The sequence below is a fragment of the Poecilia mexicana genome, unplaced genomic scaffold, assembly GCF_051168715.1.
Source record: "Poecilia mexicana isolate PSO_F unplaced genomic scaffold, ASM5116871v1 scaffold_13, whole genome shotgun sequence".
In the NCBI taxonomy this organism is placed as follows: Eukaryota; Metazoa; Chordata; class Actinopteri; order Cyprinodontiformes; family Poeciliidae; genus Poecilia; species Poecilia mexicana.
This window is the reverse complement of record NW_028263382.1, coordinates 18,352,741-18,424,829: the sequence shown is the minus strand read 5'-3', so window position 1 is coordinate 18,424,829 and position 72,089 is coordinate 18,352,741. Positions and strand designations below refer to the sequence as shown.

At 37.7% G+C, this 72,089-nt stretch overlaps 2 protein-coding genes across 2 annotated transcripts; both read left to right on the top strand.

Moving 5' to 3' along the window:
* The first annotated feature begins 32,730 nt into the window (after positions 1-32,730).
* Positions 32,731-38,592, top strand: rbm7 (RNA binding motif protein 7). Its single transcript, XM_015008969.2, has 5 exons — positions 32,731-32,906; positions 33,161-33,323; positions 34,543-34,615; positions 37,403-37,496; positions 37,595-38,592. The coding sequence occupies exons 1-5, from the start codon at positions 32,814-32,816 to the stop codon at positions 37,958-37,960; spliced, it is 789 nt and encodes a 262-aa protein (XP_014864455.1). The 5' UTR covers positions 32,731-32,813; the 3' UTR covers positions 37,961-38,592.
* Positions 38,593-41,016: 2,424 nt separating this feature from the next.
* barx2 (BARX homeobox 2) lies at positions 41,017-52,457 on the top strand. The gene is made up of 4 exons (XM_015008970.2): positions 41,017-41,469; positions 47,171-47,486; positions 50,148-50,232; positions 50,954-52,457. The coding sequence occupies exons 1-4, from the start codon at positions 41,175-41,177 to the stop codon at positions 51,200-51,202; spliced, it is 945 nt and encodes a 314-aa protein (XP_014864456.2). The 5' UTR covers positions 41,017-41,174; the 3' UTR covers positions 51,203-52,457.
* The last annotated feature ends 19,632 nt before the right edge of the window (positions 52,458-72,089 follow it).

The window sequence follows — 72,089 nt, the reverse complement described above, 5'->3', positions numbered from 1 at the left end:
CTTACAAAGTGGTGCTTGCATGCATTGTGTTGAATTATGTGCTTGCTCCATGGCAACAGCAACAATGAAAGGTCACCACAACCTTTTTGATTTCCATGGTGCTGGCGCACAATTTCCATGTATTACATGCTTGCACCTTGTGTAGCAATGTTACCAAGGGGTGTTCCTTTCATGAATTTCTATGAAACCACGTTCTTCTAGTCCCTGGAACCAAGTATGTAGCATCTATTTCAGATGTGTCTCTATTCCAGCACGCATTCACTTCTCAGCATTTATCGGGTTAAGGAGAAGCGTGACAAAGACTCACTGGCAAATTTATGAATCTATTGATAGCACATAAATGCGTCCAATTTGTGTGTGGAACATATTCTAATTGTTACATTAAATGCAAAGACAAATTGCTTCTAAAATACAGTTACCACGAAACTGAGGATTCCTTACTAACGCAATTCTTAAGCATTTAAGCACTGCATTATAAAACGTAGTTGAAAGTGTATAACTGTTTTAAGTTACACAAATTACAAAAAAGTGTCTGCTGAAAGATTGTGGTAGTTTTGGTGGAGGAGATGAGAAGGGAAGAAAGTGGCCTGATGTGCTACTGGGTTTACTAAAACTAGGCTGGGGAAGTTTTAATGTATCCTCTTTTGCCTGATATTTTTGCAACAATTTACATCTGTAATAAATCATTTTTTTCATTCAGAATGTAAACCTAAAGATCCTGCATGATTTGTTTTATTCACTTGTAAAAAAAAAAAAAAAAAGAATATTGTTTTTCTTCACAGACATTTCCATGCATGTCTTGACCATTTCCATCCATCCATCCATTTTCCTTCACCCTTGTCCCTCAGTGGGGTCGGGAGGGGTGCTGGTGCCTATCTCCAGCTCACGTTCCGGGCGAGAGGCGGGGTTCTTGACCATTTTTCTTCTCTAAATCAATCTATTTAGCTACACATTACTTTTAATCAGAGATCTGAGTATATTATTTTAATATTGGCACAGTATTACTTTTATGTTGTAAATTCAGCCCTAGTGAACAACCTCTTTTTTTTTTTTGTTGCGAAATAAGCATTTTCCCACTGACCTTAACTTGCTGCTGTGAATTTCCAATTGTGGGACAGGAATGTGTATTTTTATTGCATTTACCTTATGGGAATAATAAATAAATGAACTCTAATAAACAGATGAATCTGTCTTGTACAAAGTGGCTGAAGCTCACTGAGGAATCTCTGTCTGAAAAGAAATCAAACACTCTTTATATTTATGAAGTGAAATTAATTGGATGCAACAAATCAAGCTTTTTTGTGCCCTCATAAAATCTAATGTTAGTAAAGTGCATTACATGGGCCTTGCATACATTTTACAAAATTGATACATTTTTACCTTCAAACATTTTCATATAAATTGATTAAATGGATACGGCATTTACAATATGCAGAAACGGTTATTTAGAAATATTTTTGTCATCTTTCTTTGCATCATTGTATCCATTTAATTGATTTGTTTTATAATTAAGTCAATACTTTTTTCTTTTTTTTACTTTGTATTGCCTTTAGTGTATAATGGCAATACAAATGACCCACATGCAAAATCATAAACAGTAATCAGAATGAATAAGCAAAGCTGTTTACTTACAACAACAAATAATGTGCAAAATAGGACACTTTAGTATCTGAGTTCAGCTGGAGAAAGAGAGAAGTTGTTGGAAAAAATGGAGATGAACTGAGATGAATTTGAACCAGAGAGAATGGTTCCCGAGTAATGAGCTAATGTTGGAGGAGAGAGGAGATCTTGACAGAGGGTGTAGGAAGGTTCTGGGTTGGTGTGAAAATCAACAAGGGAACTTTAATATGGGAGGCACAGCGAGCACCCAAAATCAACTGGAGCAAAGTAACAGGAAGCATATTAACTCTTTATAAAGAAAGAAAAGAGAAGATACTCAAGGAGTGAGAACACATAGGCTTTACTCCATCCAGTAAGACTGATCATCAGGCAGAAGACAGGCTGCATCACAGCTCCTTAAATCCGCAGCACACAATGAGATCATTGCAGACAGGTTTGGAGTCTGCAGCAAGATAGACATGCCCTCCAGCAGAGATCTTCTGTTCCCATACATCTACACAAAAACATCTACACACCAGGATGCTAACAATTGTGATGAAATTCTTCCAGTCAAAGTCGTAGAAAGTTTCATCAAGTCAAGATCTGAGACTTTCTGTTAAAGTATTTATAAAGCAAAACATTTTTCTCGCTCTGATCACTCCCAGCTACAGACAACTGCAACTTGTCATAAAAGTAACAAATTACTTCTATCTACTGGACTTCATGTGCATATTAGCATCTGAATATATTTAGTAAAACTGGCATTGGGAATGTGGTAAAGAAATTATGTAAGCACTTGCAAAAAAAACACTGCTTTTTAATTAAGAAAAATATAAGTAATCTCTGAGCTTTAAGCAGAGAATAAATATTTCTTCTTATAATGCCTTCTTTTTTATCCAGATAGAAAAACTGAACATTCGTTATCCAAGTGACAGCATTTTGCCACTTTACATATTGATGTTATACTATATGTTTTGTTGTAATCTCACATTTATGTATTTTACGTTGACCAAAACCAAAGAGCATGAATGATGAAGAGTTGGTCTCACATAGCATAAGAATAAACTCCAAGCATTGGGGAGCTGGTAGACTGCAGAAAGTTGTTTAAGTATAAATTCGTATATCACAAATTCATAAGTAGATAAATAAATCAAACATTTAGCATTTTAAATGACCTCGCCATCTCCAGCTCAGTCAATCAACCCTGCCAATTAAACCAACTTACCCCAGTGAAGCTCAAATAAAATCTCTTATTCCCTTGTAGGAGATGTCTGACTGATAAATCAGTAGATGGAAGCTACACATCAAAATTGGACAAGGATGAGTTATGACAGGTAATAAGAGAAGTTATTGTTTAGAGCTTCGCAAATGCATTTCAGTCCTCCCGTCCTTCCTCTCTACTTCCACCTGCCCTCACTCTGACTCTGGCACATTCCTCAGCTTAAGAGGATGACCAGTAATGCTACATTTAGAGCTTAGTGCTGCTGATAGACAGAGTGGGTTGTCTTTACTGCTTGTAATGTCTGTGTATTGAGTGCAAACTTGACACTTTGTGTTTTGTCTGTTTTATGTAGCCATTGGTGAATGTGAAACCCATTCTAACTGGATTAATATTCTTACCATGTCTTTGATATGCTTTGATTTAATGTTTCTAATTTGAGAGCAAGTAAGGAAGTAAAAAAAAAAAAGAAAAGAAAAAGAAAAAAGTGTGATGCATAAATCCAGGTTAAGTGATCCTGGAAGCTGAAGCCAACAGCTAGTCTTAGAGGGATGCCAACAGTAATTTCCCTGCTTGTACTAAGAGCAGAGGATGAAACACATTTCCGGTCAGAGTAAGAATCTCACGCAAAAAGAAAAGCTGTAAAGTTTTAAAGGATTATAAAACAATGACAGAAAATTGGAGAGGAGATGGAGGTAATGTGTTGCCAACTCCACATTTAGGACAGATGTGCAGTGAAATAAATGACACAGCACACAAGATGCTAATACTGAGGTAATTACCAACCACTGCCACTCTGCTGCCTGAGCCTCGTAGCCCAGAGCGTGACTTAGGCAATGCTCACAGCCACTCTTCCATCAAAACTCTTCTCCCTTCCTGTCAGTGCTCTTGTCAGTTTCTCCTTGTCTGTATCATTATTGCACATATTGAAGTGGTCTGTCTTCCTTCCCACAGGATTCCAGATTATTACCATTAATTGCTAAGTTGACGAGGTAACACCTTAATGGGTTTCTACACTTGATTCAGCATAAAACGAATGTGCAATCAAACTGGCTATTACTTGAAAACATGTTTCTTCTGGAATTTTATAAATAGCATCCCACAAATGTTAGAGATCACCTCTTATTCTTACACTTTTCATCTCTTTGCTTTAACAAATGTATTTCAAACAGCAAACAGCCAGTCCCTCAAATATTGAACTGCTTCATAATGACAGATTTATTCTAAAGCCTTGCTTGTGCCCTGGCTGTGACCCCAGCTAACAAAAATCACTCATAAATGCAGAGATGCAGGGCATAAAGAAAGCTTGCTAATACATATGTTAAATTTTATGCCAGTGTTCACAAGCCTTCAGACTAACTGATTGCTACCCTTTAAGCAAGAATACTCATTACAATGAAACATGGTTCATTCAATACTGTTCTCATAAAACTGCCATGCTCGCTTATGAAAACCAAATTAAATTTGCTGAGTCAGCACAAAGTGACCACTAGGCAATCAGTCGGGACAACTCTTTCAAATGTTTTGGACATGTTAAAAATGGCTGTGTTACACCCACACTATGGGACATAAAATTTATTAAGTGTTCTAGGATAAACAAAAAGACAAACTTTAATAAACTGCCATCATTTGATTATCAACTAAGCCATATCGCTGAAAAAGTGTGTGAAAATCGAGTGAAAATTTATTTAGTGTGTAAACCTAGAGCATTAAGTAGATTGTAGAATTGTTTTTACTGTCATAAGCTTCAAACAACCAGCTCCTTCAAACTTAACAGCTGGTAGTAGTGCTTTTTTCCATTTTAGTACCAAATGTGCTGGCGCTTGGGGCCCCATCCTACTTGGTTCTGTAAAAACACTGCAAAGACTGAAAATACAGCCATATCATTATGTCACCAAAATGTTACTTCAAGTAAATTATTCCTTCCTCTGGTATATACTGAATTTATATACGGTTTTACCTCTGTTGTGTTGAAAGATGCGTAAAAAAATTGTGTTTGTGTGTGTGTAAAGATGCTAGAGGCACACCGCGCTGAACATGTTGACAAAGTAATTTTTATTTCTTTATATTATTTTGCTTGACAACATAAAATACAAATGAGATAAATTGAATCTTATTGTTGTGTAGGTGTTTTACAAGGGCCATATATACTTTCTAAGCCAGGTTTGTCTAATTTATAACAACGTGCTTTCATAATTTGACTTTTACTTTAAGCAACCATCATCTTATTTGTAAAATTGGTTTGCTTCGTCACCTGCAACACATTCCTGCTGTTGTAATTAACATATGCTAATGTATCAATAGGTAAAACAACACAGAGAAACTGAAGTATAGAAAAAAAAAGTTTTCAAAAGCGCAATCATTGAATAAATTTTACATGAAGGATCTAATGGAGCAAACACTGGGCTCATGGACAGCTGAATGCAGTTACAATAATTACATGGGGGACAAACATTATGATCTGCTTGGACAACTTATGAGATTGCATTTCCATGATAATCAGTGGACCAGTCTCATACCTCCTTCCAAATCCAACAGACGGCTAATTACACGATGAAACATGGCTTAACAACAAGCACACACACACACACAACCCAATGCCTTGAATGGAGCTGCGACACCTGCGGAGACCCTTAAAGCTAATTTGAGGGAAATCTTTTGAGTGAGACATTAACACAGCACAAGTTATATGAAAAAAAGTCAATTAACATTTAACCAAGTGATGAAACCCAACAATACAAACAAGTGTGCCTCTGGGTCCTCATTAGACAGATGGAAATTATTAAAATAAGATAATAAGAAGACCGCCTATAGTGTGAGGCTTTGCAGGGTGAAAAAGTTAAAGATGTTGCCTTTCTACCAATAATGAGCATGTACAAAGGATATTCATAGAGTGGAAAATTGGTTCTAGTTTATTATGATTTTTACACCTTGCTACTACATGGTTTGTGTTTTCTGAAAGAGTTTCAGTTCAGTGTTTATAATCCTTTATTCCTTCGATTGTATTTAACTTTGTGGCTATGTAGAGGAGTGCAATATTGATTTCACTGTGGTCTTAGACCTATGCAGCTAATTTATCTCGTCTCTGTATCAAAGTAGAATTAAAACCTTTGGAGCAGAGGTTATCGCAAAAGAGAGTGTTGCTTCCAGAATGGTGATTCTGTCAACCTCTTGTATCATCCGTATAGCCAATTAATGAAGTCGTATATCATCATAAGTGCTGCATTCTCTGCAATTGTTATTTCAAAATTGTGATTTAGTCACCACAGACCCTCATTCTGTCACTTTACTGATCCAACTGATGAAGAAAAATTTGATTTTGGATTAGCTCTTCAACATTAAATGCTTTTGACCTTATCTATTTGAAGGTGTTCAATTTCAGTTTTACTCAGTAATACGCGTCTCGTCTTAATTCCTCAACAGTCTGCCATGTCAAGACTCCTGCACATCCTCCTCCATGAAAAACATAATACAGTGTAGTGCTTTTGATCACTCAAAGCTCTGTACACTAGAGCCACATTCACCCAGTTGCACATACAAGAGGACCCATGAGACAAAACTAATATACATGCACAAAAGTGTACATACTGAAACTTGTCACGAACCCTCAACTTTCAGCTGACTTCTCCAGCTGAGTCACAGTCACTCCAGGTTTATATTACTTATTAATAATATGCTGAAAATGTTTCTTTTTTTGTCATTTAAATTCAGAAATGAAACATCATGTGTTATATACTTTCCTAAACAAAGAATGTTTTCAAGTGTCTGTGCTAATTTTATACAGAAGTTTAATTTTCAATTCAAAAATGTCAAAAAGTATATCCACGCCTTGTATGATGTTTGCACCTAGTACTTTATTGGGGTTTCTTTAGCATGAATTACTGCATCAATGCAGTGTAAGGTGGAGTTGATCCACCTCTGTCACTGCTGAGGTGTTAAGAAAGAGCAGGTTGCTTTAACAGTGGCCTTGAGCTCATCTACATGTTTGGTACTGGTGTCTTATTTTCCTCTTACAACACCCCACATATTCTCTAAGGGGTTTAAAGCAGGGCAGTTTGCTGCCCAATGAAGCACAGTGATACCAAGGTCATGGCAGTGTGGGCAGGTGTCAGGTACTGCTGGAAAATGAAACCAGCGTCTCCATAAAGCTTGTCAGCAGAGGAAAGCACACAGTGCTTGATGAAACACAGTGGACCAACACCAGCAGATGACATAGCTCCCTAAATCATCATCAGCCACTTTCATAGAACATCTTCATGATAAACCGACAGAAATGAGTTGCCTCTGAGCAGAGGTGTACTGCTCCATTGGTCCTGTCACAAAACAAAGAGACAACAAAAAGGTGCCTCAATCCCTGCTTGATGTGTTCTGAGAGAATGGACAAACTATAACATTCAATCTGATCGTTTATTGCCTCAAATTGATCATCATCAGCCAAGGCTTATGCAAGAAATTAATACTGCCAAAAGCCTGTAAAAATAATGTGTGACAGCCAAAACAACAACAAAAAAAAACATAAAAAAAAAACAATTTTAACCATGCTTAAGCTCCAGCAAGCACTCTGACCTCTCATGTCTGGTGGATATATTCCAGAATTATATAAATGACCACCAAACAGCTCAGAGTTTGTTTTGTTTTTTTACATTTGTTAATGCAGGGCTTTATTGTATTGCTCCACTTTTAAGCTTCATCTTTATATTTTGTAGTTTGCTTTTCCTGCTCCATCTTCCATGTTAATGCAAACTTATTTAATGTTGCTTATAGTGTCAGTGACTGACAGGAGAAATGACATGATGAGCTGGAGTCACTCTGCATCACTCAGCTGGATGCAAGAGAAAAATGGCGAGATTTAATTTATGTTGCACTGGTAGGACAGGTTTCTCAAGTTACTGTTGAGTTTTTAATGAGGCTATTTGTTTTCGTAGGCCGAGCTTTATGAGACAACTTCTTTGTTGTCAGCCGACTGGACCTGTAGTGCTCCTTCATGTGTTAACAGGTCCACTCTGTCCTGCGATTTGCCTGACTGGAAAGCAGGAGAAATGGAGAAGGCATTTGACAGGACAGCTGAACTCACCAGCCCCTGGCCCACCTGGGAAATCCCTGGTAGGCTGGTTTGCCAGTCCACCCCTGAAGTGTTGACTGCACCAATGAAGGTCTGATAAGAGTTAAATCAGCAGATTTCCCTGCAATAAGTAGGCTGTAAACTGTTTTTGTTATTGTAAAGATCTGTTTTTATTCATCTAATAAAATTGAAATATTTTCTGACAGACTAGGTTTGGGGTTTTCATTAGCTGTAAATTGTGCAATGAATATGTATGTATATGGTATATGTATGTAATAACTTTAATTTTTTGAACTGAATTACTGAAATAAAGTAAAAGAAAATATGATGTCCTTATTAATTGGCATACATCTACGCTCACCTATAAATTTTGTAAAGCCATGGTCACAAGATTAACATGCAGTATCACTTGTTTATGAATACTGTATTAGATTTTCCTAATGCATAAGATTCTCATCTATACTCACAGCTGTGGTAACACTTGATGACATGATTTTCGCACTTGCTGCAGGGATAGACGCTCATAATTCATGTACTTTCCAGACAGATTCTTAATAAAACGCACCAAACCAGCAAGTAAGCGCTGCACCACATCTAAGAGTGTGTGCAAGGTTGTCAATTTGATGATTTATGCAAAGTATGAAAATTGATTTGTGGTAACTTCTTTTAGCATTTTTTTTTGTTCATTTTCATCCATTTTAATGTGACATCATACATTTTAACTCTGCAAGTTAAATGAGAGTTTTTTTCTTCAGTGAAATATAAATTTGAGTTTGGATATTCTGAGATATAACAACACTTTTTTTGCTTCAGTGCAGAGGCATGGATGGGCAGGGTTTTTCAACTTTTTCACAGTTTCTACTTTAAATATCACGATGAACGAGCTGGTGGGGATTGGGTTTCTGAGACAAGGATATTTCAATAGTATGAATATAAATTTGCCTTTCTGAGCACTGAATAAATGACTGAAAAATGTTCTCTCTGACAACTAGGTCGTTCTTTTGGCCATTATAGCAAAGTGACTTTCTTGTAATTTGTCCCCACATTACACTGTACATACACGGGTTATTAACCAGTGCTGTCGATATGTTTCCTGCTATTCAGCATGCCATTAACATTATCTGCTCGTAATTGTACAGTGTGAACCTTTGCCTTTTGTTGCCAGAGGGGAGAGGGACTTGTCCCCACATCTAGGAACACCAGACAGCAAATATAAAATTAATATTTTATCATGCCCCAACGCCTGTCAGACAAATATAAGTGGACATCCTGTCAATAAAGTGTTGAAAGATTGATGAAATATTATTTCTCTGGGTGGAACATTGAGCAGACGGAAGTTTGGATACTATTTTTGGGAGAATGTGTTGATTCTTTTAAGATTTGGGTCATCCAACATTGACACATTGATACAGGCAATGCTGGTTTTGAAGGGTATAATGTCGTAGAACGTTTTTCAGTTTACAATTTGTAATATTCACAAAGCAGTTTATATGCGACTATATGGAAATAATACATGAACATTTGCGTGTGTAACAAAGTAGAGAAGGGTATTACATATTTTGGATGAATGGGCTAATAGGTTCGGCTATCGGAGCACAGTGGGGTGTTTAAATGACACACAAAGGCAGATGGATGAATTTAAGCTGTTCTAGCTTTAATCCTTAAATCATGTTTCTGTAGACATCACATTAATTTGTTATCAAATTGCTCAAGTTTGCAATAAAACAATTATCTTTTATCTCAATGCAGTATCGCACTGCATTGTCAATTTACTTTTCTGTAAATTGCAAAACCATTTTTTTCCAAATACAATATTAAATATTACATTTTACCCAAAAGCAGTAGTTTACATTTGAATAATTGAATAGTTCAAATAAAGGCTATTATTCAATAACAATGTGATAAACAGAACAAAAACCCAAATGAAAGGCACATAATATGCTCACCGATCTCAATGCGACATGTTTGGGACAATATGGTGGGTCTCAGTCCGGACATGTGGGGCACTAGATAATGTAACAGGGCATATTTTTTATGCTTTAACTTCAATAAGATGAACTTTCATCGTAAATAAAGTAAGAATATACTATATTTTAGTCTTTACCTTCTGTTGAACGGAAAACGAGATGAACTCCCAAGACATAGACATAATTATGTCTATGTCCCAAGAAACCAATAGCCAATAAGAGCTAGGCTAACGAGGTAGCGCTAGGAGTGCTCGGCAGAAAAACTGAAGCTCAGTCTTTTAACTCACTTCACAACTTCCAGCTTAGAAGTCGAAAGATAAAGAGTAATTCTATCTGCAAAAGGATTTGTTTCGAGTTCGTATCTATTACTTTTTCCGCCTGAACCAACACGGACTCTCACGCTGCACAGCTTTGCAGTTTCCTGCTCATGGCGGATTTCTCCCGCACACACAAACAATCCTGCAGACACGAGAAAAAGGCGGGACCTACAGCGACAGTCTGAATTCTGATTGGTTGATACGCACTGGAAACGACACTTCCTATTGGCTAGGTAGACTACCTAGCTTCCATAACCTCTGTTTCTTAAAGAGGCATCCCCGTTTTATGTGGGTTACACGTGTCCGTCTTGTTCTCAAATTGCCCAAAATCTCCTTCTAAGATATCTTTCCCAGGCATATGACCTCTATATTTCAATGCAGTTTGTCCAAAGAAATTAGATATTATCTCTGTGTTTACAAGTATGTGTATGGAGTCATGTAAAACACAATAAAAGCTGTTTGTAACCATATGCAGGAACTATAAAAACAAATCAATTATAATTTTGATAGAGGAGAAAAAAGTGAAAAAGCAATCTTCAAAACTGCTAACTTTTCCACAAAAAAAGCAGGAAAATCATGAAAGGGGATGAAGTGAGGAACATATGCAAAGCAAGAATGGCTTCAAGATGGAATGAGCAAGAAAGTACAAGTATTTATTTTTTGTTCTCACAGTACATCACAATATAACACGACATATTTATGTGTCTTAAGCAGATATAACTACGGAGAGAGGATACAATTTAAATATGTTAAATATTTAGTAAACATACTCAGGACTTGGTTGGCCCAGTCAAAGGATTTAAGGACAAAGGAGTTCCGGGAGACAACTATGGGAACTCAGAAGTTGCCCAGGAAGTTCTGTGAAGAATCTCAATGTGGTTCAGAAAGGTAGGCCTCTTGGGTCTGAAACTTATGATGTAAAGGTTGCTCAAAGGGTCTGAATCATTATCTGGTGAGTGGTTTCATCAAATCTGTTGGTCGGAGAACAGGAATACATTGGAACCTTCTGCATTAGAGAAGGTTAGCATTACACCTGATATCTTACCAGTACAGTTGACCATCAGGTGTTGAGTGGTTATCAGACAGTGCCTTATGTTCTTTGAGATGGATTAGGAGATTACCCCCAGGTGACTGCAAAACAATGCCCAAATTATGCCCCCAGGAGGCAGATCTGCAACTTGGAGAACAGGTAAATAAGAACTCCAACCACACTCAAGAACAGAAGCAGAAATTCAAACATAAATTATCATAGTTTTTCAATCCACCTTGTAATAGCTGAAAAAATTAATGTGGAACAGGTGCAAAATGTGTGCAAAAAAATAGAACCAATTGCATTGTATTTAATTCCATAAAAATGACTTCCATCTGAAATTAGATAATATTATGTTCACATTGAGTCTACCCTAGTTTGCCAGAAAATTGTATTTTTCCCCTCATTTATTTTAATGCTTAGTTTTATAATATACTTTTACTGTATGAATACTTTTAGTCACTATCTAATAGTTCAAAGTTCATATTCCAAATCATAATCTATTAAATGATGCATTAAGTAGATGCCTTCCTGAATTCAATCAAATGAGTTAAGAAACACGCAGCATTTCTCTGATTTTTTTAGGAGGCTAACTTTTTAAACATTTTAATTCAGATCAAAGTCAAATTCAAAAATACTTTATTGATCCCAAAGGGAAATTGAAATGGGTTGTAACTCATATTAACTCCAAATTCTTCAAAGACTTTTTTCTTGATGGTGATGGCAAAGTTTTAAAATAAAATATGGATCCATGAGTACTTGTCCAATCAGATCCTGAATTGACTTTGTTTAAAGGACTAATGAAAAGAAATGATAGTGTGCTCTTTCTGCCTTTGTGACATTTTCCTTGTAGCTGTGGGTCCATAGACATGTGCCCATAGGGCTGCCTGAAGGATTATAGCTCTTCATGAAGCCTGAATGGACAGTCAAAATAGATAATTGGAGAAAAATTAATTATATAAAATACTTACTTTTCTCATTCATGTGTGTAGTCTACATGGATAATTATGAATGAAATGCATTCATTGCTTAAAATGTAAAAAGCAAATAAATACATTTCTGCATAAAATGATTTGTTTTAATCACATACTGCTTTCAAAAGCCAAAGTAAGTTATCTGTCATGATAAGTAATAATACACTCATCCACAACATGGGCATTTAAGTGACTGTGAGATAGAGATATTATCTCACAGAGCCCCACACAAAACCTGTCCCTCAAGATCTGCTGTTGCAGCTTCACAGTTCGTCTCCAATTCCCTGACATTCTAAATAAACAGACTGCATGTCAAGGCAAATGCTGCACATTTCTGTACAGAGAAACCCACAAGCCAAGGATAGAGCGACCACACAATATTAGTTGTGACAACAACAGACCCAAATGCCTGGAACAGCCTTCAGTGGATTTGACATGGTCCCATCTTGCCGGATGTGCCAAACTCCTCTTGAACTTTTCTTCCTCTTATTTTGCGCTGAGGAACACAGTGAGCCTCAAGCAGCTCCTGCATGAGTTTGAAGTAATGTGCTTTGCCCTGACAGTGACGATAACGGGCCTAAGCTGGGGGCGAAGGAGGAAAAAAAAAAAACAACTCTAAGCTCTCAAAAGAGCCTACTGTGTGCATGAAGGTTGGCTGTGTGCCTTTTTCCCAAAAGGACTGAAATGGCTATTGTAAAAATTTAGACTGAGAAATGATCTTTTACAGCTCTCCTCAGACAACTTCTTCAATAAATGACCAATTCGTATAGAAATTACAGTCCTTTGCAGCGTGTTCACAGACTTTGAACTTTTCACAGTTTCTCAGGATTCAACAAAACACTTCGATGAATTTAATTGGAATATTTTGCGATGGATGCAAAGTAGTGCATAATAAAAAAAGTAAATCTGGTTTTGATATTGTCGCAAGTCCTTGGGGCTGTACCCTTACCAGCTTTATCCATCCAGAGAAGCAACATTTTTGCTCAGTCAGATGGAGAGTACTTGTGAGAATTAGTTCCAAGTCTTAGCACAAATTCTCCATTAGATTCAGATTTGAAAGTATTCTATTGTCAAGCTGTGACTGTATGTTTAAAGTTCTCGTCATGCTGGAAAGGGAAGTTTTTTTACTGCCCATAACATTTTCTTCCATCATTTGACTTGTACATCCTTCCCTGTTCTGGCAAAAAAATAACTCTCCTCACACCTGATGAGAGCAACTGTTTGCTTTAAAAATGTCCATACATTTAAAGACTTAAACTTCAAATCATTGTAGGGTTATTTTTTCCTAAAGTGAGTATTACATTTAGTGATCAGACTATCTCAGTAATTCTTCTTCATCTAACTGTAATTTCCTCTTTGCAATAAATGATAAATGGTACATTTCCTCTCTGCAATGAGCTATTGATGGCAGTCAGACTTCAAGCAAAAACTCAAGAACAAATTAAACTTTTAATCCAGAGGTTTTGCATGTAAATCAAATATTTGCATAACAAGAAGTTGGCATAACACCTTCTGATCAGCTGATTACCATAGTGATGAAAATCTTCAAAGGGAAAACTTTTCCTTTCTGGGGTGGAGCTTAGAGTTATAGGTTATAAGCTGCAATATTGACTGTCTCTGAGGGCATGTTCTGCTCGGCAGCAAGGAATGTGGGACACTCTGCTGTTGATTATAATGAAGAGGAGAAGAAGGCAAAAGCTTACTTTTGGAGTTGGAGGTATGGGGGAGCAAAAAGGAGCAGTCTCTTTTTGCTTCTTGACAGAGCTCATTATCTTTTCCAAAAGGTGTTGGAGGCTTTAAAAAGCAGCAGGAGGTAAGGAAGAAAAAAAAAAAAAGACCTGCCCAGAATATATTCAGAGAAGTTAGATATTTGTGCTGCAGAGAACTTTACAGTTAAAATCCATTTCTTAATTATTCCTCCAGGACAATTATTCCCTCTCAATTCCCAAATGCAATAAAACACTCACCATATGGCACCTTTGGCAAAGGGCATTAGCCCGCACCTCAACAGGCAGGCATGAAGTGAGCCTATAGCTGACTGAAATGTGCTGACACTTCACTTCTTGCAGCAGCCACAGGGGTAGGGGTAATGGGAGCAGTGGAGGTAGAGTGATTACTGGATGAAAAACACGCATCGCCTATTTTCATTTGCTGCAACAGATGCTCATTTTTTGCAGTTATTAATAACTTAAAATATTTCAGCTAATACTCTTATTATGGTCTGTTGAGTAATAAACTGGTTGATTTTGAAGTTTTTGGCCTTCTGCAGTCCATTTTTTGCGGTGTGGGGTCCTTGCCAGATATCTCCCTCTCTTCCCCTCTCCCTTTTTCTTATAGTGCTACTCAGCACTGCAGCACTGTAGCAAAAGGATAGATCTTTCCCCTAATATGCATGTGTGTGTGTGTGTGTGTGTGTGTGTGTGTGTGTGTGTGCGTTGGTATATGTGGTTTAGCAGGACATTTCGTCAGAATACACGCAACACTAGCAGGACATTTTGAATTAACGGGACAGGGGCGGTGTCCTGCTAATTTTGACAAAAATCTAAAAGCGTAGAAAGGTTTCTATTGGTCCAATAACCCCAAAAATGCAAAAAAAACGAGATGTCCGTTTAATACACATAAACCAGATTTTGTGTATAATTTGTGTATCGCCACAGTGCCCCCGGTGGCAACTCTGTGTAATAGCAGGACCTTATGAATATTCACACAAGCTCTTGTTCTGATTGGTTGTCTGCCGGAAGGTCCCGCTAATTACTACAGTGTCTTTCTAATTCACGTCGCTGTTTACACACATGAATTGTGTGTAAATTGCCAACTCTTACACTGGGGATGAGTTGGAAATATGATTACTCTGTGCTATAAGACTGAATATTTTATAAAGGTTAGTTGGATGCCTAAACCCAACCTTTTGTCCAACCTTACATTGGACAAAAGGTGTATGTGGCACCTAAAAATATACAGAAATTAATATATATTTTTGATCAAATATTTTTTATTTAAAATATTATGAATAATACGTGTGTGGAATAAGTGTGTGGATTAAAATAAATATAAACCATAAGAGAGCCATTTTTTTCACCAAACTACTGCTAACAGTTTGTTGATTCTGGTCTGCTCTGCATCCTCAGAACCAGAACCAAGCATTTTGAAGCAGAACTTAGCTTCAGTGCACCATAAATCTTGAATAAACTTACAGAAAACTGCAACACAGCTGAATTCCTTTAAATCAAGGCAACACCCCCTCACCCCCACCCCCAAAAAAACAACAATTTACAGTTGTTTCTAAATCTTAATCATTGGTACATGTATCAATATAATTAATGTATATGATTTTAATTTTGATTTTACTTTGAATTTAATTTCTATGTTTTTCTTTTTTTACGGTAAATGTATGTTAATTTTATCACTTTTTAGTCCTTTGATGTAAAGCACTTTGAACTGCCTTGCAGCTGAAATGTGCTATACAAATAAAATTGACTTGACAGCAGTTTTCAGATCTTGCCAAAGATTCTCCACTGAGTTTATGTCTAGACTTTGACTTTGCCATTCTAACACAGAAATATGTTTTTATTTATACCATTCCATTGTAGATCTGGCTTTATGTTTAGGGTAATTGTCCTGCTGGAAGGTGAACCTCTGCCCCAGCCTCAAGTCTTTTGCAGACTCCAGGTTCAGGAGTGTTCAGGTTTTCTTCCAAGATTTCCCTGTATTTGGCTCAATCCATCTTACAATCAACTCTAACAATCTTCCCTGTCCCTGAAGAAAAGAAGCACCCTCAGAGCATGATGCTGCCACCACCATTTTTGTCAGTGGGGAAGGTGTGTTCAGAGTTATGTGCAGTGTTTGTTCTCCACTACAAATAGTGCTCTGCATTTTTCCCAGAAAGTTAAATTTTGGTCTTGTCTTATCGTTTTTGCTGTATCCCAATATGGCTTCTGGCAAACTGCAAATGGGACTTCTTATAGTTTTCTTTATACAATGGCTTTTCTATTGCCACTCTTCCATAAAACCACATTTTTGCAGTGCATGACTAATAGTTATACTATACTGCATTTCAGAAATATCTCTGCATTTCATCCAGAGCCACCATGAACCTCTTGGCTGTATCTCTGATCAGTGCTCTTCTTGTTCAGCCTGTAAGTTTAGGTGGATGGCCTTTTCTTGGTAGGTTCACAGCTGTGTGATTTGCTCTTTCCATTTCCAGATGATTCGTGGAACAGTACTCTGTGAGATGGCCTAAGCCTGCTTTAAGCTTCTCCACAACTTTATCCCTGACCTGTCTGGTGTGTTCCGTGGACTTCATGATGCTGTTTGTTCCCCAATATTCTCTTAGCCAACTTTTGAGGCAGTCATAGAGGAGTTGAATTTTTTTACCATTTGCAGTCATCAGGCAACTTCTGAAGGCAATTGGCTGCATTCAGGGAAAGGGGGCTGAACACTTTTGCACACCGCACTTTTTAGCTTTTATTTGTAAAAACTGTTATGAATCATGTTTAGTTTTGTTTCTACTTCACAAGTATATACCACTTTGTGTTTGTCTTTCCCATAAAATTCTGTGAAAATATATTTCCAGTTGTGACAAAACTGGAAATTCAAGTTCAAGGGCTATGGATACTTTAGAAAGCCACTGTACAAATAGTAAGGCAAGTCCAATGACAGAACCACAACCGCCACAACCAAGTACCCAGTATAGTGTGAAGAAACATCTGAAGGGAATATAACCTTGAACACACCTCGTTAAAATGGGAAATGCCACACAAAGTGGTAGAAAACGAACAAGCTAAGATCCTGTGGGCCTTCCATATACAGGAAGACAAAATGGGAAAAGCAAACCAACTGAACATGGTGATCATTGAGCAGCAGAGCAAAGCAGTTGTTATGATGTAGCTATCCTGAATGAACAGAAGGTACAGAAAAAAACTAGAGAAATACCAAAGGCTAAACAACCCCATCATCCTCCTAGAACTTGAGTGGTTGACTTATTTTGGGCTGTCTAGTCCACAATACTAAATTTTGCTCTAGATGGGGTCTGGTGTCCACATGTTAGGCCATTATTTTATGACTTGGTGGTGGTGGAAGATTATAACACATTACAGGTTAGACTCAAGATGTTCAGTGTTTCTTTTGTTGTGTAAGTTTACAAAAGTTAGCAACTGCATATATTTACCATGGTGCTAAACATGGTGATTTAAAATGAATAAGTATTTTTCTGAGAAAAATGTTGTCCACATATTATGTAAAACAATAATTCTTTGTTTTTGGAATCATTAGGTCCCAATCAGCCCATAGATGAATTAATAATGCACTCCATGTGAGAGTTTGGGTCTTAGGAGATTACAAAAAATGTGGAAGGTGAAAGCAACAGTAGTGCTTGTGGTCACTGAAACCCTTGGGGTAATGACCCCTAAACTGGAAGACTGGCTCAAACAAATACCTGGAGATAGATCAGACCTCTTGATACAGAGAAGCACACCTTTGGGAACTGCTAATATACTGTGAAGACCAAGGATCAATGAAGTATTTTTGAATTTGAAAGAAGGGATAACCAGTCATGGAGTAATACAGAATTAGAAATATAAAAATAAAAATCGTTTATTTAAAAAATATTTAAAGTGCCAAAAATATCATGATTATTTATGTTACTGTTAAGACAAAAATTTAAAGATTGATATTTTGTCGTTATCTCAATGTCTCTACTCTGCATACATGCAGATTGTAGTCTAAATTGTCTATTGGCAGGTACATCAGCCAATCTTTTTCTGCAGGTGTTGTGTCTGCCATTAGACAACAGTTTTTGTTTTTATGATATAAAGTGTTTTGAACTGCCCTGCTGCTGAAATGTGCTGTACAAATAAACATGATTAATTGATTGAACAGAAATGATTAAAGGAAGTGACAACATTGCTGGTGGGAGATACCATCTAACTGTTGCCTCTTAATTAAAGAAAAATGTATGATAAACTATTTAACTTTGAAATATTGAATGAAAGTTACAAAATATTACTCAAAATTTTCTTGTTCCTGAAAAAAATCAGACCTTGTGTGCTTCAGAAACAAAATGGAATAATCCTTTTGTTGTACCCCTCCTCCTCTGTCAACGTGGTACAATCCGTCAAGTCCAGGTGCAAGCCATTAGTATTAATTGAACTTGTTTCATTTGTTTTGCGTGGAGAAAGAGGTAAGACTCATACAGAATCTCTTAAGACATTTAAGTACATATAGTTTTGTAATTTTGCTGAATGTTGTAGGTTACTTGATGCTTGGATACACCAAAGCATTTGATTTACAGCATTTTAGCTAGTAATTACCAACCATGTTAGTCAGTGTACCAGAGTTTAAAGGGAAGGTGGCTCACTCCAGAATTAGATAAAACTGTATTTGGTCATTTTCTGTATATCAGTGAGTGATATTATTTCACAGGCACAAATGATCCTAGGTAATAATCATTAGTATTAAGATAATGTTTTAATATTTGAAGATTTTGAGAATCTGTCAATAGAAAGTCAATTATGTAGTACTGTGTACTTCAGTACATTTTCACATACAATAACATCAAATCATATTGTGTACAGCAGGGGTGTCAAACTCAAGGTCTTAAGGGGTGGTGTCCAGCAACTTTTAGATGTGTTTCTGATGCCACATGGCTGGATAAAATGGGGTGGTCATCAACTTGATTGCACTGAGAAGCTAATTCAGTCATATACTTAAGGTGTTTTAGACCAGACAAACATCTAAAAGTTGCAGTACCCTGGCCCTCGAGGCCTGGAGTTTGACACCCCTGGTGTACAGTATCATGTTGTATTCTCTGATCTTTGCAGGAGATGTCAACAACAAGGTCTCAGAGAGCAAACATGATTCCAGTTATTGCTCCTTAGGTGAAGATAAAGAAGGATTTGATGTAAAATACCTCAATTCATTTAAAGGTGAGTTGTGACTATATTATGCACAGGATTCCAGAGTTTATTAAATGATCATTTTTTTTCTTTTGTTTTACTTTTTCACTTTTAAACTATTTTTATACTGCACATTATTAGCATAGATCATGATCGATGATCATTATAATCAGAACATCTTTCTTATTCCGAAGGAGACAAGCAACTGCTCAAAATACAATAGAAGCGTATGTATATAAAATTTAAAAAAAAAAATTCCCTTCTCACCCTCTCTTTCATCCTCTGAGCTTGGGTCCTCTACCAGAGGCCTGGGAGCTTGAGGGTTCTGCGCAGTATCTTGGCTGTGCCTAGAACTGCACATTTCTGGACTGAGATGTCTGATGTTCCTGGGATCTGTTTTAGCCACTGCTCCAGTTTGGGGGTGACTGCCCCGAGGGCCCTGATGACCACTGGCACCACTGTGGTCTTCACCTTCCAGGTCTTTTCCAGTTCCTCTCTGAGGCCCTGGTATTTCTCCAGTTTCTCATGCTCCTTTTTCCTGATGTTGTAGTCACTTGGTATTGCTACATCCACCACAACGGCTTTCCTCTGTTCTTTATCCACCGCTACAATGTCCGGTTGGTTCGCCATTACCATCTTGTCTGTCTGGATCTGGAAGTCCCACAGGATCTTAGCTCGGTCATTCTCCACCACCTTTGGGGGTGTTCCCCACTTCGATCTTGGGGCTTCCAGTCCATATTCTGCACAGATGTTTCTGTACACTATGCTCGCCACTTGGTTATGTCGTTACATGTATGCTTTCCCTGCCAGCATCTTGCACCCTGCTGTTATGTCCTGGACTGTCTCAGGGGCCTCCTTGCACAACCTACACCTTGGGTCTTGTCTGGTGTGGTAGATCTGAGCCTCTATTGCTCTGGTGTTTAGGGCCTGTTCCTGGGCAGCCAGGATGAGGGCCTCTGTGCTGTCCTTGAGTCCAGCTTTTTCCAGCCATTGGTAGGATTTCCTGATATCAGCCACTTCAGTTATTTGTCGGTGGTACATCCCATGTAGGGGCTTGTCCTCCCATGATGGTACCTCTAGCACCTCGTCCTCTGTTCCCCATTGCCTGAGACATTCGCTGAGCACATCGTCTGTTGAGGCTTTGTCCTTGATGTATTTATGGATCTTGGATGTTTCATCCTGGACAGTGGCTCTCACACTTGCTAGTCCTCTGCCTCCTTCCTTACGGCTTGTGTACAGTCTCAGGGTGCTTGATTTGGGGTGGAACCCTCCATGCATGGTTAGTAGCTTCCAAGTCTTAATATCCGTGGCCTTTATCTCTTCCATTGGCCAGCTAATTATTCCAGCAGGGTATCTGATTACTGGTAAGGCATAGGTGTTTATTGCATGGATCTTGTTCTTGCCATTGAGCTGGCTTCTCAGGACTTGCCTTATTCATTGGAGGTATTTGACTGTGGCTCCTTTCCTTGTGACCTCATCGAGGTTGCCATTTGCTTGTGGTATTCCCAGGTACTTGTAACTGTCCTCAACAAATATATGGAGGACTGAGTTTTGAAATTACAAGTACAAAATAATGAGTTGCATTCAGTTGACAAAAATTGTTTAAGTAACCACAGAAAGACATCCAATTAGATCAATTAACTGATTTTGAAAAATGTTAATTTCAATTGCTACTATTTGATATATCTGCATTGTTTAAAGTTTATCCTACTTATTATGTGTACCTACAGGTTGGGGTGTGTTCAAAAAGCAGATTTCCTTATTGAGTACAGAGAAGTCATAAGTAGAAAGGAACAAGAAAACCGACTGAAAGTTTACCATGATACACTCGAGGTTCTTATGTTTGATTTCAACTTCAATGGACAAAAGCTTTGGTATGCGACTGTTTCAAGGTTGTTGTGTTTTTATTTTACATCTAAATACAGTGATGTAAACATTTTCAGCTTCATCAGTAAAAGTAGTTTTAGTTGGTAGAGGAATATCCTTCTGACATGCAAACACCAAATATGCAAAATCCTTTCCCTTGCATGGTATAATTATTCTTATTTTCATACTTAATATTTTAGTGTTGATGTTGCCAGAGAGGATGGATGATTGGGGAGGCTGGTAAATGATCAGATGAACCCAAACAGCAAAATTAAAGTTAAAAGAGTGGATGGAAGACCTCATCTGTTTATTTGCACTCAAATATATTGGTCCAGGGGAAGAAATCACTTATAATTATGGTGATTTTGACTGGCCATGGAGAAGAAAGGTGCTTATAAGTGTGAAAATACTATCAAAAATCATTCAAGTAGCACTGAAGACATATTTGAAGGATATGTCAAGTTGTAGTACAGGGTTTCATTATAGTTGAAAACAAGAAGTGGACAAGCACATACAGTAGGTGGACTTCATTTTTCTATTGAGAAGTATGGACTCATTCAGTGTACATCCCTTCATTTCAGATTTCCAAAGATGAACTGTCAGGTTGGTGATGTGGACGCATGCGGATCCTGTTCAACCAACCCTCCAGAGGTAATTTTGGTCTCCAATGACCAACTTACTCTCTAAAATAAAGTAATTGAAATGATATTAAGTATTGTTCAAACACACATGTGTTGTGTAATATTAGATATGTTAGCTGCATAAAAAGGGAGGACTGCGTTTTTAAATTACAAGTATAGAAGAATGAAAATTACATTTAGAAGCGCACATACACACATGTCCTGTGTAATACTCAAAATGTAAGGTGCAGGAATAAGGAGGACTGAGTTTTGAAATTACAAGTACAGAAGAATGAAAGTTACATTGAGAAGCACGCATACACACAGGTTCTGTGTAATACTCAAAATGTAAGGTGCAGGAATAGGGAGGACTGTTTTCTATATTGGGAACAAACATTTAGTGAGTGTTCTTTACATTTCAGATTTCCAAAGATGAACTGTGTCAGGCTGGTGACATGGATGCATGTGGATTCTGTTCAACCAACCCTCCTGAGGTAATTTTGGTCTCCAATGACCAACTTATTCTCTAAATTAAAGTAATTGAAATGACATTACGTAGAGTACAAACACATAGGTGTTGTGTAGTACTAGATTTGTTGGTTGCATAAAAAGGGAGGACTGAGTTTTCAAATTACAAGTATAGAAGAATGAAAATTACATTTAGAAGTGCACATTTTGGTCTCCAACGACCAACTTTTTCTCTAAAATAAAGTAATTGAAATGATATGAAGTACTGTTCAAACACACATGTGTTGTATAATCCTACATATGTTGGCTGCATAAAAGTGGAGGACTGGCTTTTGAAATTACAAGTATAGAAGACTGAAAGTTACATTGAGAAGCGCACATACACACAGGTCCTGTGTAATACTCAAAATGTAAGGTGCAGGAATAAGGAGGACTGAGTTTTGAAATTACAAGTACAGAAGAATGAAAGTTACATTGAGAAGCACGCATACACACAGGTTCTGTGTAATACTCAAAATGTAAGGTGCAGGAATAAGGAGGACTGAGTTTTGAAATTACAAGTACAGAAGAATGAAAGTTACATTGAGAAGCACGCATACACACAGGTTCTGTGTAATACTCAAAATGTAAGGTGCAGGAATAAGGAGGACTGAGTTTTGAAATTACAAGTACAGAAGAATGAAAGTTACATTGAGAAGCACGCATACACACAGGTTCTGTGTAATACTCAAAATGTAAGGTGCAGGAATAAGGAGGACTGAGTTTTGAAATTACAAGTACAGAAGAATGAAAGTTACATTGAGAAGCACGCATACACACAGGTCCTGTGTAATACTCAAAATGTAAGGTGCAGGAATAGGGAGGACTGAGTTTTGAAATTACAAGTACAGCAGAATGAAAGTTACATTGAAAAGCATGCATACACACAGGTCCTGTGTAATACTCAAAATGTAAGGTGCAGGAATAGGGGGGACTGAGTTTTGAAATTACAAGTACAGCAGAATGAAAGTTACATTGAAAAGCATTCATACACACAGGTCCTGTGTAATACTCAAAATGTAATGTGCAGGAATAGGGAGGACTGAGTTTTGAAATTACAAGTACAGAAGAATGAAAGTTACATTGAGAAGCACGCATACACACAGGTCCTGTGTAATACTCAATATGTAAGCTGCAGGAATAGGGAGGACTGCTTTCTACATTGGGAACAAACTCACATTTAGTGAGTGTTCTTTACATTTCAGATTTCAACCAACCCTCCAGAGGTAATTTTGGTCTCCAACGACCAACTTATTTTCTAAGATAAAGTCTTTGAAATTATATTGAGTACCAGTGGTCCCCAACCTTTTTATCACCGCGGACCGGTCAAGACTTGGCAATTTTTCTGAGGCTCGGGTTCTTTTTTTACCCTTAATTTCCCCTTACAGCAATCTTAGAACGTTGCTCACGATAATTGTAACTGTTCATCCTGCCATCTGTGGCATGATCGCATCCAGTCGTTGGAACATTGGGACTGCTCTGATCTAAAATCAGGCATATTCTAGCAACTTGTAGGGTTTTTACTTGATTGGGAGCTAGAACTCAACCTGTTGAACTTGACAGGTAGCCAATCAGAAAGCGCGGTGACGTAGCTCATGGAGGGGAATCCCAAAGAGCTGAGCAGACATGCACAAATGAGTCCGGTGGACATCGAAGATATGTGGAAATGGCATGAATGTTTATTCAGCATTTCGTACAAAGAATATCCATAGAAATGATGAGGAGTGGAGTTGGAGCAAAATTGCTACCACAGTTGATAAACCCGGTAACTTTTCAGCTATCCATTAAATTAACGTGACATTATTTTGTACTAAAGCCTGCTCACATGGCAAGATTTGCTCCTGTTATGTGGCTGGACACACGAACCTGTTGTACTTTTATCAGCTCTGTGGTCACAGAAGTTTGGAAAATCGTCTGAATCCTAAAATCATGCCGTGTGAACCAGACTTAAGACTTACAAGCTCTATTTCTCTCGTCTCGATAACTGCCATAATGCTCTCAGACTCTGGTCGCTCTGGCAACGTTCACACATCCCTTCAAAATAAGATTTGAATATGCCACAAAAACGAACATTTATTTTCATGAAAATTTTAACTCACAACTATAAATTAATGGGAGTCCTGAGCTTGTTTCTCTGCAATGAGATGATCCCACCTGGGAAACGATGACACCCAATGCAGAGGGTGCTTGGTGTGTAATGGCAAAGCAGTTTGAAGCTTCATTGCCTCATTAGTAAGCCAGTGCATATTATGCAGAGTGGGCTTGGAACATGGGAGTCACCTACAGGTTCAGGATAAATCCACTCTCCTGTCTGTGGTCTTTCTCCGCTTTTCCAAAGAAACTTTCCAAAGACATCGCTTTCTTACTCATTGTGGGCTCAATGTTGCCGCACAAGACGTAACCGAGAGAATCCAGTTAAAGGGTTTTCAAAATAATGGATCCTCCAGACTCAGACAATACGTAACATGTAAATATTTTTCTTGTGCGACCCAGTACCAATTGGTCCACAGACTCGTACTACTCCGCGGTCCTGTGGTTGGGGATGACTGTTAAGTACGGTTCAAACACACAGGTCTTGTGTAATACTTGATATGTAAGCCACATAAAAAGGGAGGACTGAGTTTTGAAATTACATGTACAAAAGAATGAAAGTTACATTTAGAAGCGCTCATACACACAGGTCCTGTGTAATACTCAAAATGTAAGGGGAAGGAATAAGGAGGACTACGTTTTGAAATTACAAGTACAGAAGAATGAAAGTTGCATAAAGAAGCGCTCATACACACAGGTCCTGTGTAATACTCAAAATGTAATGGGCAGGAATAGGGAGGACTGTTTTCTAAATTGGGAACAAACTCATATTCAGTAAGTGTTCTTTACATTTCAGATTTCCAAAGATGAACCGTGTCAGGTTGGTGACGTGAATTCATGCGGATCCTGTTCAACCAACCCTCATGAGGTAATTTTGGTCTCCAACGACCAACTTATTTTCTAAAATAGAGTTTTTGATATGATATTAAGTACTGTTCAAACACACAAGTCTTGTGTAACACTTGATATGTAAGCTGCATAAAAGGGGGGAACTGAGGTTTGAAATTACACATATAAAAGAATGAAAGCTACATTTAGAAGCGCACATACACACAGGTCCTGTGTAATACTCAAAATGTAAGGTGCAGGAATAAGGAGGACTGAGTTTTGAAATTACTAGTACAGAAGAATGAAAGGTACATTGAGAAGCATGCATACAAAAAGGTCTTGTGTAATGCTCATCAGGTATGTTGCAGAAATTTCAAAAACTGAGTTTTGAAATTACAGGTAGAAAAGAATGAAAATTACTTTTAGAAGCGCACATACACACAAGTCCTGTGTAATACTCAAAATGTAAGGTGCAGGAATAGGGAGGACTGAGTATTGAAATTACAAGTAAAGAAGAATGAAAGTCACATTTAGGAGGGCACATACACACAGGTCTTTTGTAATGCTCATCATGTAAGTTGCAGAAATTTGGAAAACTGAGTTTTGACATTACTAGTAGAAAAGATAGAAAATTACACTTAGAAACGCACATACACACAGGTCCTGTGTAATACTCAAAATGTAAGGTGCAGAAATAGGGAGGACTGTTTTCTACATTTTCAACAAACTCACATTTATTGAGTGTTCTTTACATTTCAAATTTCCAAAGATGAACTGTGTCAGGTTGGTGACATGGATGTATGCGGATCCTGTTCAACCAACCCTCCTGAGGTAATTTTGCTCTCCAACAACCAACTTAGATTCTTATATAAAGTCACTAAAATAATATGAAGTACTCTTCAAACACACAGGTCTTGTATAATACTTATCATGTAAGATGTAGAAATGTGGAAGACTGAGTTTTGAAATTAGAGGTAGAAAAGAATGAAAGTTAAATTTAGATGCACACAGACACATGGATCCTGTGTAATACTCAACTTGACAGGTTCATACATTAGGTAGACATTGTTTATTTTAATTTTTTTTTAGAAACAATCATTCAGTATTCATATACTGATATAAATTTGTTATCAAAGAATTACTGATTACACTTTAAAAATTAGGTATCTTCATGTTATTAAAGGTAAGTTTAAACAGTAATGATTTCTTAGTTAATGTCAAGTTGTCATAACAAAGACATTTTGAATAATGTCAACTTTGTATTAAAAGTGTCATAATTTACCGAATGACGCTTTATGACAACAGTCATAAATATTCATGAAGGCTTATTCATGTTCATGACATGTGTTGTCATGTTTATGACAGTGTCATGACAGTCTTATTCACCCCCCTTCAAATAAAGTGTTACCGAAATATTCTTGCTGAAATGCTTTCAATGTATACAAAATATGTTTTTAATCAACAGGTCTGTCCAGAACAAAGTTCAAGTGAGGTGACATCATCAGAAGAGGAGTATGTTCCTGATTCCCTAGATGATTCAGACATCTCATGGGATGACAGATGCACTGCACAGAAATATGGACCAGTTATAGTCCATATTTCCATGTTTGGACTTCTTAATGCACATAAATTGTATGTTTTTTGTATGTGTATGCTGTGGTCCTGATAAATAAAATTGGCCCTGATAATTACTGTTGGTGTCATGGGCGGAGCCAAGCACCTCATTATCTTTTGTCCTTTTAATACAGCATTGCATCAGGTTCTCATATTTTGAGTTCTGATGTGTGTATCTAAATTTTTAAGTGAGATCTATGTTGTGTAGCTCAAACAAGATTTTTGACAACTTACTACGTCTTTCTAGCATAAGTGGAAAGGGGTGTCCGTTTAATGTTGCAAAAAACTGGTTTGAAAAAATTGTCCTGCTAATACATATAAACCCGTATAGGTGTGTGTGTGTGTGTGTGTGTGTGTGTGTGGGGGTGTGTGTGTGTGTGTAGGGGTGTGTGTGTGTGTGTGTGTGTGTGTGTGTGTGTGTGTGTGTGTGTGTGTGGGGGTGTGTATGTGTAGGTGTGTGTGTGTGTGTGTGTGTAGGGGGGTGTGTGTGTGTGTGTGCGTGTGTGTGTGTGTGTGTGTGTGTGTTTGATACATTGCAAGGACCATTTCCCTAACACATTCAACATTGTGGGGACCAACTACTTCTTATCGCAGCCAAACCCCATAGGAATAAGTGCTGCTTTTGGGTTAGGTTAGGTTTAGGGTAAGGATCAGGGCTACAGAAACTAATGAAATATGAATGAAAGTCAATACAAAGTCATTGTGAAGATAGAAAAACCCACTGCGTGTGTGCATGTGTGTGTGTGTGTGTGTGTGTGTGTTTGTGTGAGAGGGAAGCAGTCACAGCATATCAGGGCAGCACTAACATGCAATGACGATATTTGGATAAAAAAAAGCATGTTGTGAGGAAAAAAAGGAAAGCAGTGCAGAAAAGAGGTGCATGGGCACCTTTCATTAGATTATTGAATCTATTTGTCTTGAGTGGGTGGTGAAACGGCGTGGCATCATGCCAGTGATGAGCCGTTCTCTGCATACAGTGCTGTGAAAAATTAGCTGCCCTTTTTACTCATGTCGTGACCAATGATGGCATAGTTAGCTTTAAAAAGTGACATGAGTTTGGATCGCTGACTACTCCTTGAATAAGTAACTTAGTAACTTTACAGATTACTCGATTTTAAGAGTAGGTAAATTAGATTACAAGTTGCTTTATTAGTTACATTCAACAGCTGTCAACATTTTGGAAAAGGAGTCCCTCCCTTATCAGCATAAATGATCAATTTCACCTTTTTGCAGAAAATACCAAGACGAGGCCTGTTGAAGAAGCAACATCCAAACAGAACTCCTGCATTCAAATTAACCAAAATAAATTGAATAGCAAACCCAGCTGACCCAGTTTAACTGAGCTGTTTTCCACTAACAATGACATCCATTAGATATAACTATAATACTGGCTCATTGTTAAATTTGAATCGCAATTCCCCCACCGCCCCTTTAATAAATAAAGTTAGCATTTGAAAACTACTCATATTATCTTTGAAGCAAAAATTAATTTGATCATGTAAAAAAATTTAAGAGTGACAATGATGCAAAAATAGAAGAAATCTGTAAGGTGCTGAATACTTTTTAGAAAGACCTGTTTGTGTGTCCTTCAAACTAAAACTGGGATATTTTCTCCAAATCCTAACTTAAGTTTGAATGCAAAGTGAAACCTAACTGTAATTTATTGTTTTTTTTTTTCTCTGCAGAATAGGACGGGTGTAAATGTAAGCAGCAACTTTTCTTCTGCGGCAATATACAGAGTGTAATTTCATTATCTTTCAAAGAAAGCTGAAATGCACCTGGTATAACCTAACACTTCTGTGGCAATCTGTGATCCATATGCCAGCAGCCATCTAAACCAGAGCCTATAGGCTATATATATAAGGCCACAGCCCTAAATAATAAATGACATCCACCACAAAAGCGGCTCTCCTGCTGCACTGAATTAAGCATGATTGATCCCCATATTGGAACTGGAACAATATAAACCACTCAAATGCCATCCCTGCCAATTGGTTCTATCAAATATCAACTCAAGGGGTGTAAGCTAAGGTTGTGCATGTAGGTGGGGCGGTGACTGCCTGGTGAGCGCAGAGTAGCACTTTAGACGGCACAGGCCATTAAGCGGTGCTGGATGCAGTGAATGGGAAGCTGCCGCGATGACATCACGCTGGCAAAGAGGGATGGCTTAATTAAACTTTCATCCGACAAATATTCATGCGCATTTAATGATCCCAATTCACTTCATTCCACATGAATTATGAATATTAATGAAAAGGAGGAAAAGGCAGTGGGGTGTGTATGTATATGATGGAGCCCGAAGGAAAGATTGGGGTTAACGAAGAGCCACCAGTCGGTTGGCTTTGCAGTTCGACCAAACACCCGTAGGCTGGAGGTCATAATTGGAAGTGTGTATATGCTATGAGAAAGTATATGTACAAGTGTGTGTGCTGAACCTGACTATTCTTGTCTTGTGTGGCTAAGTGACCATAAAATCTCACCCACATTATACCAGCCAATAGGAAACTGGTTTGGCCTAATTTGGGGGTTTCTTCACTGTTTTCCCCATGGCAAGTTCAACAGTCAAATCTTGCAAACTCAAGCTGGCACACTTATTTCTGTGTCACTAAATCTATGTGTCTGAAAAGATTCTATCTTCCATATGGTGGTTCCAAATTTAAGTGCAGCAGGTATGTTAAATGTAAATTAGAGCAATGGTTTTTGTTCATATACAATAGTCAATAGATTCAAATAGATTCGAAGGGGTAAGAGTGCTTGTCAGTGCTTTGGCTCATAAGACAGCGCTAGGCAATTCCCCGCTTTTCTACAGCACATTGAGCTTCAAAGGCTGGATGTATCTGCTGTATAAAATAATGTGATTTAAAATTATTTTAATGACATACATAACCTGACTCATTGATCAACCACAGCTTAGGTGCTGCTATATCGCCGCTTCTATTCCGCATAAAAAGTAGCAATGAGAATAAGGAATTAAATCTTGTAGATAATTCCACTGAGGCACAACAGCTGTGTGGCGTAAAACTGTTTTCTTAGTCCTGCTTCTTTTCATTAGATGTTGCTAGAAAAATTCAAGTCTATCCTGGATACATACAGTTATTTAAATAATGGGAGTGATGCTATTTCTAAAACTGTTTGTTTACAACATCTAGGACATGACTGGGTGATACGCAGAGGGAGAAAATTCATGAGCATTTCAGTTTCTATTCATAAGCGGATGGATGGATGGATGGATGGATGGATGGATGGATGGATGGATGGATGGATGGATGGATGGATGGATCTCACAGAAGAAAAAAAAATCTCAGAAAAAGCCTCATGTTGCCTGAACTGTTACCATTGTCAGCGGATCAATGCTACCACCTACTGGTAATCCTTTGAACTGCACCCTGTTCTCACGGTACAAGAAAACAATTACATATTTGCATGCTTAATGTCGTTGCCTGCTTCGTCCTCCATTTTACTCTCTCTTTCGGCTCCCACGAAACCTTCCTTGTAGTTGTAAATCGAGGGGAATAACGACGTAAGGGAAGTGTTTGGAGTGATAACCATATAGGAACTAAAAATAGATTGAAGGGTTTTCATTGCAGTACTACACAGGTGTGAATTTTATGGTTGCGTTTTACTGCTCCCCTTTGATAATATTAAACTATAAGCATCGTGTTGCATTGGAGTTTTACATGCAGAAGAGCGTGTGTTAACAACTAAGCCCACCGCTTACACTGAGGAGCTTACTGCCATATGAAAAATGCAATCAAAACTCTGCCTTGCATGTAAAACATATGTTCATAAGCATAAGGTGTAGATTTTTAGTGTGTATGTCTGTTGCATTCCCCTCACTTTGATGTTTCATATTAAATTAAACCAGAAAATATGGAAATGAGCCACAGTTCTCACTGCGGCCTAATTTGCATCTAATATTACCCCGCGCACCGCTACCCCAATGCCACCTAACCATGGCAGAATCCGTGAAGATATTTCTCAGGCATGAAGGAGAAATTCATTACCAGACAAATTGATCTAATTAACATGGAGGACGGACACGAGAATCCATCTGATAACAATGAGAGCAAAGCCTCTAAAATTGCTCGCTCGACCTCCACAGTCAGACACATCACGGACATTAGAGGCACTTGGTTCCGGACAATTTAAGGAACTGACCCAATCAGGGTAAACTAAAAAGTAAAATAATAATAATAATAATAATGTGACAGCTAGATAGATATAAGCATAGGAAAGCAGTTAAAACAGGGTTAAAAATGCATTCTACATGTAAAGAGAGTACATTAAAAATGATTAAAACACCACAAAACAATTAGCAATTCAAGGTCTCATGAACACCAGTGTGAATCCGGATTATTTTTTTTAAGGACTATGACCTTTGTCAGTCTTGTAACATTTCTGGAAATGAAAATGTCCTTTTCAATTAGAGAAGAGGGATAAACATTGTGAATAGGGCAAACTAATGCTGCAAACCTCTTTGGAACGATATAAATCACCCTGTAGTGTGAAAACCTCCTTTAATTAACCCTTTTCTCTCATTATACATGTCTACAGTGATAGACAATACATTCCAATTCTAAATATTTTTTTCATAAACCAAATGGCAATCTACCTTACACAGTAAACTTTTCGTTTACAGCCCAGGTGTGTTAAATCTACAGAACACACCAGGTAGTTTGTTATTTCACTAAACACATGGATTTAGGTGTCTAATGCTAAGTCTTACATCTTCATTCAAAACTCAAAAGCTGTCAAGACAATACAGTTGGTCACAGTCCACATGGATGAATGAATGGACAGATGACGAAACACTGAAGTTCTTCAGTGACAAACACCAAGGCAAAGTCATTAAAAAAAGTTGGGCAACCATGTCAGAAGGGTTAAACATAGAAATTGCTTTCTCAAAGTAATGCTTACTTAAACATAAAACCTGCTTTAATATGAAAGCTTTAGATACATGTGGTATTTATATTCTTTTTACAGCTGATGGCTGAAAAAGAGAGAATAACCACTATAAAGAGAATAACCACTTGACTCAGTCAAGTCAGACTCAGTTGTCACAGCAAATATCTACTTTCCTCTTTTTTTGTCTCCCACGTTTAAGCCACCAGGGCTCCTTGATTTCATTCAGACAGCAGAAGACAACCTCTAAATTTCATGGTCCAATTTCTGGGAATCCCCCGCTCAGCTCCTGCAGACAAGCAGCAGCAGCAAACACATTTTGTGGAACTGCTAATATGCTGTGCTCATCACACAAGCAGCTTCTTGGTGAAATGCTGGCAAAATAATATTGTGATAGGATTATTGGAGAAAGGTTGCTGTGATGACATGCTAAAGGCAGAGAATCGGAAAGAGCAGTAGCTTCTTTAATTGACAGAGGTCCAGTTTCAGGGTGCTAAATTGTGAAGTCAAATTTCTTTTAAGTCATGTTTGATATAAACAGCTTTTTTTTAATAACAACTGAAAGCAACATTAATTTTGATATAAACCGACACTATGTCCCTGGAAAATACATAATACTGCTCCTTTAAAACATTGTGTGTTGGCACACAAGTTTTACATTACACACTCCAGTGCACTAAGCAGTGGTATGCATGTCGGTTTGCTTTAGGCTCAAGGGGTAATATAGAGAAGGATTATGCTGCTTTCCTGTTGTACTCAGAACTGGGAAATTCCAACTTCCCAGTCAAAAACATTAACTGGAATGCCTTCTGAAGTCGGATTCCACACTGAAAAATTAAAACAATTCAGAATACCCCCATTTATTAAGTGGAAGGTCGATTTTGCTTTCGAAATAGCCTTTTCTCACACCAACAGTGGAAAGATGTGGTGGAAACATGTTTATTTTAAACTGTACATGTAAGAGTGCATCTAAAATCAGTTTTAACAAGTAACACTTGAAACTCTAAACTGAACAAATAACAAGTAATGCTTAAAATATGAATAATACATAAATTAAATAATGTTTATTTTATTTTATTTTATTTTATTTTATTTTATTTTATTTTATTTTATTTTATTTTATTTTATTTTATTTTATTTTATTTTATTTTATTTGTCATGTTGTCCACACTCCTTACCAGTTGGTGGCAGTAACGCTTCCGTAATGAAGACGGCTCAGGAAGAAGAAAACAGAGGTGGTTACTTTTGAATGCCACGGTGTTTTTCGTGCTAGTGTCTGTGTTTGTTTGTTTTACCAAAACGTTTCATAAGCACCTCAAATACGATGGGTATAGAAGACGAAGCGGATCGCACTCTCTTCATAAGAAACTTAGACACCAGAGTTACGGAGGAACTCCTGTTCGAGCTGTTTTTACAGGTGCTGCTGTTGTTAGCCACAAGCTAGCAGATGTCCTGTTTGTTTGTAACGGCAGGCTAATGCTAATCCCGAGAAAATGTTTGAGGATAGACAGGCCAGAGTTGTAATTTACGAACCTGATATTATATTAAGCTTTCTTTAAGTTTTCTTCTTTTTTATAACATTTTTATTATGTGCACTAAAGCTATTCTGTTAGCGTGTAATTTATATGTTTTTGCGTCCTTGTTTGTGACAGAAAGTGGTTGTGTTTGCAGGCTGGACCTCTCATCCGAACTAAAATCCCTAAAGATTCGGATGGGAAACAGAAAACCTTTGGCTTTGCAGTTTATAAACATGAGGTGTCCGTGCCTTATGCCATGCAACTTCTAAACGGGACATCGCTGTATGGGAAAACGATCCAAGTCCAGTTCAGAACGGGTGAGAAATCAGTTGTTTTTATGAGCTTCGTTTAACATCTCAGTCATTGTAAATAATGCGACAGCAAATTAGAATTAATTTATCGATATTTGCATTAAATTACAGCATCAATAGATGAAGTTTAAACAACTCACTTAGTAAATTATTTTACGTTTTAAGTTAGTTAATAAAAATCGGAAATAGTTACATTTCAATATCTTTAATTTATGTAGATGTGAGGATACATGGAATGCTACTGTGCATATGAATAAAAATATGTACATTTGTGTACATTCACATAGTAAGAATGCTTCCTTTCTCGCTGTCTGAAATAAACTTGTCCTGTTTTAGACCAGTTAGAATTATGAAAATTATTTCTATTTGCTAAATTGGAGAAGAAACATCAGTTTCATTTATTGTAGAAATAATGATACAAAATGCAATGTAACATTTTTAATTATTCAATATGCCATACACTCATGGACAAAATTGCTGGTACCCATTTATTAATGAATGAAAAATCCACAAAGGTCCCTGAAATGAATAGAAACTAGCAGAAGTGCTAATATTTTGTCATAGATAGAATCATTTTAGGCTTGTCAACATGAGTGCATTAAAACATATGATTAATCTGACATTTTTAGTGTACTAATACTCCATAACACAGATTAATATAACTACTATTTTGGCCTAAAAGCTTCTCTGCTGAGGAGGCTTTTATGCCTCTTAAAATGTAGAGAATGTAATTTTGGCTAGGAACGCTTGAAACAATGTTCACCAATTGCATTAATGCTGCTACGGAATGAGAGTGATGCTATCGTGATTTTTATGCAGATTTTTGTTGCATGGTAAGTAGTAATGTTCTGTAAATAAAACTTTTTTTCTCAAATTAATAACCAAAGTTTAGCAAAATATAATATTTTGTTGGTACTGACACGCATAAACATATAAAAAAAAAAGAAATATAGACAGAAGGTTGGACAAAATATATTGTTTTGTTAGTAAAAGCAATATATACTTTTATGACTTTGGAATTATTCAGTGGCAATAAAAGTATAAATAAATAATTTTTACTATATTTATGCAAGAAGAAAAGACAGTTTCTGAATGTGCTTCAAAAAGCAGATTTTTTTTAACCCCTGTTAATTAAGTATAAAGCAGCACAAAACATTTTAGGATAAATTTAAAATATAAACCTAGAATGTAACATTTTAATTTTTTAAAACCACTTTTTTCATAGGTAGCAGTCATAGCAGTCCAGGAAATTCCCAGAATTCTAGTCCTGCAAATACCCCAAATCCTCATGGCCAAAGGTAAGAATACATAATTGCCCCGTATATTATGCCCCCACTCCTCTAATCTTTTTTATGAGAGTGTTAAGACGACACAGGACATCACGTAAAGAAATGTCAAGTATTTTTGCACAAATGGTTACAAGTTATTACCAGTAAAATTTTAATTAAAATAAGCATACATGATTATCACCTAACAAACACAGGGAATTAATACATTGGTTGTTAAATTATCAGCAAGTACTCCTGATTTAAAGATGGAGGCGAGGATGGTTAAGAGGATCACTGGGGACTGTAGTGTCTCCTCCTGCAGAGTAAAGTTTAGACTGGGCCTAAAGAATCTGACCCGGCCCAGGACCATAGAAATTGTGTCCGAGCTTGATCCAACCCTACTAATTAACTTCAATTAGAGGATCGAGCCCAAAGCAAACCTGACATAGGAGAGAAAAGCAACACATTTGGTGCACTCAGTGAAGCCAGTGCATGTCTTGTAGAGATCAACAACCAGTTTAAAATACTTCCAGGCCTCTGACTTTGCATTCTGTTGGTTTAGTCGTGTAACGTCTTTCACTTTTAGCTTTTGTTTGACGTCTTCATGTTCCATTTTGTCACATGTTGTAACCACAGGGTGAGTCAATAGCAAATCTTCTGGGCTGAGTGATTGATGGGAGCGGAGCAGGGCAGGGCCAGTGCGCTGTGCTTGTTTCAGTCTGATTAACTTCTGCACCTTACATTCTTTCTTTCTTCATCAGGATAAACTACCTACTCATCTATTTAGACTTTAATAAATAGATTAACACAACAATAAGGACAACATGCATTCTTGTTTTGTTTAGTTTTCACTGTGCTGTATGTATTGTAGGCTTATTAAAAACGCACCACAGAAGACCTACCCTAACATCAAGGAAACAGTTTTGACAAGTTTCAGCCCGAATATTTGGTTGGTGCTCAGGTTGTAAATCTAAACTGTACTGCAGAGTCGTTTGCATAAAACAAATTGTACTATTATAAATACAAGTTTGCTCTTCACATGAACATCAAATCATCAGTTTGAGTTGGTGAAACCTGTAGAAACTCTGCTTTTAATCTCTCTTTTTCTAAAATGAATGGACTGCATAGTTGCTTTGAGTTTTGAGATCTACTGAAAAACATCCGAAAATGTTTTTGCAGGAAATGTATGGTGGATTAAAAAACAGTAACTTTCTGCACTCACTTTTGCCTTTTATTTCTGGTGGTTAGGCTGTGCAGTGTGTGATATCTTTTGGGATTAAGTCCAGAAACTTGATAGAATAGCCAAAGAAAGAGCATATCCAGGCCCGCTGATCATACTTGCCTCTTTGCGCTCTTAAGAATGGAACAGTAACTGAGCCAGCGCTGTGTACATGAGCACACAGACAAGTATGCATAATGAGCAGTTTCTTCCTTCCTCTTTGTGTTCAGTCACTCCTAATGCCTATGTTGTACCTTTGATTAAGACTGGCTAGAATTTTTTTGTTTGTTTGTTTGTTTTTTTATGGCTCATTTATGTGCTTATAGTCAAAAATATGCACTCTTATCTATTTATTACTGGGGAAGAAATCACACTTTGGTCTGCAACAGATGATTAATATCAATACTTGTAATCAATACTTAACACTGCCATTTTATTTGCAGTTTTATGTAATAAAATTCAGGTAAAACCAGACGTTCAGATTCACTGTTATCCATATTATTAACTTTGCTGTCAATTTGAATGGCAAGTCATGAAAATGACCTGTTTTTAAATATGTTAGGTGCAAAAATGCACCTAAATTTAGTGGCTGTGCTAACTAACTGAAAAATACATACCAATGCAACCAGTACCCTGTACTTGGCAGAGTGTGTATTTATTTTTTATTATTGTTATTATTTTGAAAGAGTACAGCTAGTTTAAATAACTAACTAGCTTTAGTTACTCCGTTTAGTCCAGTTACAGGTTAATTTGTTCCAACTTATTCTGTTTTTCAGCAATAATTCTGGAAACATTTATGATAAAAAAAAAAACTTAGTAGGCTAAAATAATACATTTCTTCTTTTTCTGCTATTTAAACCATCTACTTTCTGTCATTGGGGAAAATACATGCACATATTTTAAATTTTTCTCAGTAAATATCAACAGACATTATACGACAAGTACTGATTAATTAGGAAGTTTTCCCTTGATTTTTTTTTTCTGTCCCCCCCCGCCCCCTTACCACTTGTCAATGTGTTTCTTTCCCCCGTTAACCAAATTCTTAGAAACAGTATGGTCTTTGGTGGACCTTATGAGTTTAGAAAAACAATTTCTTAACAGTTAACCCCATGTTCTGTGATTCATAAATGGTGATATTTTAATTTCAGTTTCATTCAAAACCGCTACTTCTAGCACAGAACTTGCAGCAAATAAGTTTTTTGTGTGCTACAAAAGTGCGATGAAAACAGAAGCAGTGTACAGACACTGATTCTGTGGCATGTTGTGTAAAGTGTGAAGCTTGCATCCTGTGTATTGATTAGTTTAAAGGAATAACCCATTGAAGATATATGTGAGGACCAAACTGAACTTCACCCAATCAAATGCACAAACACTCACCAACGTCTTGCTCTTAAGGGCAAATGTTGTTCTTTTCTGTATAAAGAAGCTAAAGTTTGTTCTAAATATCTTTCATGTAAATCTTGTGTTTGTGCACTACTGAAATCTTTTCTGTTTAATAGTGGCGTTGATGTAAATGAAAATATGAGAAACAAGGGTTTTGGTAGAAACATTTTAATAAATGTGACATTTTTCAATTTATTTTTTTATTCCCTTTAAAGGATGCCAGTCCACTTTAGTTCTCCTCCATACACACCTCCACACCAACTGCAGAGGTCATTTTCATCGCCTGACAATCTCCCGAAGCACGTCATGGTAACACTATTTCTCGGCCTACAAAGTAAAAACTCAAAAAACAAACAACAAAGAAAAAAACTCAACGCCTCGCTACCTGTCTTTTTCTACATCCACAGAGGAACAACATGTGGCAGCACCATATGCAGCAGCTCGAGCAGCTTAACGGCGCTTTTTCCAAATCTTTCCAGCGGCAGTCGCCCGCTGTTGGAAATTCTGGCAGAGAGGAGTTGAGGCAGCAGGACGGCGATCACTACAGGCATGATCGAACCCAGATGAACAGCGGCGGGAGAAGCCAGCGCCACTGGGATGAGCACGGCTCCGGTCGTCACCAGCAGCACAGCCACAGCCGGGAGAACTACCACCACCAGAATGACAGGAGTGGTGGCAACCGTCACCACGACAGCCGAGGTGGAAACGGTCGTGATGAATGGGCTGGCAATCGTGGCCTCAAGGAGTACGCTCACAGGTGGCGACGTTACTGAGTTACAACTATGTGGAAGAAAAAAAAAGAAAAAAAAAATCAGTTCTTCACATTTTTTGAGGACATTTCTTTTAAGAAAATCTGAATTAGGTTAAAAATCATTGTGTATATACTCAGGTCGTTTGTAAATGATCTCACCAATTTGAGGATTTATTAACTCATGCCTTTAAGGCCTCTTTTTAAAGGTCTTTTTAAATGTAAACATTTTTCTTTGATGTGACAGTTTTGTTCTCAGCTGTTCTGAATATTCTGAAAGTGGTTGCAATGTTGCCGACGCAGTTACAACATGACTGGCAGTGAATCTCGAATGACGAAAAGATAAAACGACGACTTCAAAAACGTTTGATACTTTCCAGATTTGTGTTATGCAATTGTGCTTAAATGGTGCTCCTAACAATGTAAACAAATTTTCAGGTACTTCTGCTGAAAAGAACATCAACTTTAGCTATAAAATCCACCAGCAACATTGAAACAAACACAGGGCACCAACTTTTTTAATTTTTAGATCAACTCTGCTCTTTCCAGCAAAAGGGGCTTTATTTTACTTTTATGTGGGTTTTATGTTTTTTAAACTCCAATCTGTAAAACATGTTTTAAAGTGAACATTTTCTCTATAAAGCTCTTTTCACTTGACTGCTGTATTGTTATTCATCTGGCTTCAACACATGCCTTTGAGTCTTTGTTGTTGTTCATAAAGGCTATTTACAGCTCATGGTGTATAAAGAGGATATTGTATGTTGACGCTTACACGCTGTAATGCACGCACACATGGCCTTATCTGCACCTATAAATGGACCAAGTGTAACTAATATGCTTGTACAGCGGGTTCTGAAGTAATCTACAGGTGGCGCCACACACATCCATTTATTGAATCAATTAAGATGTTAAATATAACCTAGTTACATGATCAGCTCCAACGTTTGACCTTTCTATTTATGAAGCTTTCAAGTCTTAACGTGAATCAGACTCCCATTCTTTCAACTTGACAACACGGAGTTAGTGCCAGGTTTATTTCTCGCTAAGCAGTGTCCCATCCACTTTTCTCAACACGCTTTAAATAAATAAAAAAATGGCACAGGTTTTGGGCGTTTACGGATGGAGAAAATGTTTGGCTTCACTCCCATCCCAAATTTAGCAACACTTGGAAACATGGGGCTTCATGTTGCAATCTGCCTTTTGCCTCAGACCTCTTGCTTAAAACTAACTGATAATCAAATCTGAGCCATGTCTGCCCGACAGTTTTCATTTTACCGTCTAGATATTAAAACTTTCATTAAAAAAAAACAAACAAATAATACCCTTTCAACACTCCAAAAGGGTGTGTTGTATTTTTCAGCCTTTGAACCAAGCTCTCTATCTTCCTTCTAATCTGCTGTAGTATCCGATTGCATCCTGATACTCCCAAATCGCTCCAATAGAGAGTATCCTCTCACCGGTGTCGGTAGGCCTACCAGGAAGATCCATATTACGCTTCTGACTGTGGCATAACTCTTCTAATTGGTTGATCTACATGGCGTCTCCAGCCCTGGAAAGGCTGAATAAGATTAGGGGGCCACTCGGCAGCCGCTGCTGTTCGGACCTGAATAGAAGCGTGGCTCCTGAAATGATCCCACTTCTAAACACCCCCGGAAAGCTATCCGCTCACTGCCTTGCAGGAGCCCCGCAACGCAGATAACAAGTGACAGGATTCCTGCAAACGGTGCTTCCTGTACCAAGGGGTTAATGCATTGTCACAGATAATTGAGCTTGAATTACTGACCAAAATACTCATGTGGAAAAAATAAATAAATTAAAAAAAATAAAACTGCCGTATATATCACAACGGAATATATATATTTCGCGAGCATGCAAAATATATTAGCATTTTTTTTATTTCACTTTATCTTAAGGACTCGTGCCATTAATTATGTATTAAGTCGTTTTGATCAAGCAATATTTTGTCCTCTCAAGACAAAGCCGCCAGATCTACAAGCATCTTTACCGGTAATTTGAGTGAGATATGTTTCTCCTGTCGGACAAGTCTAGACACATTTTTAGGCTTACGCATAAAATGATGACGACGATGATGATTATGATGATTATTATTAATATTATTATTTTATTATCATAATTTCTACTATTGTTATAGTTATTCTTGTTGTTATTATTAGAAGTGTAATAGATATTTGACTTCGGGGAATAAAAAAATATAATATACAAATTATTTAGTACAGCCTACTTTAAAAGAAAAAAAAGGAAAATGGAAAAAGGAAATATTTTGAAGGTTTAAGGAAGATAAATTCGGGTTCGTTCAGATGCGCGCGCAGTTACTGATTGATAATAAATTACACCTGCCGGCAATTTCCGTGGTGAGATCATTGGGAAGTAGGTTAAAGTGGTAGTGAATCAAGTCAAGTGGCAATTAGAAAAGTAACGCGAACAGTAATAATAATAATAATAATATAAATCTTATTTTAACTTTATTATTGGCTAACATTAGTTTTCAACGAATGTTTTTAATAAGTGCATAATAACGGGGAACGAAAGACAGAAAGAAATAAAGAAATAAAGAAAGAATAAATGAAATAAAAGAGTCACAAGAAAACAGTCAAAACGTAACAATATTTTCACATGTGGATACTAGAAAACTGGCCTGATTTAACTCATTTATAAATGATATATTCCATAATTTAAAACAATAGACTAATTAATTATTTGTGTTATATATTCAGACTTGGAACAAGACAAACGACGCTTTTATTAGAAGTGGCAGGTTTCTGGAAACTCACGTTTATTGAAAATACCTTATATTTCCTTCACCTTTGAATGTTTTACTTTCGACCACGCTGTCAAAAACATCGGTTTATAGGAAATATTATTTGTGCTTAAGTTATAATGCACTCGATATTGTCTAGTGTATGTGTAGAGAGGGAGGTGGAAGTGTTTGGGATGTGTCCTTGTATATGTATGTGTAAGAGAGATAGATAGAGAGAGAGAGAGAGAGAGAGAGAGAGAGAGAGAGAGAGAGAGAGAGAGAGAGAAAGAAGAGAGAGAGAATAGGAGCATTGAGATGAGTACACGGATGGTTTATATAGCAGAGGGTGTGAGCGCAGCGCATTACCACCGAGGCGCCCTGCGCAGCTCAAGTTGAAGGCTGCGGATCTTCGCCGCCACACATTCGGGGAAGAAGAGCAAAAGCCGCATTTTCAGACAAAGATAATGACTTCTCTAAACGCATGAACTTCGGTACTCGCATTTCTTCCCGACGTTTAAACCTACAGGCTCAAACATACTTAGACAGATTAAGTTGTGTACCAGCGAAGAGAGCGCACAGGGGACACACCATGCACTGTCAAGCCGAGCTGAGGCTCTCCTCCCCCGGGCAGCTGAAGGCGGCCAGGAGGCGCTACAAGACTTTCATGATCGACGAGATCCTCTCTAGAGAAACTTGTGATTACTTTGAGAAACTTTCTCTGTACTCCATGTGTCCTTCTCTCATCGTTCGACCAAAGCCTCTTCATTCATGCTCAGGTAAACCGACGTACGCCCAGTAATTACTCGACTGCAAATAATGTTTTCTTAAAGCATGAAATTTCATATCTTACATTTTTATAGTTCCAATTTATTGCAAACTAATGTTATACAATTTGTGCCTCGCGTGGATTGTCTCGTTCAATTTTGTCTGAATGAGACAGATGAAATTGGATCAAAATGCAATGAAGTGGGTGTTGGTGATTGTACCGCTGGCCTAACAAAATTAATTGAGGTGTTTTGATTTTATCTTTTTTTTTTCACTATTCTTTGTGCGCGTACGGCTGTATCTACAAATTAGATTTTTATTTCATTTAACCGATTATATGCATCATTTACTAAATTCATTATTTCACAATTATGCGCTTGCATAATTGTTTTATTGCAGAACTAACAATTTTCACGGATAATTTATTGTTTTTCTTAAACTCTTCCCCAGAGATTTCCTCACTCCTCACTTATCTCCACAAAGCGTTAAGCGCTGTAAATCAAAGTCAAGCGGTAGAGTCAGACAGCATCAGTGATGCTTGAGGGCTTTTGTTGAGCGCAAATGATAGATGGCCAAACTGATAAGCGGCGCAGCTGAAAAAAAAAAAAAAGTAATCTAAGGAGGCAATGAGACAGAAACAGAGAGCGCAGGTCAAGAAAAAAAAATCTGAACTCCAAACTCTGTAACCTTTGGACTACCGGATTGTTTTTGCTTTGATTAGTGTGACTGTTGTGTCAAGCTCAAAGGCCTTCCGTAATGAGTTTTGGACATTTTACGCATAGATGGATGGTCTGCTGTTGGACGCTGATATGTTGCGTACGTGACTCGATGCAAAGATGTTCGCAGGAAACGTGCAAGTCAGTGTGAGAAGCACCTGCAGTGCACTGACACTTGAATGAAATCAGATAAAATTCTTTGTTAGTCTTATGTTGTTGTTGTTGTTTTTTGTCTGATAATGTATCCTTTAAAACATTAATTCAGATAGATAGATAGATAGATAGATAGATAGATAGATAGATAGATAGATAGATAGATAGATAGATAGATAGATAGATAGATAGATAGATAGATAGAGAGATAGATAGAATTTTATTGAATATTGTTTAGGAAATGCAAATAAACGCAGCCTTTTTATTTTTTTTACTATTCATTAACATAATTGCTCTAAAGTCTGAAATAATAGCTCCAGCAATCTGATGATGACAGCGCTGTGGCTGAATATAAATAGGGAGCAGTAATTCCCTCATCCCTCTGATATAGCTTGGTAATGCTTGAGGGCACTGTGACTGACTGGGCTTCGGCACCCCCTCTTTTCAGATGTATAAAGTAACCCGCCGCCACATATCAGAACACTCTGCGCACCGCTTATTTGTAGCTGCAGGGGCGTGTGAGACACAGTATAGTCCCCAGCATCAATGGCTCCTAATGCTCGATATAGAACCTCGTAACCTTTTTAGCACCCTTCGGGACCAAAGAGAGGTGAATGGCCTCTGCATGACAGGAAAAGTTGACTTCTTCATTAGAAAAAAAAAAAAAGAAGATGTTATTTCATCCTGCTGCCAGCGGAGGCCGCTGAAAGACAGTCATGCCAGTAATGTTGTCCACAGAAGTTGATAACAAGAGAAGTTTTGCATCGTCCATAACGTGTTTCTCACCTATCAATCTAGCGATCCTCTGTGAGGTACAGTGTCTTCCTTCCATCGCCCTTGTCTCTTAACACACACACAGGTCTACTTTGTAAGCAAAAACATTTGCTTATAAAGTCACCCACAGGCTTCACTCGAGTTGCTGCTGTTACACCTGAATTTCCCCTCCCTGTGGGACAATGAAGGCTATTTTTGTTCTTCTATTCTGTTCTATTCATAAAACCTGACTGTGATCTACTCAAAGCTAAATTGCCTCTAACCCCACTTTTGTATACTCCGTGCCAAACCCACTTTGAAAAAAACTGACTATTTAAAAGCAATGCATTTTGCCTGATTGCATTAGTCACTTCATAACATAAAAGCTCATTGGACTGACTGGCACAGGACTAAAATAGTCAGCCAAGAAACTCTTTATTTTCCTCTCAATTTTTTCTGCATAAGTTTATAGTGAATTCAAGAAAAGTTGTTTATTTTTATTTGTTTTCAAGCTATTGACACAGCAGCAGAAATGCTTAAATTATCTTGAAACACGGGGGCCAGACTTGCTTTCAAAATCAGTGCAAATCATGTTACGTGCAGTTTGTCCTAAATGAAACAACCTAGCAGTTTTTAAATTGGTTTTTCTCTTTATTTTTAATTATTTAACTGAAAACATTCTTCCGCTTAAATCCAACTCAAACACCACAGATGGCATTAGTTAACAAAAAGAAGTATTGCTAAAAAGGGCTAATGTGATCACAGTATGGCCAATTGTGCTTTTCTCTATTTGATCCATTCTCAATTATTCATTAGAAGGTTTTAGTTGTAATTTACACTGCCGCAAATAAGAACTCTGATCTGTATGTTGAGAACATATATTTGCAGATCACTCTGCAACACAAACTTTGACTGAATATGAAAGATGATTTAAAGTAAGTTATGAATTACCGCATAAAAAGCAATGTGCATCGTAGAAAGAGGATGAAGTCGTCTGGTTTGTTGATGCCCTTCGTAGAGAGTGCTTACTGCGCATTACACTGGATGTGAAGAGATGCCAGCAGAATACAGCATGAAATCAATCAAATACAGAACTTCTTGAAGGAACGTAAACAAATCGGTACCAAAATCGTTAAAGCTGATTATTATTCCCATTACCATTTGGATCCACATTAGCATTTAATGGCTTGGGAACTGTCTGAGTACACTTTTGGATCAAAGATGAGATTAAAAAGCTTGTAGCTGGAATATTTCCCCTGACTGACGTTCATCATATCTAATCTAAATTGTATTCCTAAGAAAAAAGGTCAGTGAGACAGAATGAAAATGCTTCCGGATCTATGCCTAATCGATACTATTTACTAAAGTCAATGAACTCGGGTTTTTTTCTGTGTGGATCCCAGCTTTTTACTTCTATTTTTGTCATCTGGTGACAATAGTTTTAATTTGTTTTTGCACTATTCTTTAAATCGTTGTATTTTTGTAAGAGAAAAAAAATATTCTCTGGCTCTTTTGATGACAATTGTATTATCAATTGACAAAAATTGTATTTCTATATCTCTGTTGATGTAATTTTCAAACTATCTACGTTGCTCCTTGTATGCGTATTTGTCAACCTGCTGCATGGTTCCAAGTTCTCTTGGAGACCCCAGGACCCTATAAGCCCCAAAGTTCTCAACTTCCCCTGTAGCTGCCTATGAATCAGAGACATTAAGGCCTGACCTGGAGCCTTAACAGCAAACAATCTATTGGCAGGTTATGATATTTCATTTGGAGGCCCATCTATCAGCAGGAGCCAGGGCAGAGAGTGCTTAGTGGTGTTTTCTGGCAGAGGTGAGAGAGCTTAAGATCAACTGCGTGTAATCTCACCTGACAGCATAATGACAAATATACATAAAGAGCAGGAGTGCACAGAGCACAGCACATAGCTGGCTTGGACGGAGCTTACACGGAGCCCAAGAGAGCAAAAAAGAGGTTTCATCCCATCTTAAGGCTTAATCCGCCACAGACAATAAACCCACCCATTAGGGATAAAGTTGACTAGAGGAGGCCGATAACGCCCATGTCAACATGTAGGCGAGTATGTGCTCACACACACAAAGACACACTCTTCCATCTTCAGTTGAGGATAATGTTTGACAGGCTGTCAGCTCCCTGCCATTAGACCATTTATTGTTGCCATCAGATCTTTCCCTGCCTAAAAAGAAACGAGCAATTAATCAGATCTGAAAGTGGTTTATGCTACAGGCTGATTTCCGTTGGACCTGTGTGCAGAGTGTGTTGAAGAAAGGACCACTTTTAGGTGAGCAGCCTATCATTTTCACATCATTGCTAACTACTAGATCTTCTGAATAACAACATTACAAGCAATCTTTTTTTAAATGAAGACGCACCTGGCTTTCATAGTAATGCTTAACTAGCTGCTCTTCCCAAGCTATAATTAGCAGCCTTCGGTAATGGTTACTATAAGCGCTTGTTCCAGTTCTTGCATTCCAACTGTGATTATCAGAAGGATCCATGTGCCTTTGCAGGGGGCTGAGTTGCGTTCCTGCAGCTCCTCAAACAGTTTATTTGTAGACTATTGACAGGACACCAACGCTTGTCAGCAGCATGTCACTGAGCTGGCCTTGCCGTCAGTGGAAAGTCACCACGAGGACTGACATTTCTCCCTGTGCTCTCAGTGTTCTTGTGATGGGGTGGGTGGGGTGGGGTAGTCCAGAGGCATCCTCGAGCTCTTTACTGACAGGAGATTTCTCCTGAACTGCGAGGACGAAAAAAAAAAAAAAACACGAAGCGCAGCTCTTCTTCCTCCTCTAACACGAGTCAACGTGGAGCCTTCCATTCTATGAATTACAGTTCGCTAAATGTCAGTGTTAAAATTTTCTCCCTTACAAATGAGTGCAAACGTTTTAGTCAGATGATTTATTAGTAACATAAACATGGATTTGACTTATGGAGAGAGAAAGAGTGACAACATAAATGGGAAGGCAGAAACATCATGCAAGAATAGACAAGGCGTGAAAAGGCGGCTTCCTGTTCAGGCTTGTTGCAAACCAGCAATCTAACATTGAAGGGTTAGTGGTGACCTCAGCGCTTTACCATGATGTCATGATGAGCCTAAGGCAGTGTCTGATGTATGTGTGTGTGTGTGTGTTTCTCTGTAAGCAGGGTAACTGTGGCTACCTGCATGCAGTCATTTTCTTTCTCGTTACTGACACGTACCTTAAGTAGAATTTACTCTGAATTTCTGAAGCAAATGATGGCGGCAAACCTCTGCGCTCATGGATCACTGCTTAAGAAATGCTTTTTTTATTTTGTTTTTCTTAAAATATTTTTTCTTTCTCTGAGTTGAGAGAGAGAAAACTCTTTAGAAGCGCTGCAAGTGAGAAAAACCAACGATAGAACACAAAGTCCAGGTCTTCAACGGACACTGTGTGTCAGGAGGGATCAACATCCAACTTTTACGTTTTATGTAGTACTCTATTTTTCTTAGATTTCCTAGTTTGTCCTATGTGACTTTATGCCAAAAAACACATGAAAAAACTAATGCGAATTTTATCCTGCAACCTTCAGGTCTCCATCCCTTCTGCCTTGGCTCCAGACAAATGTTGCTTTTTATTGATTCTGGCGTCTGCAGTTCATCTGGTCTCATTTATAGAGCTATAGGTTAATTGTATGGAACTTTGTACAGAGCTGGAGATTATCCAAAACAGGGGAAAATGTAAATGCACGAAACCTTTAATTTAAAATCCTATTTTAGCTCTTGTAACAAACATATAGTATTCTGCAAATATGTTCATTTTGTGGTTAGGAAACTATTTCATTTTTAACAACCTTTGTAAAACAGCGCCTGCGTCATGGGATCGCGACCCTCTGCGTACAAGAGGTCAATTCCAAAGTACTCCATGCAGTGACACAATGAAGCTGTCTGAGAAATTACAGCCAGTCAATATTGGCACTATCAAAAGGTGACCGAGGGGGGGAGCAGCTAAAAAGTTCCAGTTATCAGATGTTTCATGTCATTGCTGAACTTGAAATTCACGTTTTCCCCATGTGTTTTTGAACTCCCTCAATGTCTGTGCCGCTCCAGGTTCGTCGTCACTGCGTTCCTACCCGCTGCTCTCGGTGATCACGCGGCAGCCGCCCAATGTGCAGCCCCACCTGCCGCAGCCGTCCTCCCCGGGCGCGGTATCCTCGCACCTGCCCCTCATGTCCCCGCAGCTCCCGCGAGGGTCTGAACCCTCACCCAGCCAGACGCCCCTCAGCATCAGCAGCGAATCGGAGACAGAGAGCAGCACGCCCCGCCTGAAGAAGCCCCGCCGCAGCCGCACCATCTTCACTGAGCTGCAGCTGATGGGGCTCGAGAAGAAGTTCCAGAAGCAGAAATACTTGTCCACACCCGATAGGTTGGTAAAGTTTATCACATAAATCGTCAGATTAGTGTTGATGTCTAGTACCATTTTTTTTTATAATTAACTAACAGCCTAGAAATGATTTATTATGAATATACCTCATAGCTACCAAAAAGATTGTTTGCCCAAAGATGAGGAAAAAAGGGACTCAAATAAAAAGGCAATTTGAAAGTGATCTACAGGTATTAAACGAGCCTAATGTGCTTGATACCAAAGCAATATAAATATCACTCTTTGCAAACATTTTGACAACCTGTGTACTTTATTTGATCGAGAGCGCATTTTCAAAAGTTTTCAACAGGCACGCTCGCTCAAGGACATTCGCAAAGCCGTAAATGCACTTATCAAGCTGTAGTTAACTTAACAACATAATTTGTGATTTGTCCTGTGGGGGTTGTCTCATTTAATATGAATCCACCGGAGCCAGAGCATTACCTCAGTATTCTAGTTGGGACAAGAGTTAACGTTTTAACCCTGAGCACCTTAACAGCAAGAAAGCTCCACTTCCTTGTTCGCAAAAAGGAGGGACAGCGGCCAACACAAGCAAACAGTGATGTTTTACACAGATTTACTGCCAATCATTTAACTTGTGCAGGTGTACATTAAGGGTATTTAGTTTTGGACAGAGAGGTGAAGTAATCTATATGTTAATATGTGTGTCTTCTGTTCCTTGCTGTGGAACAGAAGACTGACATGAGGTTAGAGCATATTTTCCAGTAACATTATGCACTTCACATTTATATTTAGCCTGCAGGCTACTTTTCCATTTTAATCACGAATGGGATTAAGCCATAAATGTTGTAAAAAAGCTTTCCTGCACCTGCACAGAAAGAATTTCAAGCCATTTTAGTGCACCCCGAATCCAACAATTTTATTTATTTCACATACATGGTTCTAATCAGTGGTTCATAAAAGCAAATAAAAATGCAAAAAGCTGAGGTGACACTAAATGGTCATGTGCATTAATATGAAAATAGAATGCTAACAGCAACGTAGCTCTGTTCGGGCAGGGGTCGCAAGTTATTTTCAGTGATGTGGCGGACCACATCCTTTCCAAAAACAGATTTGCATAATTTGGAAATGGCAAGTGTGCTATCTGTTTTTCCACACACATCCTCTCTTTGAGTAAAGCTCCTGCAATGTATTATTGAACATATCACACACTGACTTGCCTGTAGCTGCTGGAGGGACGCCACACCTCATCTTAAAGCAGAAGCCCCGAGGCAGAGCACAGCTCAGTGATCAAACCAGCCATCCGTGTGAATGGCCATGCCAAACTTTAGTGTTCTGTCAAAATATCCGACTCTAACACAGTGTTGGGAGTTAATTAAATACCCAGATGGAGCAAAAACATCAGCAGAGAAAATCCCCTTTTCAAACCCCACATCAAAGGTGTGGCATGCTCCATGCTTGGGTTTGTTGTGATCTAAAGATACATTCGCTTTTTTCCTCTGTTTTCTTGGCATGGAGCCTCTGCGGTCATAAGCTCAAGCTATGTGTGAGGGCAAGTGTAACCAAAATCAAAAATATTCATAAAAAGACTTAATTACCTGTCATCGCACCCTTAATGATTTTATGAATCGTTAGATTATGTTAATTAGGGTTTTACTCATCAACCCTGTCATCATCCCCATTGTCAATATTTTCATTAATGTATTTTGCACTTTGTGAAAATCGTGCAAATGGAACAAAACAGAATCCTTGAAGTTGCCTGAGAGGAGTAACTAACATCGTTTCTGAGTGCATGGCTTCAGTCCTTCAATAACTAACTGAAGAAATATTTTCCTTCATCTTCTATTGCTTGTATTTTACCTCCAGTTATTGACATGCTGTACGTTGGTTTATGTTTGAAAACCATGTTTGATAGACATTCTTTATGTATGGTTTAATACAAATGGTTTAATGAATTTAAAACATTTTCTTTTCTTCCTTTGGTGCTCCTTTTTTTCCATGACTTGGTTTCCACTTTCACCATCAAGTAAAAGTTGGGTGACTTCCCTGAGGATATTCAAAAACCTTTCATCTGACTGTTAAATGCCTTTTTGAGGAACAGGAAAGAGGAAATCCCACTTAAAAATTGATAACCTTTCTTCTCCTGTAACACAGGGTCTCCTTGTTAACTATATCTGTCCCTTCCTGAGGTTTTGCGTTACACATGACAATTTGTCATGCATCACCACATGTGGTGGATGCATTCTGAACAGCCATAACCATACGTCTGAATGGAATTCTACTCTCAGTACAAGCATTAGGATATGTATTTTGTTTGTAGTTTGTACTGTGTTGAATAACTAAAGATTTTTAGACTCAACACTAACAAAAAAACAAGTGTTTTTGTGAGCGCTTATACTCTATAGTCTATAAAGAGTGATCCAACAAAACAGGAAGTTAAATTTGGGCTAAGGAAAAGACCCAGCAATATTTCTTTGGGTTAGAACAAAAATGCAACTTCTATATATGCTGAAATATTTAACCATACCATTATGATGTTAAGCTGTTTTTTCTGAAATCTACAATTTTTTTTTTTTGCCCAGTTTATCATAATTTTTTTAGCTTATTTTTTTCTGCCTAAGAAGTCCAAAAAGTACAATAAATATCAGACTGATGTGCATTTAACTTAGTTTTAATTGTTTTGTTTTTGTTTTTTTTTTTCAGATTGGACCTGGCTCAGTCCCTGGGTCTCACACAGCTTCAAGTGAAAACATGGTACCAAAACAGACGTATGAAATGGAAGAAAATGGTAAGACTTGCATGTCCTAGCACAATCAATGAACATTTTGAATTTTTTCCCAGTAGACTGCTAAAATAATTGTGATTCAACAAATATTTATTTTCATCATTACGAGTATGACATTATACTCCTAATGATGCTGACCCTGAAAGTCACTTTGATTGTGCATCAGGATGATGGATGTACGAGTTTTCTCAGCTACTGCATAAGGACAGGATGTGTTGACATGGTGTCACTGTCTGGTTTTATTTTATTTTGATATTTGTTAATCTTATAAAATCGGATGTGCTGGAAACAATGTTGGAGCACTGTTGACCTAAGCTACAATAAAAACAGCACACATTTTCAGCAATGTGACATGCAATCCAATTAGATTAATAAAGAGGATCATTTGGTGTTAGGCAATGCATCTATTTTTAGTATAAATATGGTCATTTTCATAATGTGAGCAGCATGCATGTCATAGGTAGCCATATGGCAGGAAGAGAAGGTGTGGAAAGGCTAAGCCTTGACTGATGATGATTGTGGTAAGAGCAAACACTTTTGTAGAAGGGTCAACAACACGGGGAACAAAAAAAGACCTGAAATCGTTAAAGATGAATGAGCGCACAAGGCCAAGCAAGCAGCAATATGTCTTATCTTAATTACTATAATAGCAAGCATTGCCTTTGACTCCTGCTGCCATTTATTACCGGAGCCCTCCACTAATGCTGTCTGTGTGTTTTTCTAGGTGCTCAAAGGAGGTCACGAGGCCCCGACCAAGCCCAAGGGAAGACCAAAGAAGAACTCCATTCCTACCACGGAGGAAATAGAGGCTGAAGAGCGAAGACTGAAGATGGAGGAAGAGGAACAGATGAGGAGGGCATCCGATGAGCCTCAGGATCTCAGTTCAGAAACTCACAGTCCGAGCGGAGCAATCGAGGGATCGGAGCAGGAGCAGCAGCCACTCCCAATGTCAGAAACTCACTTAGCCAGCTAAGCGAGAACAAACCAACCAAAGACTAATGCCAACCTGAAAACAAATAGTGCCTCAGGATCAGTGTACAAAGCTTGTTTGGTGTATAGAGTCGTTTGCTTTAGCAGGATGACTGGATGCACTTTGATGGTGTCCAGTCAGTACCAATGCACCCATGTATGTTTTAGTGTACTGGAAAATGTATTATAGAACAACATAACACTAATACACACTGATTGGACTGATAATCTTACAGCCGTTTCGGTCCATATTATAAAGGAGGGTAATTTTGTCAAACCCAAAACAGGTCAGTCAAGCTTTTATCGCAACATGATTATATCAAATGCTCAACTAGCTTGCACACACCTCTCAGCTCACAAAGCTGTCAGATATCCAACACTGCCTTACAATACTAAGTCTATGTGTCTTTGTATTAATAACCAACTGCCAAAAACTGTTAATATGTGCCTTGTTGGTTTCAGAGGAAAGCTTTTATTTGTTTGGTAATATAACCGTCAAAGACAGTATATTTTTTCAATCAAGTGCCAAAACCTGGAGACAGATTTTTACAGGTAAAGCAAATGAAACCTCAGTCTGCAGGTTTAAGTTATACTGTACAGCTTTGAGCCTCAAATATGTTTATTAACTGCCAGTAAAGTTTTCTTTTATATTTTTATTTTAAAGCTAAAAAAAAAAAATCCAATTCATGTACGTATGTAAACCATATTTTTATCTGCTGTTTTGAATTGGATTAATATACTTATTATGTATAAATGTTTCCGTCAGCCCCTGAACTGTACTTTTTCTAAGGGAGTCAGGATGATTTTCAGTTACGAGGGCACTAAGACTCTTAAGCTGTCATGATTCATTGAGGGTATAAATCACAGCCTGAGCCATAAATACACAGCAAATGTTGAACATTTAAAATCTCAGAGACATTTTCAGCCTGAAGGCTTTGCATGAGTACCCCAATCGGTATGTTAGACCTGCATTAACATAACGCTGTCTTCAGTTGCCCCTTAGTGACTTCTCTGTGTCCATCAATCTCTCTCTTGTCGAATACTCACCAGTTTATGGAGTCACTATTTGGAATACAGGAGTTTATTTTTTATTTGTCTTTGTTCATATGAAAAGTGCAGTATTTTCAGATGTAAATTATGCTTGTCTGGTAAGATGTGTTGTTGATTTTTTTTTTTAGGTCTCCATAAAATTATTTTTGGTATATGCAAGTGTGTGTTTATGTATTTAAATGCACTGAATAAAACAGCTGTCGTTTAAATTTGACTTGTTGTTATTATGCTCCAGTTAACCGCCATTTGAAACCTTCTTTATTTATTTTTTTAGCTATCCGTACAAGGAAATGCATCTTTGAGTTGCCTCACTCTTTTAAGAGCTGCTCGGCTGCATATTAACTTTTTATCACTTAGAAACTGGCTCTGCCTGTTTGTTTTTGGTGTGTCAATGAAAACAGTTTGGTCATGAATGCACTTATAGTTCTTTTGAAATGACTTTCTAAATGTGCTGTCATACAGAGCAAATATAAATCAGGCGGATGCAGTAGCTCTGACAAGTTCTTCTAGACAGGTTGGTAACAAATGGAGCTTTTGAAGATCTATGATCAATAGCAAAGAAATGCTGTAAATCATATTCAAGAGATCATATTTCAGAAAAACAGGCTATTAAGCACCTCATGGTGTGATGTTTATTTTATGTTTTTTTTTTAATTTAACATGCACAATTTGCAACATAGCACACCCAGGGGCTCCATGGTTTCCTTGGGCATGTGATGAACAGGCTCAGGTGTATTTTAAGTCCTGATACCGGACACGGATGATTTCTAAAGCAAACAGTGTGGGTTAACATTGAGCAATGCATATTGTGTTTTGACGCCTTGAGCAAACATTCTGAGGATGTTTCGTACGTACTCGCCGGCAGAAGCCCCCACACTTCGCTGAAGTATTTCAGATATTTTATGTGCTCAGTCTGTAAACAACCAACTCCACCGCTCTCCAGGAACTTTAACATCTCAGACTTCACATATATTCATCAGCTGTGGGTATCAAAGATAGTGAGAGTCTATACAACTGGATGAGAATATTGTAACTAATATAACAGCCCATGAAACATTTCTTCCAAGCAGTTTTAAGAAGTGACAAGTACGATGACCGAGATTCACATTTGTCTGCTCTGAAAAAAAAAAGACAAATGGTGCCATTTACATATGTTTTCTTCCTAAAGCCAATAACGATAATGTGCTTAATCAAAAATTAATAACAAAGTGCACTGCTTCAATTAATAATCCAACGCATCTAGGAAAGGAATCTCCATGTCTGTCCAAAAAAGTCACTAGCTCCTTTGACCAATATTTTCAACTCAGATGGACGACCATATTCCCCTCATAGACATGCATTTTTCACTATAACCTTCACTAAGAGAGTGATGATATCCTGGTGAACATATGACATGTAACTGTATATGCAGGAGAAGAAAAAGACTAAAGAACAGAAGAGAACGAATAAAGTGTACGAACGGTAGCAGACTAATTATTAATTTTCTGTACGGGCCTGTCGGTCCAGATTGTGCATGCACCAAAGGAACTCAATGTTCTGCACAACTTTAAAAAGGTAGCACATGAAGGCACACCACTGCAGAGTATGGAGAATACAGAACTTGAGGAACGCCCCACTGTCATGACATACAGGAATAAAACGTTAAAACTTGTTTGCGAGAGAGCAACTGCATCATGTTGGTATTTTAGAAAAGATTCCCGAAGAGCAGACACACGTCTGCTAGCAATGCTGTGATTCATTTATAAGTTGGTAAGTTGTTCTTAATAAATATCATTTTGAAAGTCGACATGTAATCCAGCAGGCATGGAGACAAGTCTTGATAGAGCTACGTTTTGCAAGTCTTTGCATGTTTGATGCTCCTCTGGGCTAATTGTTGTGCGGCTAGATAACCTTTGCAGAAACAGGCCTGTAGTAAGATGCCGATGGCCTAATTGGACAACTTGTTCGTTTCTCACCAGTCCAAGTTCAGTTGTAGGTCACTCGAGTTTAGTGGTCTCAACCTATGCCTGTCCCTCTCCATCAACAAAAGAGACACTGACTGTGTGCTTTTACTTGTCAGCTTAGCATACGCTCAGGTAATTAGCGAGGCAGGGGAGAGGTCATCACTCAGTGTTTCAGCTGTTTTGTGAAATGACAGCAGATGTTATCTCTAAATGCAGAGTGCATGAAAAACAGGACTCCAGTCGTTAAAGGCGGATGTCCTCTACAACAATCATCTCCATTGTGTTCTGCAGCTCTTTATTTGCAATGGAGGAAGATTATGTTTTCTTTAGGAAACTGACTCATTCATGTGCTGTAATTGTCATTTTTTTCTGTGAGTCACAATGGATGGGTTCTACCACAAATAATTTTGAATTAAAAAAATAAATCAGCATAGTTTTTTGCTTAATTTGTAAAGTTTGTTTTGAAGCCTGAAATTCAAATTTTATTTAATGAGATTTACGTATTCTGATTAACCCAAACACCACCTTGAGTACTTGTGTCACAGTTTGAGAACTAAAAGATTTGAATATTATGATTTCAGTATTTTCTAAGCACTAAAGTCATTACTGACATTATTTTAATCTAGGATTCCACAAAGGATTTTAATTGCTATGCTTTCACAGTTGGAAAAAAAAAAAAAAAAAACTTACAGATGACATCCAAATGTTTTGACAGCTATTGGATTCCTTTCATTTACAGGGATTTGGAAATCTAAATTATTTTTTTTAACTAAACCATGCCCAATGAAAATTCATTTTCTTGCCAGGATCTTATGAATCTGATTTTTCTGGATCACTTCTAGCTTTTACACAATCACACTTTGTTTATGATTAAGTGTTTTTAGTAAATCTAATTGCATCCATTGTTAGTCTACTGGGGGATTTTTCTGTAATGTCCTTAGTGTCAGACAGTACTTACAGTGCTGTCCACCTCCCTGTGGTCTTTTAAACTCTCATCCTCTGGTCAACATGTCTGGTGAAGGTGGTTCTCTCCACCTCCTGGCTTTGAAGCTCATAAATCTTCCTTTGAGGTTGTGTATTTATGTGTGTGTGCACATAAATGTATGTTTTTTTGCAACAAGGATATTGTGAGGCTTGTTAAAGAGGCCATAATTACTGGCTGAAGGGTGTATATCTGTCTGCTGTGGAGGAGAAGAGTAATAGACCTGTCAGTTTTACCCAAGAGTTCATGTCCAAATCACCAAACCCAGACTACTCTAGAACCCTACAGACCTCCGTGAAGATTCACATCAGTTAAAAAAAATGTCAGAGGGACGATTCATTTATGAACAAAATTGCAGCTCTTTAGAAAAAGGCGATTGTCTCACCTATATTTGCACAGGATAGTCAATGTCATATGTAAATGTCATAAATGTTTACTTGCGGTTTGACCTTTAGGTGCTGAAAGATGACTAGTTCATGATGACCTGTAGATCAGTGTACGGAATTATTATAAGATAATATAATATTTATTGTACATAAGCCAACAGCTATGTACAATTACTTGATTTTTAACATACTCACCGAGCCCAATAACTCTAGTGAGTTCAAAGTTATTTAGTGAGTCCAGAGTTTATTGCTTGATGCCCTTTTTCCATGGTGACTCATTGTCGTCGTCAAAGCAACACTTTCAGCAAAACCAATACTAAAAACAAAACAACAATCAAACACACTCACTAAAATGGTTTTCTGTTTATGGCAAGAATTGATGAACAGATAAAGAAACACAACTTTTGAAACAATGGTGTTTATGCTTGCTGGTTTAGTTTCTTACTCTTAAGCCTTTTAACATGTTACCATCTTACAACCCAAGTTTTCCAGATATTTTGGGGGAAACTGTGTGTGATAAACCCCCACAGAGAAGAGCATAATTGTGAAGTGGAAGAGAATTGATACATGTACATGAACATGAACCAGTTTGAACATGAACATGAACCAGTTTGATTGGTTCTTCTTCTGGTTCTTCTGGAACCAATCAAACTGGCTGGTACCAGTCAAGATGGCCAGTTGGCTGGCTGCAGCAAGCCAACTGGCCATCTTGACGTTGGGTATCCCAATCTCATAATAGACAAACACTTGGATAAGAATACTTGGACCATAATCAAAATGCCTCATGCATATTGAGAGCAGTTCTTTGGTTCTTTCTGTTCTTTCAGTTTTTAAAATCTGCAAAAGCTGTTGAGCACATTAAGATGGGGGTAGCATTCGTAAACTACAAGTGCTTTCTTAAAAACATGTCCTGGTGTACACGATCAACTCCTTTTTATAGCTCATTAAAAATGCAAGCAAACAGGAATAACAAAGAAGTGAATCTAACAGTATGGTAAGGCTATGTGGGTGGTGGGTACAGTCAGAGTTTCTCACTGTGACCATAACTCATTTTCAGGCACAGCTGAGAAGCCTGGAGTCATCCATACCAAATTCAGAAAAGCCTGCTGTTTTTTCCTTCTCTGCTGTGACCTGGTTTAGCCTTTGAGTATTTTCACACTCCAATTACCTTATGTATATTACGGTTGTATAGTTTTTATTTTAACTTATCAATTAAAATGTTAATCTAGAAGTTTAAATGTTTCAACAACTCTTTTGGTACTAATCTTTAAGCATCTAAATATTGAACAAGGACCTTGATCTATTCCTGATGTAGATGCATTTCTACTGCAGGAACCTTTTCCAGGAACAAGAGTAGTTCTCTGGGGCAATTCTTCTTCTGTTCAAGATCACATTACCAGGGTAAAATCTACTATTTAGATTTGCATAAATCCCCCTGATTAATATGCAACTCTTTTTGGATGAAACATGAAATAAATGTCAGGGTGCCATGGATTCCTTCCTTGTTGAAAATCCCCTACTTCCTGTTTCACTTATATTCTATATTGCCTGAATTTAAGTTAAATTCATCAAATTAATTAACTGAACCATCAGCTTCAGAAACTGGCAAAGAAAAGAGAACAAATTATTTCCTGTAAATCCCCTAGAAAGTCATTTCTCCTTCCCTGGTCTGTCTAAGAGATTTTAAGTTTTTGAGAGGCAGATATGCTGCAGCTCTGTGTGTTGTGAATGCTTCTCTGAGATGCACTGAACAGACTCTAAGTACACAAAATTATCGGTGGATTATCACAAAATTACCCTGGGTTAGAAGAGACTTTGCAAGCCAATTTATGCTCAACATTAAGAACCATTGTGCATCCAGATGAAGCCTTCTTCTGCATTCCTTTCATGCGTATTCTTGTTGATCATCAGGGAGCTTACAGAAACGTATCCCAGCACGGTGCATAGGGCAGTGGCACTGGTAGTCGTGTGGGACAGTATAGCTCATGTGGGATCAGAAAAACAAGCAAAAAAAAAAAAAAAAAGCAATGAAAAGAACAGGTAGAAATTATCCATCCACCTTCTGTAATGTTTTTAATGCCTGCACAAAAGTTTGTTACAGTTACATCTTTTCTAAATGATTCGGAGTGAGTTTTCATAACTTATAATGTTATAATGCATATTCGCTTTGACATCTGTCATCACTAAAAAATCGTGCCCCGTATGTTGGTGAATGTTGGAATGATGGCTAAAGCATAGTAATAAAACAATTTAGCAGTTATTTCTTTTTCCAAACATCTATATGCCTTTCTAAAACATTTTCTGCTTCATCACAGAAGATTACTGGCAAAAGAGCCTCAACGCATGACACTTATAGTATAATTAGTAATGCAGTTATTGACATTGCATGAAGGCCACCACTACTATAAGGTCAAAGCAATATATATTTTATGATGGACAGCAGAAAAGGATGCATAAGATAATTGAATACATATATTAAAATAATCATATTCAATCTTAACACATAATAAGTCAAGGCTTCACACGTAATTTACTCATTTAATTATTTGTGCACTCAATAAATCGAGTTATATTTGTATTAACGAAATGTTTCTGTTACAACTTAATAAAAAAAAAACAAGATATAAATATTTAATTGAGAGTCAATGTATTTGTTAGATGGTGACTCTATTGTATTTGCATACCACTTTTGGGATTCTTCTTAACCTCTCGGTCTTAAACAATAAGTTTCCTTTTTATCTGTAATTCTTTGGCTCATGATTTTCCCTGATGGTCTAATGTTTTCAGTTTAGGTGACATGCAGTGTGCTTGTAATTCCCATTTTACACCAGAACTCGAGTTTTAAAAGGATGTATTTTTGAAGCCAAGGAAATGTCAGAGAGAGTCGCGCATAAAGAGAAGCTATGCTGGCTTTAAGGCTGTGGAATCAGCCGGGTGGCTGAATGACTGAGCAATTACGTATTTGTTGAAAGCTCATTTCATAGGTCCATAACAAACCGATATGAAGTGAACAGTCTGTGCATTTTTTTATTTTGTGTGTGTGTGTGTGTGTGTGTGTGTGTGTGTGTTTACTTAAACCAAAGTTTTGGATTCCCCACGAGAGCCATGCTCTCAGTTGACATCCACATTCTGTGTGATGATTTTTTTTTTTTTTTCTTTTTGCACGGCGCAAAATAAACTTCCCTTTCAAACTTATCTTTGGTTAAGGCTTCAGTTTTGACACAAATCCATGCTGGGCTGCTTTCCTGTGCTGACAGAATAAATTTCTTTTTTTTCTCTCTCTCTCTCAGAGAGAAACATGTATGTGTTTGGAAAAGGACTTAGTGTCAGTTAAAGCATGTTGTTTTGGCCCAGCAGGCAGGTAATGAGCTCAGGTGAATGACCTACTGTCCGTTCAAATATTTCCACTTGGGAAATAAAAATAATAAAGAAAACATGAAGGATGGATGGTGGTGATTGGCATGATGTGAGGATCCTCTGTTTTCACAGCATGTTTAGCTTTTCTTCTGTCAGCTCGTCTGACAGCGGAGCATTTCGGTGAACCTGTGAAGGGGGCTCTCTGCCTTTCTGACTTGGCTGATGTCATGGAGCAGACAGAGGTCAGCTGTCAACTCAAGGTGTGGCGTAAAAAAGGGGATGGAGCATCTTATCTGTTAATCTGGGATCTGCTAAACTACATGTAAATTAATGGATGAGTTTAAAATATGAAATCTAAATTGTCATTAGTACTACGACAATATTAGATTGCTGTGATTACAATAACGTTATGAAACAACATCAGATGTGTGAAAACATTTCCACGTTTGTGGCTTATTCAAGTGGCTACATGTGAAGCAGATGTGATTGTGACTCACCCGTGGATTAATTAGGGGAAATACGTCGCTCCACGTTTTATTCAGGTTGGATGATCATAAATAATAAGTATGAGCTTCAAAAAAAAAAGTTTGAAAAAAACTTCATAATAACAGTGATTCCATGAAGGCAAAGTGCTTGTGCAGACTCTGTAAAAGGGTACAAATGAAAACCATAATGGTGTAACAACTCCGGAAAGGTTCAATTTGTTTTACAAGATGCGGTTTTAAAAATAAAAACAAGCCCGAAGCCACATAGTAACAGATTAAATCATAATGCACTTTTTTTTTTCTCTCTTTTTTGGCAAATTATACCTCATAACAAAAGACCACGTATCCCAGGCTGTGTAAACTCCTAGTTATTTTTTTCTTTTTAGTACAGCTGACAAAACTGTCTTTGTATGTGAAATGCTCAACTGGTTCAGTTCCTCCTGAGTTGCTGTCATAAGGCATCAAAAACCACAGCTCCAACCTGCCAAAGGTTCATCCCTCTCCACCTGTTGTGGCACTGGTTGCTATAAACATTCAAGTGATTTCAATTGAGTACGCAGTGTTGTAATGCTTCCCTTAAGATGTTATCTCCGTGCATCTGGCAGCAGGCCATTACCTTGGAGTGCACATGCACAAGTTGAAGCACATTCACACTTAGTCTCACACACATACAACAACACACGCACGCACACAGAGATATACACAAGGACGTATTCATAAGTTAGAAATAGGAAAATGCAAATGGAACTACAAAGCAGGGGAAGATATGGAAAATATGTAAGTCTGTGAGGTTTTTTTTGGTCCGAGCTAGATGAGTTCTTTTTTACCTTCGTGGACTGAATGCACAGTGACATTGCTGAGTGGTGAAGCAAAGGGAAAAAATGCTTTGAGCCATTATAGAATGAAGATAATTTCATAAGCACTTAAAGGTGATGAAATACATGGGCATGGCAGAAGGGAGAGCATGTTTTACGTACTTGTGCACGTGGAGATTTTTGCACATTAACTAACAAGAGAGATACTTTGTCATAGCGTCTGTTGGTGCCAGCAGCAGATGCGGTCTTTGTGGATGCATCATACGTCTCTAATAACAATATAGACTTTGCATTATAGCATAGTTCACATTTTTAGTCCTTCATTTATCTTTGAAGGAAGACAAATGAAGCCTTCGATGAACCCTTCACCTTCATCCAGCTTAGACTCGGCCGCTGACCTACAGAGAAGCTGATAATTGCTCCTCAGGCAACACCCAAGAACTGCATTAAAAGGTTTCATAAATGGTTGTTAATTGTCAGGCAGATGTTTGTGTCAAAGTCTGTAAATATTCATCTTGTGATGTTTCTGATGTTATGTCAGTAGGAAATGTGTTTACATAATGATTTACAGTTCACTTTTGTAACCATGGGTTAGCTTCCTCATACATTCTAATTTGAACTCAGAACTCCTTGGCGGTGGAGCAATGTTTTGACATTTTGTGCTAAATTGAATGATTAAGCAGTAGAGTGCATTTGAAGAAATGTAACAAAGAATAAAGTAAAGTGACTACAAGAAGATGAATTTGCATTGATTTCAGATGTGGATATTGGTTAAATTCCTTCTCTCAAGGAATGCAATAGTAAAAGAATACAATTAAAACACCTAAAGAATATAGATAGAGTGAGACACAAACCCCCACCACACTAAATGCTGCCATCACATAGTTTCACTGTGTCTTCAGTGTGTTCCAAGCATCACATTTTGCATATAGGTGGCAAGGTTTGAGACATTATCATTGACTTGTCTCGTGTGTTGCTTGGTTTAAGCAAACCCCAAAGCCTCAGAAAAGCTGTACTAATACTTAAACATTGATGGACTGTGCATTAAGGAGTGAATGTACGTGCACAAGGCATGATCACATAGATGTAAGTTTTAGTGTGGCAACGTGTGAATGAGTTTAACTGGACATACTTATTTTGTTATTGTTTTGTTGCAAAGCACTACTCATGATTGTTCTTGGGAGTCTTAATGTTGTGACTCTACATCTGCTGTGGAGAAGATGATTATCTGGAACATTTCCTTGTTGACTGTCAAAATTCATAGAGAACATGAACTTGTTGTAAAGGTCAAACGACATGCCAGCTTGTTAAAGGAAGATCAAAGAATTATCATTAAACCCTCGCTTTTTAAAGTGCCCTCTGACCACCACTAGAAATGAACTCTGCAGAAGACATTAGGCAATGAGGATGTTTTTCTTTCCTGTGGTGTGGGTGGTAATGATTCAATTTACATGATAAATATGGACTACTTGCTTCCTGATTAGTGGCCAAACTACTTAGAGGAGCGCAGAGGCAGGGCAAGGAGGTGAAAGAAAATATGGAAATGGCCTCCATGTTATGTTGGGAGTAATCAAGAAAAGGAAGAGCCAAGCTTGTTGATCACAAATAAGAGAAGACGATGGAAGCTTTTATTTTATTTTTTTCCCCCACTTTAACAGCCTCAGGAGGAAGTTTGACTTGCAGCCAGGGGGCTTATTTGAATCCGATCTGCTGTTGATTGAAATAAATTGGTTCATCACAACTGCTCATAACACAATCCTGGGCACAGATGGGCGAGTCATCTGAGAGGACACTCACTATAATCCAGTCTTCTCATGTGCTGTGGCATTCAGGGCAGGTGAAAAGAAAAAAAAAGAAAAAAAAAAAGCAGACCTTAGATGCCAGTGACCTTTTGCACACACAAATCTTCAACCAGGAGGTGCCTGATGGCTCTGGGAAATCTGATTTCATGCTGGGCAACAAAAAAAGAGATCAAAACCAACATGGAAGTGTGGAGGAGAATGTTTTCTTAGTCTTACTTCTCATCCAGAGTTTGGAGTGACAGGGGGCTAGAGTCAGAGGTCAGCTTGTCACACGTAGTTATATAAGCGTGACTTTGACCCCCGCTCACTTTGGAGAGTAGAATTTCAGTGAGCTTAAGACAAAAAGAAAAATGCTTTGCTGAATGTTTTGTTGCAAAGTTCAGATAAGCTAAAATTAAATCAAGACCAAAGATTCATGATTTAATGAAATCATGAATCAGAGATTACTGAAAAACAGTAATCTCTGTTTTCCAGTTTCTTGTTGTCTTTCATGCAGCTTCAAACTTGCAGAAAGATGAGGCATAAAATGAATCCTATTTAATCCCATTCACACAGTACTTTGCCAAAAAACTAAAATTATAATATTGAAGAGTGCTCACTTGCTGGTCTCAACCTTTCAACATTTGTTTATTCTCTAATTACAGATCTTATGACTCACATAATTTCGTATTCAGCGAGTGTTTAAAGCAGTGTTGCAATTCGTTCAAACAAATTTAGCATGAACTCCAGTCAGCAGTTATGCATCACTTAGCTGGCATTCAGGTTGAGTGAGTGGAAGAGGAGACACAAAGGGGACTATTGTTTGAGAATGGCCTTGGATACAAACTTATGGTTGCTATTTCTATCAACAACTACTCACAACACATCTGCTGAATTTTTGTTGCTTGAGCGGCTGTACACAAAGATAGTCAGTGTTCTGTGATGGCTGACAAAATCTGTGGAGCACAAATGATTTATTCAATCTTTGATATCGGAGAGGGCCACCATGGTGCAATAAACAGGAGAGTTAATAAGCTTCTGTTGTCAAAACTGTGTAGTGTGGTGACATATTTCCAGTGAATGAGCATGTTTGCAGGTTGATGGATGTCGACTGCTGGAAAATGAAGGTACACAAAAAATACTAGTTGAGTATCCATGCTACACTCACACAGTAACTGTTTCCCAATTTCAAAAGATGCTTGAAAAACATCTGAAATGTCAGTTATTCAGATTAAATTTAGTGTAAATATTAAAAAGGTAACTGAAATCTGTACCAGCGTAAATATTAAAGAGATACCCACATTTTCAGGAAATAGGTAATACAAGGTCAACAAAATCTGTCACACTTAGGTGTACTTTACATTTTGTCAAAACATTTCTGATGTGTGCAAATAAAAGTTTGTGTTTGGAGTTATTTAATTTAAATAAGTATTTTAAACAACTTTTTTTAAAGGAATCATTACAATTCCAAAAGTTTTGATTACAATTTTATTTTACTTAACTGAGGTTAGTTTTTTTCATTGAATAATTGGGAAACAATTTTAACTGCATACTCTGCGAACCAGACCTTAAACTTAAAGTCTGGGTTGAGTTTTTTCCCTTTCATTAATGACATGTACATTATATCTATCATGGTAATTCAGGGTGAGTTATTTTTAATTCTAAATGAATATCCTTGTCAGACTTTTATTTAAGTGCTATTCTCTTTCAAGACATGTTTACCTAAAGCTAGAATAAATGCAATGTACATTATGCAGCAAAGGAATATCCATTATGGAGATGATCGGTTTTGGACGGGCGATGTGCCTCGTACACAGGGAAGAAGCTTTTTAGTTATCTAGCTTTGCTAGCAAAGTCGTTAGCTAGCAGCTAGCTAATAGCACAACAACAACAGCCTAATGTCTGTATAATAAAAACACTGAACAGATAGATAACAGTTTTTCCTCACCTGGCTGTCTCCTCCTGCTCGGTAGTTTTTCAGAGAAAGGCAGAGGCTTGACAGTATCTGTTGTATTTCATTACCTCTCTGCTTAAGCCGCTTCTCCGTGCTGAAGCAGAAACGATACAAAGTTCAACGTGGTTTTCCGTCATCTGACAAGTAGCAAGTCTACTCCACTTTATTCACCAAAAACGTGGTTTTTTTTTATTCACCAAAAACTGTTCTGTAATCTGTAACGTTCGCTACGTTGAGCTCCAGTTAGCCGCCTTACCTCACTGTGCGAGAGGCAACTGCGTCATGCGTCACGGACAAAAGGTCAAAGGTAACAAGGTTACCGGCTTATTATGTTGTACAAAAAAGAAACAAGAAAGCAAATAATTTTAGTACATGTTTTTTATGTGTCAGAAGAAGGCTTGGGAAATAATAATACCAAAAAATAAATAAAAATTGACCAAAAGGGAACTTGGGGGCAAGGAGCAAAAAGGGCAGGTGCTCAAGCATCCCCTGCTCCCCCACTGCACGTGCCTGCATTGTGAGTATCAGGGGTGTTGTGGCAGAGACAGAGAGAGAGAAAAAAAACACTTTTGTGAATCAAAATTCATAATTGTCATAACATTGTTTATTCTTTGTAAATTTAGATTTCAACTTAATAATTCTCAACCCTTTATGGTGTCTCTGAAGCACTTTATTGTGAGCCAACAGCCTAAATAGCTATACGTTTTTACAACAACAGTAATTTTATCTGCAACACCTTCCTGCAGGGTGAGATATGCAGTTGTATGCAGTTTATCTAGCGAAGCATCAGTAACTCTTTGATCAATCTCATGGTCTCTTGAAGAAATCTGTGGACATGCTTTCCTGATTTACTTAAGCCTTGGTCAACATAATCGCACCTCCGGAACCTGGTTGGGTCCTTGTGAAAATGACGGCTCATTGTCAAGCCTGGTTTTATCTCATTGTATCTTTTGTAGGATTACAAAAGTAATCCTACATTTGTGAAACAGCCCTGGGGAAATTTAAACATCATAACAACAAAGATTAAAATGTGTCAGACAACTGGAGCTGTTACTCAAAATAGCCACAAAATTTAATTAAAAACATGAATAAAAAAATACAAACACTGTGAGCTCAAGTTTAGAATATGTCTCATTCATAACCTCATCCATGAGTATGAATGGTGTGTTTTGATAGGGCAGACTCCACTTCAGATGCAAACTCAATTTTGCTCTTAAAGAAAAAAGCTTTGTTGAATTTCCTTCTATTGCTTCTGGAGAAGAAACCTGATTGCCTCTTGCACAACACGACTTGACCGACTTGACCTCAAGTTCACTTATAACTTGAGTTGTCGGACAACTGAGGGAATGTGATTGACCCAGAAATAAATGAATGGCTGCTGCTGTAAGCTTGTAATGAGTTTTTATAAGATAGGAATGTTTCTCAACAACAGAAACAACTAGAGGCAGTCAAGCAAAGAAGTGCATAAAAGGATTATTGTTGGTTTATTGAAATTGTCAGAGAGTGTTTCCTTTCCAGTAGGAGAACGTTGTCACTTTTGAACATGTATTTCTGTATTTGTCAGGGACAATGTCCATTAATTATCATTGCTGTGAGTGCTCCAGCATTAGTCAGTTATCCATTGTTCATCTGTTGTCCTTGGACAAATGGAAAATTTGTCTCACAATCACATAGAAATTGTTGCAAAACGAAGACAGTGGACATGTAGCACAAACATTTAACCCCCTGTTCACAATTTAAGTAGTTTATGTTACAGTTATGAACATCCCTATGCTTTTCTCGGTCTTGTAGTTGCTTGGAAATGATCCTGCTTGTAATACCCTATATTATATCCAGGTGACATAAGCATGGCTGATTTGAGTTTTTTTGAATTGGTATAAATCAGCAAATATATTCGCAGCTGTCTGATTAGCTATCAGTCTTCTAAGAAAGATTGCCTAATTTGCTGAAAACTCACTACATGTTTTCTACAAAGAATGGAAGTATTACTAATTACACTTTCAAAGAACCTGACATCCAAAAATGTAAATAATTTCTTTAATACTGAACAAAACCTCACAGAAACAACAATACATATTGATTCAGTCACCATGACTCTACATGCAATTTTAGCGTAGAAGCAATTTTGCTATATTGTATATGTATATATTTTTATGTAAATATATTTATTTTAAAATACATATATTTTATCTATATTGACGCACGTAAATAAAGTATGCGTTCATGTGCCAATACGGATCCGCTGAGCAATGCCTTTGTCAGACTTAGTTCTAATGCAACCCTGAGGATTCCAAGATAATAGCGCTAGGTGTGTTTTCTAAAGAGACAGTACGCCAGCATAAAAAGACCTTAAGGTTTTTAATGGGTGCTATTTTTAAAAGCAACATTAAGTTTAGTTAATGAGAACAAAGATCTGCTGACTGTACTGACTCAATCAGGACATAAATTATTCTTCTCTTAATAAGATTACAACCTCACAGTGCGTTTGGAGACCACCCACATCCAACAAGCTGCACCATTGTAGATTTCCATCTCTTAAGGTCTTTGGTTTCTCAATTGACTTTGGACGGGACACCTTGCTGCAAATTCTTTGTTTTATTGAGAGAATAAATCTATTATCTCCACAAGAGAGAAAGAAAAACGAGCAGTTTTCTTTTATTCTTTTCTTGTGTGTAAAAAAAAAAAGGTTACCATAAATAAACAAACGATATCTTCCCCATCATTGTTAATTTTTTTCTTCTCCTCTGTTCCTCCCCTTCCTTTTGTCCCCAGGTGAAAGGAAATTGTTGGCACACGAATGTGGATTGTTCAGTTAGCCACGATGTACTAACCTCGCTGACAGTAATCCTCACTGAACTGTGCGTGTGTGTGTGTGTGTGTGTGTGCGTGTGCGTGTGCGTGTGTGTGTGTGTCTGTGCGTGTATGTGCGAGTGTAGGTGAGAGACGTTTGCGGTGCAAGTGTTTGTTTTTATGAGCTTAGCTCAGGCACACGTGTGCTGACAGCAACCTGCTGGGTGAGCTTAGTGCTCACTGAGAGTTAAGCGAATGACATTGTGACACATATCACCAGAAAACATCCTCTTCATTCAGCATTCATTTTGTAACTATTTACTGGCACACACTCAGGAAGTGGAACATACCACAGAGATTTGTTTCTCTTTCACTGCAAGGAAATTTATACCTTGCTGAAGAAACAACATAAGCATTTTTTTATTTTTTTTACTCTATCTTTGGTTAGAATTTCATGCTGCAAATTAAATATAAACTACAAATGCATGTGCAAGACTTGAATTTAATGCAAGTGCTGCACCCTACGTCGTGAATGTGGGCTATGCGGCACATTTCATTTCCTAAATACATCGATCATAAATGCTTTCATACCTGAGTTGCATAATAATCAAGCTAGTTCGGTCTTTCATTGCAGAGGCGGAATGAGCATAGACTTCACTTGGACATCAGTGAGATAGTCATTTAAGTGTGCTTATCCAAGCACTTAACTCGTTTGTGCGTTGTTTTTAAATAACATTTCAAGCAATTTAAATAAGTGAAACCACATGAGTTTAAGATTGATCAGCAAACTAAAACGTATGTTTTAGGTTTTAGTTTGCTGGTCTAAAACGAAGATTAGCAAACTAATCTGATCTGAATTTAACGCTGGGTGAGGCCTGTGCAGTTTCTCCGGTAGTTAGTGCTGTTGCTTCACTGGTAGAAAGTTGCCAGTTCATGATGCGTGTGCTTGTGTGTGTTTCGTTATGGGGTGATCTCTCACACACAGCGCCATTCCTACTAACCACCACTGTCAGCAGGCAGTGCTTCATATTTTATTTGACTTTTGTCTCTTGTACCAATGAGAACATTGCTGTCCAAAGCAATTTACAGCTTATGCAAGTCCAATCTAAACGCACTTGTTACCATGTTAGAATTTAAAAAAGGAGAAAAAGAGAAAAGCACTGAAGATGTGACTGTTCGAACAGTAGCAGGATTACGACAGCAGTTGTTTCTCCAGCTAAAGCCCCAAATCTGAATTCTGGACGTAGATCAGAAAGCAAAGACAGACATGAATGAAAATACAAACAAACTGGTGCCTTCATGTAGGGCCAATTTAGATGCACCCAGCTCCCACACACCAGTAAAGGTTTCCACTTGCTCATCTGAAGAACCCAATCCACCCTGAATTACAGGGAGATTAGGGCCGGATTACACTGGCTCTGAGAATCTCAGCCAGAGAGCAGCTATTATATCCATCAGAGGAGACAGTGGGCCGCACCTGTCGCCCTACAGCCTTGTGAAAGGGGACAGTTCTGACCCACTGTAGAACATTTAGGGGGCTTTGAAGAAGGAAATTACACTTTAGAATTTATACAATAAAGGTATACATTGTTCTAGCTTTAACTATATCCACCAGTGGAGCAATTTCCTTTTAATGCATGTTAAGTGAAACATGTTTTGAATTTTACAACATTACTTCATACCCTGGCAAGAGATGTCTCCTAGAGAATGTGAGCATGTGTATGGCCTAAGAGGTTCTTTATTGTCCCTGCAAGCTCTTTACAACCAGCTGCGCAGGCAGTAACTCACTTGAATGTAATTATCCTGAAAAACTGGGCCATAAAAAAGGCAATTTCAAGAAAATGGTGTCAAGAAAAGTTAATAAAAATAGAAGTTATTTACATGGATAGCCCTACAAATGACTGCTAATACCTTGGTAATGAAAGGGAGGAGGGAGTGGACACTTAAAGTTAAATGGCTTTCTCAACAGTGCTGCAGACTTGTGATTTCAACACATGAGCAAAAGCACCTTTTGAGGAATAGGGGTAGACCTCAGTGGGATCTACTCATCATTGTGCTTCTCTAAGTTAAATAAGATGCAACATCCTAAATAGACATTTTATGTTGTGATTTTCTCTGGAAAAAAAAAAAAAATCTGTTGCTTGAGTGGCTGCACCAAACCTCACACTTACCATCTGTGGAGATTTTCCTTGTCGCTATTTATTGTTGGTCAATCTGTGACTTCATTAAACCTCAAAAAGTACATTGACATGTAACTTTTTATCTATTTGTGTTGGTAAAAAGAAAAGTTTACGTGGACAGCTTTTCTCCATTCACTCTTCAACCCTATTTTCACATTATTTAAACAGAAGGCTCTCACTGGCTGCAATTAGAAGTATGAATGTCTTAAGCCAGTTCTAGAAATCGGAACAGGAATAATTTGTATTTCTCAGTGAATCTCATCTCCTAATATCAACTGCTGCTTCACTCTCTGTGGTTACATCAGCTGCATCCCCACTGAGATCTGCAGCAGTTCATGCAGTTTGATTTATTTATTGAATCTAGGTTTTCCGCTTTAATTACAACATTTTGACCCTTTATAATGACATTCACAGTGCAGAAACTTTCTGTCGGACTGTGTTACATGACCTGCAGTGTCAGCTATATTCAAGTAAAAACAGCTCCCAGAGAGGCAGGGGGAGTTACGCTCAACAAGGTTTAAATCTTAGTCATTAAACTTCAAGCAAAGAGTTAAGTATAAGAAGCAGGAGAACAACTATTTCTGTACATTTCCATCTTTATGCAATGAACCTGAACCTTTCCATAAAAAGGACCATGCATGCTTATGTTAGTCAAACATATTGTTGGAATAATCTATTGCATATAAAAAGAAATTCAGGCGACAAAACAACAAATTAAGGAAAATGGGAGCATGCATATTCAAATACAAAGTAAAAAAACATAAAAAACAAATAAGAATAATTGGCCTTAATACAGCAAGGCCAAATTTACAACATACAAAAAAATATAAACAAAAAATATAAACATTGTTTATAGCTATAAAACAGACATTTAAAAGCATATTCAGATCAAAAGAATGTGAAGGTGAGCATGGTAATTTAAAGAAAACTAAAAATTACAAGATGTACATGTATACATGTTGCGTATAAATGACTAGCCATCTGAATGCCCTAAGAACAAATGCTTTGTGGTACGCGCCCCACCACCCGAACAGGAATTACCTAAATTTTTTCCTCATTCAGTAGTAGAAAATTAATCCTCGCAAAGACCACAGATTTAACGTGGGATTAAAATAAGGAAACATAAAGTACAATGAATTAAATATAACAATATGGAGTCCTAGAACTATGAGTCATCCCATAAACTGCTGTTGGAATACGTTTCTGCTTAAAATGTGTCACAACTGTGGATTAAATGTTATTTCTGAAAGTACTACAATAATCAGATTCTCTTCACTTAATAATATGAACATTCTTGTTAAAACATTTTCTTTTTTTTTGGGTTAATGGTTACTAACATTATTTTAAAAAATATTGCACAAGGAATTGAGTATTGAGTTTTTGTGACACAAGCTGAACTTATTGTATAATTTTTTTATTTATTTGATTGGTCACTAACACAGTCTGTCTGGTGAGCTAGTGAGAATTCGCTCTGAGGTGTACAACATTATGTTTTTAAAATGTGTGGCTTGCAGTTTCTGTTTTGTTTTGTTTTGTTTTGTTTTCAAAAGAACATCCAATACTTTACACTGCAAAAATAATACTCAATAGAGAAGACTGGGTCATTGGTCTAGGAAAAAATTGTTAAAAAAATGAAAGGTGATAAATTATCTTCACAAAGTTTTTTTTTTTTTTTTATGTGTTAGAAAGTTGTTGGGCTTGTTTACATGGGCTAACCACATTTCTATGCTTTTATTTTGGTAAAATAAAGAGAAAAAAGATTAGCCTATTTGAGACAGCCATGAAATGTTGTTGTCCAGTATTTGTATGGTGGAACATTGTTTGACATTGAATGCTATTTTTTGCACACGTTATTTGATGTTTTCTTAGAATGAGATAAAATGAATTAAGGAATCATTTATGAGACAATAGCGCTATTAAGGGATGAAAAGGAACAATCATTCAACACTCCTCTCTGCCTCCTTTCCTGTACAGGTTGACCACACCTAACTCTATAAAAGAAACTGAGCTTTACAAAGAAGTATTTGTAAGGACAATGACAACCATTTAGGCATGCCAGAGTAGATTGTGCAAGCGTGTAATGATTTAACATCATTGCACCGCGGTTCAGCGAAACCGGCCATTTGTCAATCAGAGTAAATCTGTGCTTTATTTTACTGTTTTGATAAGAAGGAATAAAAAGACCTGACATGGGTATGTCGTTTTAAAGCTTATAAAATTGACGAATTACGAGGTGTACGTTACCTGAAATAAAGCAATTACCCCAACTCAAACGAGGGCTATAACAGAAGTGCATCTGTTTTATGTGCACACTGCTCGGAATCAGTGCTTTGAACTGTCTGCATCTGGTGACCTGAGTGCAGAATGACAAAAACGTATTCTTCGTCAGAATGTAACCAGTTCTGCTGTTTGAACGTTTAAGCTATTGGGCCATAAATAAGATGAGACAAATTGACTTGCTTGTCAGGAGTCAAACAGGACAGGTAACAGTACATAAGAAAAACAACTTGTCGTTGCTAAGCGACGGGCAAACAAACAGTAAACAGTGAAGAAAAAGGAAAAAAGTTGTTGGGTGTAAATCACCCTGAAGGGACAAGGCCCAGTCTCTGCTGCGGTGAGCCAGTTTCACAAGAGAAGCCCAGCCAAGTATCATGCAGGATGAAAGACCAGCAACTAATCGTTTACCTTTTGTTCTCTTTTGCTCTCTCCTCTCCTGTCTCTATGTTGTTATCCACTAATCTGTCTTTTTCTCCTCTAAATCTGCGCAGCGAAAGGAAACTGCTTCTGAGATGCTAGTTTTGTTAGCGTAATTACTTACAGCACTTGCTTCCATTCTCTTTAAAGGGTGTAAACTTTCAGATTTCAACAACTGCTGAAACTTCTCTGGGGCCAGAGATGAGTGAATTAACTTTGCTTCCAAGTGTCATCGCCCAAAACGCAGTGTGCAAATCCCATTACTTTTGCATGAATGACGCTAACAAACACAGTTTACACTTTCAAGCGAAATACTCTTTCAGGGTCAGCCATGCAGTCAAATGCACAAGCTTGTGGTTGATGCGTAAGCTTCACTTTGCACCTGAACTTAATTATATAAGCTGTTGTGCATCGCGACAGATGAGTTAAAATGGTAAAATGAAGGGAATGCGAGATGCAGGTATCTGCTCTTAA

Bases quoted from the DNA above. Each gene is read 5' to 3' on its own strand.
- rbm7 (XM_015008969.2), top strand. From the start codon at position 32,814: ATGGGTATAGAAGACGAAGCGGATCGCACTCTCTTCATAAGAAACTTA. The intron at 32,907-33,160 runs GTGCTGCTGTTG...TTGTGTTTGCAG, and splicing joins TGTTCGAGCTGTTTTTACAG to GCTGGACCTCTCATCCGAAC. The intron at 34,616-37,402 runs GTAAGAATACAT...TTCCCTTTAAAG, and splicing joins CCAAATCCTCATGGCCAAAG to GATGCCAGTCCACTTTAGTT.
- barx2 (XM_015008970.2), top strand. From the start codon at position 41,175: ATGAACTTCGGTACTCGCATTTCTTCCCGACGTTTAAACCTACAGGCT. The intron at 47,487-50,147 runs GTTGGTAAAGTT...TTTTTTTTTCAG, and splicing joins TACTTGTCCACACCCGATAG to ATTGGACCTGGCTCAGTCCC. The intron at 50,233-50,953 runs GTAAGACTTGCA...GTGTTTTTCTAG, and splicing joins GTATGAAATGGAAGAAAATG to GTGCTCAAAGGAGGTCACGA.